The sequence below is a fragment of the Pteronotus mesoamericanus genome, unplaced genomic scaffold (genome assembly GCF_021234165.1).
Source record: "Pteronotus mesoamericanus isolate MK-2021 breed Mesoamerican mustached bat unplaced genomic scaffold, CSHL_Meso_final contig_182, whole genome shotgun sequence".
NCBI classification, from domain to species: domain Eukaryota; kingdom Metazoa; phylum Chordata; class Mammalia; order Chiroptera; family Mormoopidae; genus Pteronotus; species Pteronotus mesoamericanus.
The window spans coordinates 22,723,599-22,795,687 of record NW_026555078.1 but is presented as its reverse complement, the minus strand read 5'-3'; positions in this window follow the sequence as shown (position 1 = coordinate 22,795,687).

The window sequence follows — 72,089 nt, the reverse complement described above, 5'->3', positions numbered from 1 at the left end:
TTACTTTATGCTTTGTGTTTGTGTGTTCTTTCCCCACAAAAATAGTATCATATGGTTACTGCCTTGCATTTGGCAGTCTTGCTTTTTAGATTCTACAATACATCTTGGAGATCTTTTCATATTAGTACATACAGATGATTTATCACATTTTTAAAAAATCAATTTCTACCACATGGTAACATCTTTAGCGCTAGCCTGACTTTTTCTTCTCTTGGTAGTCTCAGATGAACAATTAGAAGGTAAAAGAGAAAAAAATTACAGCAACCAAGTATTGATTCAGATGTCAATTACATAAGGAATAAACTTGCAATTGTTCGCTGGGGGAGGGATGTTTTCCTTAAAAAATTAGAGTGCCTTAAAAACACTGTTGGACCCAGTTCAAAGGACATCACTGACATTAACACCCTCCCCCTCCCTTTCCTCCCCCTCCCCCCATTACTGGCATTGCTGGAAATTAAACGTAACCAGGGATCTTTGCGGTATGTATACATCTGGTTTTTCCTTTTCCATATGCCTAAGTCCTCCCTTTTCAATTGCTTCTGTTTTTCACTTAGTTTAAATTCCCAAGCTAATTCAAGAAACAAATATGAAATCTGTAAAATGAGTGGATTAGATCTTTTAGGGCTTTACACCTCTAAGGTTCTTTTAAGTTACAGACAAAATGAAGTATAAGACTGAGTCAAAGTGAATGGGAGGTTCTGAGATGTTGGCACATATTATATGTCTTGAGCATTTTAAGATTTAAGAGGTACCATCTTATACCAGGAGCTAAGGGGTTAGGAGTCAGGGATTGAGAGAGTCAGCTCCAGCCCATCACTGACTCTCTTTGTGATTGCAGGTCACTCCTTGCTCTTAATTTTCCATCTGTAACATGTAATAGATTATTTCTGGCTCTTAACTTACCCAGGGATGTTTTGTAAAAAAATAAAGATAATCACCGCCAGTTATTTTATGCTCCTTGGTAAAGATTCTACATAAGTTAATGGCAGCAGTAGGATGATTGTTGGCATTTTTAAAGAAAGTTCTTGAATGTAACAGAAGTACCCGGAATAGGTCACCTAAAGTTTTTATTATTTCTCAGGTCAGCAACAAGTGTTCTATGTTAGGTAGAACAATGCTGAAAACTGATAGAAAATTAAAAGGTTTATAACATTGTAGGGGCCCATCAATGCTGGATATAACTCTTTCTAACTGTGATGTTCTGAGTCATTTGGTGCCTTTTACAAAAGTTAGCAACATCTTTTACTTTAGGGTTTTTTGGTTTTGGTTTGTTTGTTTTGTTTGGTATATTTGTATTTTATGTTGTTCAAATGTTCTCCGTGAATTCTGTCATTTAGATATTCTTGGAATAGAAAGCCATATGTAAAATTTGCCACTTTATTTGAATTCTAACCCTTCCTGTAGAGTTATTGTGTCAGGCTCTCTTTCTAAATTCCACTTTTCACCTTCTTGTAATTGGTTGTTTTTTGTTATAATAAACATGTAAGAGACTCTTGACCTCCTTGAAAAATACCCATTGTTCTTTTGGTTGATACAAAATACCAGTAAACTTTCTCTTTAAAGAAAAAACAATCGTAGAAAAGGAGATATTTCTTTGAGGGAATAATTTAAAGAAAGGCATTCTTTTCTCAGTGCCCTGCCTTCCAAATTGATGCCACCCCAGGGGGTGTGAGAATTCTTTCAAAGCTTAATGTCCAACTGGTGAATAAAACTGACACTTGATGGCGTGAAGTCCAGCAGCGCGTGCTGTATGTTTTCTGCATCTGGAGACTATTCTGTTATGCTGTAAAAAATTAAGATTACAATTTTTAAAGTATACATATCACAATCAGAGTATTTATAAACACATATGAAACTTGGTGTATGTATAACCTATGAGAAATGGAATGGTCATGTTTATAATTCAGTAGGTAAACAGCTCTGGAATGTTTCAGACCAGTCTCAGCCAAGGCAAGCCATTTTGAACTGATTTGGTAAGGAAGGGTCTGTTTCCTTATTCAGCAGTTTCATATGAATTTTAAAAGATGGCTGGTGTTTGGTTTAGTTTCCAATTTAAGTTTGTTATGCTTGTTATGCTTATAGAATGTGTTTTCTTTCTATCTGTAAATTTAGTAGAATTGGCTTTGGAATATGGCTTTGCAGGTAAAAAAAAAAACATTTCTCTTTTGATTCCTCTTGAACTTTAGAATTCAAATCAGTCAAATCAGTCAAAGTAACAAACAAGGGCAACTAGAGAGGATACCACTGACGTGCTTTGGATTTCTGTTGTCTTTCTTTCTTTCTTTCTTTTTTAAATTTCTTTGCTTGAAAACTTGAGCTGAAATGCAGCTTTGTACTTAAAAAAAAATTACTATTAAAATAATGGCAGTTTAATAGCATCGTAGAAAATTTGGAAAATGGACAGGGGGGAATGAACTGTAATAGATAGGATTTGCCCTGGGTCTTGAGGAATACAAAGTTCTTGATGTATTCCAGACTTCCCTTAGGACTTTTTTTGTTCTGTGTGAATGTTGTATGTTATATGTTGTATGCCTGCATGAGTCATCCTGCCTTGAGGGAGAGAGCTGTATACGTATTCTCTAATTACAATATAATTTTAACATGTGGACTTGGATGAGTCACATCTCTCTACCTTGCCTTAATTTCTTCACCTGTAAAATGATAATGGCTATATAATTTGAGATTTATTTAATTCAGTGGAGGCAAACCTTTTAAGTTTCAGAGATGACTTTCACTATGAATGGATTTCACTGTGAATTGCCACATTAGTGAATTCTTTTACCTTTAAGAATGGAACCACATTTTTTTTTTTTTTTTTTTTTTTTTTTGCTTAAAAATAATTATTAGGCTCCCAAGATAGTTTGAGTGCCTTATGCATGTTCTAGCTGGCAGTAATCTTAACCATCTTGCAATTCAGCATCTGGTTTATACATGAGACCTCTATAATTAGCCAGTAGTACTTCACAGCTTTGTCTTTCAGGAAGATTTATAGTATACCTCAGGTGGTGTCAGATAGCAGGCAGAAGACTAAATAGCCAGCTCTCTTAGTTTAGAAATATTGTGTCTCCCTGATACAACATTGTTAAAATAAAATATTGTTTTTAAAAAATTGTTTTCCTCTTCATTTGAAATGATTGATAACTTTATTTTCTGAGCAACCTAAGAGGTTTAAAACTTCTTGGGTGTGGTTTTAGAGTCTTAGGAAATCTGGGAAGAGCTAGTCTTTAGAGGGGATAGGCTTGTAGTGTGTTCTGGAGTGTTATGCAGGGAAGAATTATTACACCAGGTGCCTTTCATGTCTGTATCTGCCAAAGTAAAAAACCATAAAGAAAAGAGTTTATCTCAGTATAAGTTTTCATATGTTCTCTTCCCAGGGCAAAATGACTTTTAAACACTTGCAAGAGTCCAAATACTTTATATAAGTAATCGATATCAACAAAAGGCGAGTTTGTTTCTGATTGGTTACAAGTTGATACACACTCCTATTCCTGTGTTCTGTTTAAATCATAATTATCAGAGAAATCTTGTTAAACAGGATTTTCTGAAATGAAGTCTGTTAATTACATTAGACCCTTTGGTTTTATGTAGAACTATTATCATGGTATGAATTGAGAGCTGATTGCGCAACCTACTTATTTGGAAAATTCTTCACCTCAAATTTTGCTTCAAATCCATGATTTCTAATGGAAAGAGCATGGTGAAAGGCAACAGATTTCTAAGCTTAACTCTTTTCTTTAAAAATCCCTCAGTGATCAAATTGCCTTGTATGAGTAGAATCCCCTGAAGGGTTTGTGATTGGTTAGTTTCAGGACATCTTATCTAAACATTCTTTTAGGGATAGGTCTATGCTGGTTAGACCCATAGAAATCAAAATTATCAACGCAGTGATGACAATGTAATTAGCCACATCTATCAGCAGTGCATAATCAGCTATATCTAAGGCTGCTGAAAATTTCACTGTGGTAAAATTCTGGTCCTACCCTTGACTCACATTAAAGACCATAAGGGTTTTGTACTGAACTTTTTAAGTGGCATTGAATCTAACCTGGAATGTACACTGTACTTGTAGGTAAAAAGTGTACAAAGTGAAGAAACTAAATAAAAAAAAACTACCTTACAGCTAGGATAAATTATGATAGAGTAAGAAATGGGAAATAAGTTTTAGTGACTAAGACCCTCAAAGGAAGCTTAAATAAGTGCTTGTTACATTCAGGGTTCTGCTGCTGCTGCTGCTGCTGCTGCTGCTGCTGCTGCTGCTGCTGCTGCTGCTGCTGCTTCCTCCTCTTCTTCTTCTTCTTCTTTTTTTTAAAAACATTGTCTAAACTGTTGTAGTAGATTTTATGTAAATTGTTTGTGCTAAATATTTGCATTATATATTCCTACTCCTTTGTACTTCTCATTTGATGAAGTTTTCAAACTGTGGTTTGCTGGAGGGGAAAATAAACCCCAAACCCAAACCACATAGAACAAATTGAATTACAAACCTGGTGTGGTCCTTTAACTCAATTACATCTAATTTGTGTTATTTTAGTCATCCTGGGTGGCAGCTATTCTGCGTGAATGCCCACAAACATTTTCAATGTAAGAATTTGTCCTGATTATAACTCCTTAAGATTGGTAGTAGCCTATTTCTATTTTAATGGGCAAAATTATAGATTAATTTGGTGTATCAGGACTATTTTAAAAAGTAAAATTTAGTTGGCTTCTTCTTTAAATAGACTTAAAAAATTAAACATCTAACATGTATTTTAAATGTTAATTTTAAAATTTTTTTACAACTTTACCTCATTTTCTTGTTTCTTATGCTTCTACTTAAGTTTCTCCTAAAATAGCCTCTTAATTATTTTATTCAGGCAATTATCAATTTGAAAGCAGGAAAATACAAAATTTTAGATTTTGATGTACCCAAATATATATTTTGACATCCTAAACCAGTATTTGGAGTAATCTGGGAAGAAAGACATGAAAAAATATTGTTCTGTTCAATATAATTGAGATGGAGTTTTCAGTTAGAATTGAGTTAGGACTGAGTCTGAATTTATAGAAACGAAGACTTTGAAACCTAAGAGACTTATGCAAAAGCTGATACAGGAACCCCTTATATGATTGTTGTCTAACAATTGATATTAACATCCTTCATTCTTTTCCCTGTCTTTAATTATTATATATTTTTTTCTGGAGATTCATCTTTTGAGCAATTACTTAGTTTAATTCACTGCATATTACTAACTTGGTTAAGAAAAGGATATTAAAAGTGAAATATGCAGAATATCAATACAGAAGATAACATGTGATAGAAGGACCTCAACTAATTTTCTAAGGTGGACAAATACTAAGAGAATTACGGTGAAGAGATACTATCTAACAAAGATAGAAATGGAAGAAAAATCTTAATTCCTCAAAGATGACCTGATATATGAATACATTTGGAAAAACATTGTTTTCCTACTACATTCAGTAATTTTCTGTTAGCAAGTGAACATCTGCTGTGGATTAGGTGGTGTTCTAGGTACTGAGCCTTCAAAGGTGAATAAGTTACAGGTCCCTACTTTGGAGGAACTTACATGTAATAGGAATCGCAAACATGTAAATAATAATTTATAGCACCATGTTGTTGAGTAACAGAGGTTTGAATAAATTCAAAGCTTTGTATTTTGTTATGGGGAGCATATAGGATTAGAGTTAGGCTATTAGATCAAAACAGAGGTGTATTTTTAAAAAATACTCACTACTATACATGAGACATACTTCTTACTAGCCATTTAATCAGTTACTAGTTGAACCATTAGGCTTAGGAATATAAATTGTTTAAATTTTTGGTGTCTATCAGCTGCCTACAGTACTTCTCTACCATTCTCTTAAGGAAGAAAGTAATATGATCATTTGTTCTAAGCACTTTCTTTTACATTATTTCATTTTAATTAGTTGTGAACTATACCAACTACAATAACATGTCTTTAAAGCTCTCATCATTCTGTATTCCTCTTTTATATTTGACCTAGACTGTCTCTTGAAGCTTTTCCTCCCCTGATTTTCAGTGGCAGTGCGTTTTTGGTTCCTCTCTTGCTTTTTAAACCCTACCTTGTGTCCCCTTTGTTGGCTTCACCTCTGCATAGTTATTCATTGCTATAACAAAGTACCCTAAAATTTAGGGGCTGAAAATAGCAAATATTTATTATCTCACAGTTTCTGTGGGCCAGTGATATGATATCTATCTTACTCACATCCATGTGATAAACATTCAGTCAGTAAATATTGTTGAATGCTTCATATATGGATGCAATTATTCTAGTTGAGGTTCTCATCACTTCAAATCTAATTGGCTCCACCAACTCCTTTGCTGGCTTCCAATCTTTACCCACCTCCCCACCCCCCCCATGCTGCTGTTAAACTGCCCTCTCTAAAGAAATTCGTGATGCTTCTTCCCTAATCATTAACCAAGTGTGACTCTTATTGGCCTAATCTTTAAGTTTGTATTGGTCTTCTTGGCATTCAAAGTGTTCCATATACCTATTTGTTCAACCGTGTTTCTTAACAAACACCTACTTTACTTAAACTGCTTATTGATACCTTGTACCAATGCCTAACCCCATCCCTAATACTGCATTCAGTTTTACTTCTTGCTTTATTACTGATTTTCTCCCTCACCTATAATCTTTACTCTCCTTGTCTTTTCATGCCTTACTGATTCTCTCTCTTAGCTCAATTCTCACTGTGTTCCTTTTACCTTTTTCATAAAGCCACTTTAGACTTTTCTGGCTTACTCTGGTTTTTAGTCTTGAAATCCTGTTATATTAATGCTCAATATCAAACAGTGTATTTCTTTATCTTTAGTTTTTTTTTTTTAGTTAATTTTTCTTCCCAACCAGAATTCCAATTATCTCAGGGAAAAATCCTTTCACTTCTTTTTTCTCTATTGTACTGTGCTTTATAAGTATATGCTGGTTGATTGGGTGAAAATTAGAAAACTTGACTCAGCTGTAAAAAATTCTCTTTGTGATGCTGCTGGATGAACTTTAACTCCCAGAGCCATAAATGAGGATAAACTGGGACTTCAGGATAGTATGTAACTACATTTCATCATCTCCATGAAGCAGTATTGCTGTATGAAGAGATTAATTTTTAAAAAAGGTTCACTCTGGCCTACTATCAAAACTGGCTTTTAGCCTTGAACTATCAAAGCTAGTTTCAGTGTAGCCTGGAGCACAACAGGTATTAAGTAGCAAGCAATTCAAGGCCCCTGATCCCTAGCCTGCTTCAGCAATGGGTCTGGCCAAGCCCTTTGGCATAGGTAAGTAGAACAAGGAATATACTTTTATCTTCTTTCTCTTCAAAGTTTCATGGATTCAGTTCACAAAGGGCAATAATTAAAATTTTGTGTCAGCATCTTCTCATTCACCTAGAAAAATTGAAAGCAGATAATATAATAATATTAATCAAAACATAAGTACACATATAGCCTGAAAATAATGTTGGGGCTAATTGTGTCCTATAATATTCCAGTATATTTTGTACCAGCCTTGGAGAATGAGGCCTAATAGCCATTTGGGAACTAAAGCCTGCATTTAATTTTAATTTTAGCTCTGTGCTTTTGCTAAGAAAGAATACTATTCACATTATCAGTTTCTACTAATACTATATTGTATCCACTTAGAACTTTCTTGTTTTCCCTCTCTCTCTTTTTTTCTTTATTATTTCTCGCCTAAAGCCATAGGGTGTTTGGTCATGGTTAGAACATAAGAGGAACATTCAGATATTCATTAAAATCATCGCAAATTCTTACAAGGTTTGTATTTTAGGGTTATTTATACTATTAGGTATGTGATTTAGGTTATGATTTGCACATTTTTGGTTTTCTTCTGGCTTAATTTCTGGTGTTTATACAAAAAGTTTTTTTTTCCCTTGTTATTTGTTCATGTAGGTGTTTTAGTCAAGAGTCCTGTCCTTAGTACTAGAATATGTCAGTTAGAGAAATTAAGGGGAATTGACAAGGTTAAAGCTCTTGATTCTTGCCTTTTATCTTTATAGTAATGACTTTTGGATATATTTCCTGGAGAAAATAAAGAATATCAGTTGTGAATTTACCTGGTAACTGCCCAGATTGCTTCAGTTCATACATCCTGCCTCTGCATTCCTTCCTCCAGAACCCCTACACCTAAGGGCTGCCTCATAATAGCCAATGGTAATAACTCTGTTAAATTCTTAGTGTTCCTCTTTACTCGTCCTGCATTTCTCATATACTCCACCCATCTACCCAGTGAACAACCTCCAACTATATTTAAAGGTAAAGGGAGTTAAAAAGTGAGAGGAGAGAGTGCCGTTGGGAGGGGCAGAGCCAGCCGTGAAAGTGTCTGGATGCAGGGTGAGTGTCCTCCTCAGAGAATTTGACTGCCTTTTCTCACTGCCACTCTGGGCTGCCCTGATCCTGTTGCCACCTTTTAAAAATGTCTAAAAGGAGTTTAAAATGAAAATGAAATCTGTTTAAATTTCAGCCCTCAACACTCAAATAAAAATAGTTTCCTGAAAATCTCCAATGATGTCCTTAAAACCAAATCTCAGGGTTTTTGACTCATCTCCATCTTCCTGATCACTCCGCTGCATTTTATTCAAATTTGAATAGTCCCTTCTTGAAAAAAAGGAAATAACTTATTGAACACAACTCTTGCCACATGAAATCTTGTCTAATCAGCCTCATTTGAAAGTGCATATTTTATTTAAGGGCATTTGCAAATTATCCCACCCTTACCAGAACTTGCCGTATGAAAACGCTTCCATATGCTAAAAGTTTGTGTACTCACTTTGCTGAAGGAGGAAAAAAGAAAGAAAAGGCACTTCATTGACCTTCCGTCTTATAAACATGAAGCTACAGTGTGGGCGGACTTGGTGGTTGTAGCCCCTGTGAGCAGCTCTGCAGCCTGAGGCCTCACTGCCTTTACAAGATGAGCGTGGAGGGCTGTTTTTGAGCCACAAAAGTCAATTGTCAAAAATGCAATTGTAATTTGTATATGGTTGTACAATACTTAAGTACATTTAGCATATGGTATTAAACTATGATTTCGAACAGATTTGGACATTTTAAATAACTCCTTTTGCTTCCAGATTCTTTGTATATCTCAAGGCAGTTGCTTCACTCGCCGCTACTCTGGTCTGGGCCCGCTGTGCCTCAGGCCTTGATCACAGCCCTAGTCTTCTCCCTGACCTCCCAACCTGAGCCGTTCTCCCTTCGGCTTGTCCTGCCTGGTGCTATAGGATAATCTTCCCAAAATAACATTGTGCATTTTCCCATCAAACCATCTCATTTATCGAAATCTCACCAATATTTCTCTCAAATCCTGATTTATAATTTCTCATAAGGGGTCTTTGTGATCGTCTCATCTGGCCCTGTTTTCCATAGTACTTTTCAACCAAACGCCTACTCTATTATATTTAGTTGATTTATTGAAGACTTTTTTTTTTATTGTTGTACGTGTGCTCTTTTGTTTCTCATATATATTAGTGTGATAGAAATACTATCTTTGATTTCTTTTGACTGGAATCTAATGTACATGTCTGGTATAATGAACTTCCGTATGCCATTCACATAACTTTTATCTGCCGTTAACATTGTGCTGCATTTTCTCATTCCCAAATACACACACATGTGTGTGTGCACACACACATACATATCTCATACTTTTGTTCAGAACCAATTGCTAGTAAGTTGCAGAGGTTGTGACCAGTCCCCCTAAATACTCTAGCTCATGTATAAGAATAAACATATTGTTTTACATAAGCACAGTATATTGATCAAATTTAGTACAATATTATTATCTAGGATATGTTTCATATTCAAATTTTGGTTTTTATCCCAGTATGTCCTTCATGGCTGTTCTCCCCCTCTGGCCAATTCAAGGGTTAGGACACAGGGACATTTTTTTGGTCATGTCTCTTTAGTTTTCTCTACTAGAGCAGCTTCTTACCTTTTCTTTATCTTTTCTGACATTGACATTTTGGAAGAGCACAGGTCCTTAATTTTGTAGAATGTCTCATTTGGGTTTGCCTGACTCCACTAAACCTAATTTCCCTCCTCACCCTTGTAGCTTAATTCTCTCTGTGTGTGCCTACATGTGCTATGTGCTTAAGTGTAGGTCTTCTTTCCAAACTAGACTAATTCCCTGGGGACAAAATTGATTCATCTTGTTCATGTTCTTCATACTTTCAAGCCACATAAATTTTGACTATAATAAAAATTAAATATATTTATAGGTGAAAAGTTCTTACCTATTTTGTAGGTTAAAATGATTCCTTAAAACATACAGAGAAGAATATATCAGATTAATTAATTCTCAGTAATTGAGGACGTCAAAGAATGCCATGGTAATAATAGAAGCATTATGTTTTCTTTTATAGAGTCTTGAAGGAAATTGGCTGCTATGGAGTGTAATATAATATGGTGCATGCACAGAACACTGTGAATCCTGTACTAATTGACATGTGTAATTTCTTTTCATCGTTCCTTCTAAGGAAACCCTTAGCAATTGTATTCAACGTCTTTATCGTATACGGAGTTCCAAAACAGTATTTGCATCTGACCTGGTATTTCAGTGGGCACTGAAATTAGCATGAAAGATCTTAGACTTTAAAAGTATGTTTCTCAAGATTGGGAATACCTAAGGTTGTCAAGGAAAGGGCTTTTGTTATCCTTATTATTTCATTATCAACTAAGCAAAGTTACGAGAAAGCAACTTATCTAAAGTTTTAGGGACAAGCACAGGTCAGAAATTTTTTGTTTTGAGGTCAGCATCTGAAAAGAGCATTTTGGAGGTCTGAAACCCATTACTTACTTGTAAAGGTCCAGAGGAAGCTTGAATTTGTTCTTTAGGATTATTTAGGATTTTTAAGTTGGTCAGATTTCAGGAACATTGTTTTCTCTTGTTTTGATGAAGAACATTTAATATATTGGTTTTCTTAGTATTGACTTTCATAATTCATCTGGAGGCGGTTATTATCCCAGTTGATTATTTTATCTCTGAAGGCCTGTTCTAACTACATTTATCTGAACTTACTGAATAACTCCACATTACTCAGCACATACTTCACTGAAGATACTCTTAGGAGTAACGGCTGACATTCCCCATATTGTGGTTTGTTTCTGTGTATGTGCCTGTGGATAACTTGGCAATCACTTTCTCAGTGAAATAACAGTCACTGTGGTTCAGCCAAAGTTTAAAGGAATGAAATAACGAAAGTGGCAGTTTTTTGTATAATGCCAAGTGATACTATCCTGGGTGCTTTCTTATTCAATTAATTGTTCAGGTAGTAGGTAGTGTTTCATTGCCTTGGAAGGTATTAAAAACAAAACAATACAAAGAGCAAACAGAGATAAACCAACAGCAACCAACAAACAGGAAATACTGGATAATTCAGATGACCTACTTTCTTGCTACAGTATTAAGCCAAGAACATGTCCTGTAACTCAAAAATGTATGCTTAGATCAGAATCTGATTTTGAGAATGAGAAACATCTTGTCTATTTTTTTCCAGGATCAAGTTTAATAGAAAAGTGGTGATACACTAATCTTTTCACAGACATGACTTGGGAATATTTCATGTTTGTCAATTTTTAAAAAACAGAACTTTTTGAGGTTTGTTTCTACTGCAGCAGGAAGAGGCACTGTGATTCATGGAACTGTGTGAATTAAAGGCCCAATCGAGGAACAGGCCATTGAAAATGATGGCCCCTGCTGTGTTGAAAGTGCTTTGATCTTTTGTTTTGACATGTCGAGTTTATCTTTAATTATATGTGATGACATTTGATTACTATTCACTTAGACAATTATAATGTGGTTTGTAAAATGTAGTTTGTACTATATAACTTCAGCACCCGTTTTTCTGTAGTTTGTGGAGAGATGTTTTAGCTTTGTTTATGTGGAAACTATTAGATTTCTCAATTAGTAGACTCTTCAAATGTAAAGTATTTGGGTGTCAGGAAAGGTATGGTTCTTGTATAGTGCGGATTATCAGTGTGCTCTATGGGACCTAGTGTCTTATTTTACAGAGGTAACAGAATGATGTGTGGTTAATATTTCTGCTAACTGGATGCTTGATTTCACGCAAATTACTCAGGTGCTCCGGACTTTTGAAAAATGAAAGCCTTAGACTAGATGATTCACAGGTTTCAACTCTGAAATTGTATGACTCTACTCTTTTATAAAAGTCCACGATAGACATAATTCAGCATACAATAGAAATCCCTGGTACATTTTTAAAAAGAAAGATGTTTTAAAAATATTGCATGAGTTACTGGCTTCTGACATTGCATTTTGATATGAAATGAGACACTTAAAAAAAACCCCCTGTGACTTTCTTTATGCTGGGGAGGGGCACTGGGGTTGGTTGGCAACCCCACTGTAAGGCCACAGCTGTAGAGAGGAGTTTCATTTGGAATTCCCTGTATTATGCCATCGCCTTAGCCTTGAGGATACGATGCCTTTCTTTGAAATTGCCTGCTTTGCTTGCATTTATATGTCAAGCTCTGGATTTTTCTCAAGAATATCCCCTACCTATGACATGTCCTAAGAGTTTAAACTGATTGTACTTCTCTAGAGGAAATTACAAAATAATTCTTTCTTTTTGAATGGTAGTCAGATGTAGTGATTTGACTTTTAATGCCATTTAAATCAGTGTTGCCAAAGTTCCTAATGGGACCATCAGGCAAAAAACAAAAGCAAGCCCTGGATGGGTGGTTCAGTGGGTTAGAACATTGTCATGATACACCGAGTTTGTGGGTTCAATCCCTGAGGTCAGGGCACATACAAAAATCAACCAATGAATGCATAAATAAGCAGAACAACAAATCTCTGTCTGTCTGTCTGTCTGTCTGCCTGCCTGCCTTTCTCTCTCAAATCAATTTTTTAAAAAAGCAAAAAATTAGTAAACAAACAAAATCCTCCAGTCCAGTGGCTATTTAGATAATATCATCAGAGAGTATAATATTCCATGTGTTTTTATCCTGAATTTTGTTTATCTTTGTCATGTAACCAGTTCCTAACTTGCTGTTTCCTATTGTAAGAAACCTGTCCCTAATTAAGGGTAGGACCTTATAGAAACATATATAGTGATAGGTAAGTAGTAGAAACTCAAATATTTAAGTGAATGGCAATCTCAGAAACATTTTTCAAACATAAACCTGAAAGACTTGAAGACTGAATTAGTGCTTAAAGTTAGGAAACTCCTTAGTGAGTGCTGGAGTTATCTCTGAAGGACACATGAATTGTATTTTTTCTTTTTTTTTAATTGATAAGATTCACTACTTTAAATTTTGACCTGTCACGCGCAATTATTGAGTATGGTTATTTATTGTCTAAGCACTAAGCATTGGTACTCATATTTGAGTGAGTTTAGTTTTATTGTTTTCTTTTAACTTAGGAATCATAGTATGTTTTATCTGTAAGTACTTTGGGATTTTTAAAAGCGAAAAGCTTGTACATATGTCTCATTTGTAGTAAGGAGATAACAGGGTGAGAAGCAGAACCTGTAGGGTATTACCAAACAGCTGCATCTCAGGCTACTGTCTTTCTTGCTCACAGACTAGTGCTGTGCTAAGATTATAGCATTTGTTTCTTTTTAGAGAGTGAAAAGGTGAAACTTGAATATAAACCATTTCAAGGTAGTTAACTGTATTTCCTGTATTAATAGAGAAGAAAAGTAGTACAGATAAGTCAAAACAGTAGATGATCCCTTCTTTTTATTGCTATAAAGAACATAGGAAGGGCATTTGGGAACAGGAGCTGGGGCACTTAATATGGAAAACCCATTGCTGGTGCTTTTCCCTCCTCTGCCTCCGTCTGCAGCTTGGTCAGGATCCTTTGAGATAGTTTCAGGCAGAAGGGCGAGGGGAGAGAAGGGAGAACAGATCACTGAGCCCATGGCAATAGCATCTGTAGATTTTCACTCTACTCTGGTGAGTCCGAAGTGAATCCTCTATACAATTTCTGGTTAGATGATTTAGCAGATGGTTGTTTAGTACTCCAGAGGAAAAAGGTCGATCTCTAGGAGCCAGCCTGAGTTTACAAAATAACATTATTACAGATTATCCTAATTGTATTCTTCTTTAGAGGGTTACTGGACTGTTATTCACACAATACAAGTGTCTTAATTATATACAACTTTTTGGCATGGTCCACCATGATATTATTGTGGGTAAAATGGACAAGAGTGATATGATATGATAATACAGTTATGTTGATATGTAACTGGTTTAACAACCATATGAAAGAGTGTTTTAAAAAAAGTGTTAACCTGGAAGGAAGATTCTAGGACATCACAGGAATTAGGAATCAGTCTTTAGCTTCATGTTATTTATAAATAAAGAGTTAAAAGAAAATAGAGTTGGCACACTGATCAAATTTGTAGATAATACACAGTTGGGGAAGGATGGCTAAAATTATTAGGTGAGAAACAAGGAGTCAAAAAAGGTTTAAACATACTAGAATGAAGGGCTTGACCAGGAAGGCAAAATTTACTAAGAACAAGTTTATAATGTAATATATAACACTATGTATTACTGAATGGGAGAGAAATGGCTTAGATGTAGGAGTAGGAAAAAAAAGAGACAACATCCTTAAGTTAACTCTAAATTCAATATGAACAATTTTGTCATGTTCCTTTCTAAAAAACACAGTATCATCTTAGGTACACCAACAGAGTGTCCAGAGTAGGACTGGTGATAGTCATTTTATTCTGTGTGCATCAGACTATATTGTACTACATTATTACACTCTGAGTAACAAGCTTCAAGCACATCCAGAAGAAAATGGCTAAAAGATAAGGGTATTTTTTATATAATCAAGCGAAGGAAGGAAGGGATGTTAGCCTATAAGGGGTCATAACAGCCATCATCTACTATTGGATGGGCAACCCTACAGGAGGGAGGTTAGAATGAGATGGTGAAGCTCCAGAACACAAAATGACAACTGATGGTTAGATGTTTCATGGAGATAGATTTCAGCGTCTTATAAAGACGAGTTCTGCGATCTATAGAGGTGTCCAAAAAAGTGGAATGGACTGCATTGGGAATGAAGTAGTGAATTTTCCAGGGTGCTGCTGAATTACCTCCTGGGCCTGTGGAAATGGAAGAAATTTATTCATCAGATAAGGACTAAAACTAGTTGATTTTTAAGACGCAGTCTGATCTTTTTTGGTTGTGTGTTCTCTATGTATAACTAGCCTTACTTTCTGTCATTTGGCTAAGAAGCAGAGAATCTCCTTGACCATACACTGAGAAATAGGAATCATCTCTTATTAACAAAATATGCCTGTTGCTTTTGCATGGAGCTTTATTCTTGTCTACTCCTAAAATATCTTTCTGAAATTAAAAGTACTTAACATAAGATTTTAGAAAGGATAATAATGTTATTTCCAGGAAACATTATTTACAAAGTTGGCACATTTTGATTAGCACCAAGACCCAAATTGACCATATGGCAGCCATGAGAAGGTAATACTAGGAAATGAGGACACACAGATATATCAGAATAACCAAGTTCATTGATTTGTTCACTCATTTATTCTTTTACTCATTCACTCATTGATATTTTTGACTTCCTGATTAGTGCTGGACACTCTGCTAGATGCTGGGAAGTTGATATTTACTACAATTTCTCTCATTAAAAATCTTTAATAGGTTTTGTTTCTTAAAATGTGCTGAGAAACACTTTTATTAAAATGATAAACAAGTATCACTATTTTTAACTTTCTCATGATATAAACTGCAAAGGAAAGTGTAAAAGAAACCTTGGGAAATCCTAGTTTAACTCTGTATGTTAACTATTATATGTATTCATACAAAACCACACCTTTTTGTGTGTTGTCAGTATGAACATTGCTTTGAAACTGAATTCTCAGGTAGAATGTAGCTTTTCAGTGTTCTCTTCATTTAGTATCAGAGTTTTGTGTATTTTCTTCTTTTTCTGTTTTAGACTGTTAACTTCCACATTGTTCTTCAAAAGGAAAAATAAACTATTGTGTAGGGGGTTTAAAAATATATAGTAACCGCTATTATTTGGGGGAAAAAAAAGCCTTTCTGGCTTCTTGACTAAATGTTTTTAGCCAGCTTTAATTTCAGTGTGCATTATTGCTAGGTAGACAAAAACGATCTTGAAAAAAGAAAGCTTTTGAAATATTAAGCCAACAAAGTCATTGCCTTCAGAATAAGTTACTAATTGAACACATTCACTGGTTATACTGCCAAGTTTTATCTTTAATTTATTTTAATACAAGATGGTTTACTCTCTGTCTTTTATCTTAAAAATACATCTATTAACATTAGCTTATAAATCATTATCACATCCAGGTAGGGCAGATTAGTAGTTCCTAGTAGAAATATAAAATGAGAAGCCAGCGTTTCTCTGTGACTATAGCCACGCAGGGTTTAAGGCAGGAAGAGGTCCCTGCTAGTTGATCATTAAGTTATCTATACACGCCTAAGACTATTGTTACTGCCCTGCTGTCCTTCTCTGAAGTTTACCAGGATTCTTTGGCAAAATGAACATCAGTCTTCCCATCTGCAACTTATGATCTTCTCTGACATTTCTCATAGCCATCTCAAGGTTGCAGAGAAATGAGAGAGATAATTGAACATTTGCGTTTCATAACAGCACTATTCACAATAGCCAAAAGGCAGGATAACCCAAACGCCCATCAGTAAGTAGATGCATGGATAAACAAAATGTAGTCTGTACATACAGTGGGCTATCATTCAGCCTTATAAAGGAAGGAAATTCTGACACATACTACAACATGGATGAACTTTGAAGTCATTATGTGAGTAAGCCAGTCACAAAAACACAAATACTATATGATTCCATTTATATGAAGTATCTAGAGTAGTCAAACTCATAGAGACAAAGTAAAATGGTGGTTGCCAGGGGCAGGGGGAATGGGGAAATGGGAAATTCTTCAGTCCTTGTACAGATCCAGGTTTTCACCCGACATCATTTAACTTCAGCCTAAAGAATGTTCTTTAACATTTCTTATACTGCAGACAAAGTCTTTGTTTTTCTAAAGAAAAATCTACTTTATCTTTATTTTTTATTTGAAACAATCTTTATTTGAAGTTAACATATTCTCTCAAAATAATGCTTCATTTGGTGATACTGAACCTTAATTTTAAATTGGATCTAGATATTCCTCATGATAGGTAAAGCTCTGTCTTCTTGAATGATTTTGCGATTCATTTTATGCTATCAGTAATGCTATTTTTTAAGATTTACTTTTCAATTACAATTTACATTCAATATTATTCTGCATTAGTTTCAGATGTACAGCAAAGCTTGCCTTTATTTTTATTTTATTTATTTATTTTTTAAATTTTATTTTAATTTATTTTTTCAAATACATTTGTCTCTGCCTACCCCCCACCACTTTCCCTTGTCCCCTCCCTCCTTCCCTCCCTCAGCTCTTCCCCTTTGGTTTTGTCCATGAGTCCTTGCTATATGTTCCTTGACTTTCCCCTTCCCTTCCTTTTCCCCAACCCCCGCTCCCTCCTTCCCTCTTGTCTCTGTTGATTTCTTTTCCTTTCAGTGTTGCTGGTCTTATTTTCCTTGCATCTTTGTATTGCTGGTTAGGTTCCACTTATAGGTGAGATCATATGGTATTTGTCTTTCGCCCCCTGGCTTATTTCGCTTAGCATAATGCTCTCCAGTTCCATCCATGCTGTCGCGAAGTTTAATAGTTCTTTTTTTCTTTCTGCTGTGTAGTATTCCATTGTGTATATGTACCATAATTTTTTGATCCAATCATCTACTGATGGGCATTTAGGTTGCTTCCAACACTTGGCTATTGTAAATTGTGCTGCTATGAACATTGGGGTGCATAGGTTCTTTTGTATTGGCGTTTTGGTATTGCCTTTATTTTTAAAGAATATTCTTGCTAGATACAGAATTTTAAGTTGACAGTGTTTTATGTTTTTTCTTGTACCAATCTAAAATTGTCATTCCATTGTATTCTGGCTTGCATTGTTTTTGATGAGAATTCAGTGGAATTCTTAGCTGTGTGTATATAATGTCTTTTTTTTTTTTACTGCTTTAAAATTATCACTTTTTTAAGCATTTTAATTATAATGTGCCTTCATGTGGTTTTCTTTATGTTTGTCTTGCTTGTCATTTGTTGAGCCCCTTTTATGTGTTTTTTTAAAAAATATTTTTCATCACAGATGGTACCTTTGGCTATTAGTTTTTCAAATATTGTTCTGCCCCCTTGACTCCACCCATGGTATTCTAATTACATGTTGCATGTATGTTAAACAAGTTGTTATCATTCCACAGATAGTGAGCCTTTGTTAACTTTGTCTTTTTTTTTCTGTACCTCAGTTTGGATAATTTCCATGGTGCTTCAAGTTTAGTGATCTTTTCTTTTGTCTAATCTGTGCTTAATTCTACCCAATGAATTTTTCACTTTAGATATTATGCTTATCATTTAGAAGCTCTGTTTTGTTTTGTTTGTTGGTTTTTTGGTTTCTTTAATTTCTCATTTTTATGTTACCCTTTACATTTGTGAACATAAGTTTAGTTATTTTGCAAGTGTTTACTGCTATTTCTCTATCTTTGTCACTTATTGTACATACTTGTTTTATTTACTGATTTTTTTTCCTGTTTATGGGTCTCATGTTTTTCCTTCTTTGCATGTCTGATAATTTTTTTATTGGATGCTGGATATTGTGAATGTTTTGTCGTTGAATGCTGGCACTGTCTTCCTGTAAAGAATGTTAGGCGTCGTTACAGAGAGTACTAGTTTGAGTTGCATCCAGTTCTTTGGAAGCTTGCTAGAGTGTGTCTAGAGCTGTCTTTCCTCTAGGGCAGCAGTTCTCAAAGTAAGGTACCCAGACCAACAGCATTGGGATTGCCTGGGAACTTGTCAGAAATGCGAATTCCAGATCTTTGCTCCAGAATCACTGAAACAAAAACGGTGGGGGTAATGCTTAGCAGTCTGTTTTAACAAACTCTCCAGATTATTCTGGTGTGCTCTAACTTTTAAGAATCACAACTCCAGAGCTGGTTGAGCTTTGCTAATAGGGTATGACTTTTCTGGAGTCGCTATGCAATGCTCTAGACAACCGAGGTCTCTAGCTTATCAAAATGTCTCACAATCTTGTCTGAGTTCTGGATATTATTCAGATTAGCACTAGTGGTACTTTGCTGGACTTGGTGGCATTTACTCTATGCTTATGCAGTTTAGTTTTCACTCATAGTCTCAAGGGAACCCCTGTGCAGATTCCTCAAGTTCTCTGCATAGCCCCCTTGTCATTAGTCCTCTGGCCTGCAGATTCCATCTCTTTCCCCGTTGTGAAACTCTGAATTTTGTTCGCCCCAACTCAACAGAACATCTGTACTCTGCCTGGGTTACCACTCCCTATTTTGCATTTTAGAAAGTGCTTCCAGACGGACATCTGGGGCTCTTTGGGGGAATTAACCTTTTTCATTTTCTTTTGCTTTAAGGATCAGAGTCCTACACTGACTTTTGTCCAATGTGTGACAATAATTCTTTGGTATATTTTGTCTGATTTTCTCACTGTTAATAGAAGGACAGATGTGGTCTCAGTTACCCTTTTGTGTCTGGAAGCCAGGTACTTATTTTTTATGGTCTTGCGTTCACGCGAGAACTAATTTTATGAGAAAAATGAGCTTTGTCTTAATTTTTCCATATTATTTCTGCCACTACCAGAGGGTTGTATGCATTGTATATTAGACACTGTGCCAGCACAGGAGGATTCAAACCTAAATAGCCTTCCAAGCCCTTGCCTTTCAAGGTCATTTAACTTACAAAGGCCAACTGACATATAACAACTCATTATAAGTCAGTCTATGATAAAGGTTATAACAGAGGCAGCATGAAATTATATGAAATCCATGGCTATGAAATCGGATGGGCTCCATGTAAATCTCAACTCCATGACTTACTTTTGTGCTGTGTAACCTCTGTGGCCTGAGTCCCCCATTTCTGTGGACTGGAGAAAATAGTACATTGCAGGATGTTGAGAAGATTAAAATACAATTTTTTATAGGGCACTTGACATATAGTAGAGACTCATTGTGTTGATTTCTTTCTCCTTAGAATTAGCATATGACAGAGGAGAAGTTAAATATTTATGTATAATTCTTTAGGGAGGAAATGACATTTAAATTGTGCCTTGAAAGTCGAGTAGGATTTTGATATTTGTTAGATGAGTTCCAAGGACCTTCTACTTTAAAGGAACTGAATGAGCAATGGCTCAAAGGTGTAAAAGGCAGTGAAGCCTATAAAAATACTTATGAAAGTTAGTGTAGCCCAGAACCTTAAAATTCAGTTTGGATCTCAAAAACAAAACAAAACAAAACAAAACAAAACAAAACAAAACAAAACGCACTACCATCACCAAGAACAAAAGCTAGGAAAGTAAAAATGAAGAAAAAACCAAAATATAACCCATAGTAAAAGTATATTCCTTAGGCTATTCCTATTTACTGCCATGACTAATAAATTTGGGAAGGCCTGTGGAAAATTCTTGTGGGCTGATATTTTCCTACCCACTATTCAAAACTACTTTAAGTTGATATTCTAAGCTAATCATGCCATTAATACTAAACTCCAGAACATGTCCCCAAATTTCGAAGTTTGCTAAATTGTTTTTTTCTGTTATCTCTTTGTGTTACTTCCATTTTTTTCTTTCTCATCCTGTAAAAATTGATTCCCCAGGTTTTCTAAGAGATTGATAATGTGAAAGTACTAAAAAGACTTTCCTTAGACTCTGGTATGTTTTTCTGTGTTCATATTTGGTAGGAGTACTGTCAAGGGCTTAATAAAATATATAATCTACTTTCTACATTTCTTTTGGTGGGGATTTCTAAACTTAAGTGTTTGATTTCATTGAGGTTAAGATTGTCCTAATGAAGAGTTTTGGTTTGTTTGTTTTAAATTATTATTTTTTGTAATGTGTAGTAAGAATCAAATGGCTTCCCAGATTGAGTTTGTTTCATTTCTCCAGTGGGTAGCTTTTATCTGACCCTTAGATATTTATTCTAATATTGTTTTGTTTGGTTTTAGAAATTCTGGAATGTTTTAGGAAAAATAAGGCTCATGGAGAAGAGCTGTTATTCCTGAAAGATGATGAGAGCAGAAATGAGAAAAAAATTCAGAAATCAGGATATCAGTTTTTAAAAAGTTCTTTGCCTGTCTCATATACCAATCCTTTAGAAGTCTGTCCCTCTCCTCTGTGATGTATTATCATAAAAAATCCTCTTGTGTTTGTGCTAGACTTACACTGAATTCATAATTAAATTGGAAAGAATTTACCTATTTATTATACTGAATTTTCTCATTTGTGAAAATGGTTTATCTATTTATTTATTTAGGCCTTCTTCAATGACAGTGATAGAGTTTTGTCCCAAATGGTCCTGCACCTCTTTTATTAAATTCATTCATGTGTTTTTAAGAGTTGTTTTTTTTTTTAAATGGGAGTTACTTTTTATTGCACAGTAAAATTGGTGTTGTGACAAAAAATTGATTTTTATATATAATTTTGAGTTCAGCAAACTTGCTCTACTTGTTATGAACATATTTTTCATGTTAGAAAGTTTCTTTTTGTTGCTGGATGGGTGGACATTTTTTAAAAGTAGTGAATTGATACAGATTTTTACAAAAATTTTTTTCTATAGCTACTGAGATAAATCATATAAGTTTGGGTTTTCTCTTTTATTCTGTTAATGTAGTAAAGTAAGTTAATGGACTTCCTAGTGTTTAACTATTCTTGTATTCTCAAACTCAGTTTGGTTACTTAAAAAAATATATATTGCTAGTTTTCTTTTGTTAGTATTTCATTTAGTAACGCTCTGATTTTTCTTTCTAGTATTATACCTTTTAGATCATAGAAGTAAATTTGGTAGCTTCCTCATTTTCTATTATCTGGGAAAATTTATATAATGTCAGATTTGTTTCTTTCCTGAAGGTATGGTAGAACTTATTTTACATTCTTTGCACCTGATAGAAAATTTATTTATTTATTTATTTATTTATTTATTTATTTATTTATTTTCAACCTGATAGAAATTTTAGGTGGAAGAGTTATTTTTTTTCTTTTAGATTGAAAAAAATTGAACTATAAAATACATATGGAAAAGTACACAGGTCATAAATGTATGCCTCAATGAATTTTAACAAGCTCAACAAATCTGTGTAACCTGATTTTAGATCAAGAAACAAAAAATGACCAGTACCTCAGATGTCCTCAGAGAGTGCCCTTTCAGCTATTGCCTGCCCCTGGGGGAACTGCTACTCTAATTTCTAAACTATAGTTTGGAGGCTTTTTGTTTTGTTGGCTTTGAATTAGATATAAATGGAATCATACAGGATGAATTCTTTAAAACAACTTTTTTTTATTGTATTTTTTTTCATTACCATTTGGCCCCCTTGTGCCCCTTCCCCCCATCAAAACACTTTTATCCATGTCCATGAGTCCTTTTTCTTTTTTGCTCAATCCCTCCACCCCCAACCTCTCCCCTCCTCTCTATAGCTGTCATCATGAATTCTTCTGTATATGGCTTCTGTTACTCAACAATGTATTTGTGACATTTATAATGTTGTTTCATTCATTCTATTTTCTGTATAGTGTCCTACTATTAATGGATTTTTTAGTACTTTCCAATATTTGGCTAATTTGAATAGGGCTGCTATGAATGTTCTTACTATGAACGTTTTTATAGATGTCTTTTGGTGAACATATTTATATGTTCACTTTAATATAGTAGTTGAATTATTGGGTCATAGGGTTTGCAAATGTTGGTATTGCCAAAAAGTTAAGTTGTTGAAGTAATTTACACTTTTTACCAGCAGAGCTTGAGTTCTGATTGCTCCACATTCTTACTGGTATTGAACTATTTAATTTAGCCATTCTAGTGGGTATGTTTAGTATATGATATGCTGTTAATTTGCCTTTATTTGATGATTAAGTACATTAAGTACCTTTTCCATGTACTTGTTGATCATTTTTGTATAGTTGCTTTGGTGAAGTGCCTATCCAGGTTTTCGTCCATTTGGATTGTCTGCTTTTCTAATTGCCTTGTAGCAGCTCTTTATATATTATAGATGCCAATGCTTCATTATATTTATATACTGCCAATAGCTTTTTGTATGGGTGGTTTTGAAATTAGTTTTTCCATTTCTAAGAGTTATTTACATTTTCTATTTTGTTTTGAGGTCATTTTAATAACTTTTAGCAAGTTGTTGATTTATCTGTTTTTAAATCTAGTGCTATAAAGTTTCAGTTAGTCTAGAAAATTACTAGTCACTCTCTCTTTAAATGTTCCATATACAAGCATATGTAAGCATGTGTGTGTATCTTTTCATAACTGGTAGCATACTTTACATACTGCTTTGTACTTTGATTTTTTCACTTAACAGTATTTCTTGGAAATCCTTGTTTTTATATACATACAAGGTCTGGCAGAAGTAAGGCCTGCTTGAGTATTGTTGTTAGGGTAATACTATGGGTGAAATGATTTATAGTTGTAATTTTAACATTTCACCTAAATGTCATATGGTGTGCTTGAGTGTGATGTTGTTATCTTACAGAATTACGTGCTTATCATTTTGTAATAAAAAAGGGGCATTATTTGTACTGGACCGTGTGTGTGTGTGTGTGTGTGTGTGTGTGTGTGTGTGTGTGTATCTCCCAATTTAAAAAAATAGATTCATGGTATTTAATATTATATGAAATATATTTATGCAGTCTCTATCGATGGACATTTGAGTTATTTTCAATCTCTTGCCCTAACGAGCACAGCTGCAATGATGAATTCATAAGCTGGAACCTGGCCTCTAACTCCTGGGCTGGTACAGTGTTAACTTTTAGGTTATTGTTCATTTTTAATTTTTAAAATGCCTTAAAGATTGAGATCTAAATGACACACAGTGAGATTCACCCTCTTAAATGGTTTAATTCTGTGGGTTTTCACAGAGATGTGCAGCCATGAGCACCGTGGATTTCCAGACCGTCGCCATCATCCCCGAAAGGAGCCCTATGCTCATTTGCAGGCCCGTGCCTCCCCCAGCTCCGGGCGGTCGCTGCGCTCCTTTCTGTCTCTGTGCTTGCCTCCTCTGGACCATTCACACAAATGGAATCATGCAAAATGTGATATTTTGCTTCTGGCTTCTTCTGCTTAGTATGTTTTCAAAAGTTCATCCGTATTGTACTATCTGTTAGTATTCCACTCCTTTTATGGCCAAATAATATTCTGCAGTATGGATATACTATATTTTAGTTGATGGACATTTGGTTTATTTCTACTTATTGGCCATTATGAATAATGCTTCTATGAATATTTGTGTGCAGGTTTTTGTGTGAACATATTTTTTAATTCTCTTGTGTCTATACCTGGGAGTAGAATTTCTGCATTATATAATAACTCTATGCTTAACTACTTGAGGAACTGTGAAACTTATTAGCTCCATCAGTTTACATTTTTACCAGCAATGTGTGGGGTGGGAATTTCTTCACATCACTTTCTTCACTTTTTTGTCAGCACTTATTTTATATATATGTACATATATTCATGCATATACATATATGTATACATATGTGTGTGATATCTACTATCCTAATAAGTATGAAGTTGTAAAGTGGTGTCCCATGGTTTTGATTTGCTTTTTCCTAATTAAATAATGATATTGAATATCTTTTTACATGCTTATTGGCTACTTGTATATTTTCTTTGGAGAAACGTCTATTCAGATCCCTGCTTATTTTTTAATTGGGTAATTTGTCTTTATTGTTGAGTTGTAAGAACTCTTTATTCTGGATACTAGACCCCTATCAGATATATGATTTGCAGCTTCTCATTCTATGGGTGGTCTTTTCACTTTCTTGATAGTGTCCTATAAAGCAAAATTTATAAAATTTTAATGAATTCTAATTAATTTTTTCTTAGGTCAATTTGGGGAGTATTGCCATTTTAACAATATTAAGGATTCTCAAACCTGTGAACATGGGATGTCTTTCTATTTGTTTTCTTTCAGTAATGGCTGTTGCCACTTCTTTTCAGCATGGCTGGAGGTTTTAGCCAGGGCAATTAGGCCAGAAAGAGAAATAAAAGGCAACCAGATGGGAAAGGAAGATAACATGATCTTATAGAAACTCCTAAACAATTTCCCCAAAAGGAAAAAAAAAAAACTATTAGAGACAAGTAATAAATGAGGTCTATAGGGTTGCAGGATACAAAATCAATATACCCAAATCAGCTGTATTTCCATAGACTAACAATGAACATGTGAAAGTGCAGTTAAGAAAATAATTCCATTTATAATAAAAAGAAAAAGGATAAAATTACTTAGGAATAAATTTAACCAAAGAAGTGTAATATCATTCCCTTCTGATTTCCATTTTTATCCTGGGCTTTTGGGGATTTTCCTTTATTCATTTGAAGTTTATCTACGTTTTTAACAAAAATCTTCATATGTCTTATCTATTATTTCTATATGTTTAGAGAGAAGAGAAAGTAACTATATATTTGTATGTATGATTGGAGAGTTCTAGGTTATATTATTTCCCCATATTACCATATTGCTGGAGTTTCACCAGCTGATTTTATAAGTATAAATAACTTTTGGTAGCTCTAGCCAAAGTATAAGAGAAAGCTATTAATTTTTCCAGCAAAAATATAACGGAGCGAGTTAACAAGAAAGTGCTGATAAGAATTACTTTATGAAAAATTTAAACACCTCCACATTAGGAAAACTTTAAAGGCCAATAAGAAAGAGGTAGAAATATTTGTAACATGTATGTTGATAAGGGGCAAATATCCCTCTATATAAAGTGTTCTTTTAAATCAACAAGACAACTGCTAACTCCTAATTTAAAAATGGCCAAATATATTTTTTAAAAGAATTAACATAAGAAATACAAGTGGCTAAGAGAGAAAAATAGTTAGCTTTATTAATGAAATGAATGCAAATTAGAATACTAACATGTTATTTTTTTGCCTTGCATATTTAAAAAATGTATGCCTTTTGTTGGTAAGGAGTGAAACTCTCAGATAACTCAATAACAGAAATGTAAATTGGTATTACTTGTATGAAGGACATTTGACAACACTTCTCAATTTGAAATACTACATTTATATAATTTAAACTAGTAGTTTTACTTCTTGGAATTTATCCCGACAAAATAATTGTTATTTTTGGTATAGGTTAAATACAACATTTATCTCATGTTTAATGGCATAAATTTGGAATTGAGAATAAAGAGATGGTTAACTGCATTCAGTAGGATATTTTACCATTATTAAAATTTGTGTTTTATAATATGGATATATTGCTCTTCATGTTATGTTCATGTCGAGTGAAAAATAGCAAGCTACAAAACTATGCAAGGAGTGTGATAACAGTTCTATAAAAACAATTGTCCACACAGTGATCATTGAACACATACCTGCATATACATATAGAAAAATAAATATCCATCATACTGGAAAGAAATATTCTATCATATAGACAGCAGTTATCTTTGGGTGATGGAATTAAAGTTTTCTCATTTATATACTTCTGAATTTTTCAGACTTTCAAGGATAAGTACATATTGCTTTTTAATTAGGAAAAAAAGCACAATAATTATGAATCGGATGTTTTCACAGATTAAACAGATTATTACGGCATGGTGAGAAGTTTTTCCAGACGGCCCTGGGATTCCTTCCTTTGGTGTATGGGTTGGAGTGCTGACAGCGGTGAGCTAGTTTGCAAAGTGATAGGAACAGCTCTGCAACTGGAAGTATTTTAAATCCTAAGGATTCACAGTGAAGAGATACTTGGGCAAATCATGTCAATAAATTTTGATGTGTATTGCCAACTTGTCACCAGTTTGTTAACATCTGTATAATGATAACTTTGTTATTTCTCCCCTATTACAGTATCCTATCTTCACCCTTTGCTAAGCCCACATAAATAGTTCACTGTTTGTGGTAATAAGCACTAGGCTCATTTAGGCAGGTTTTTTTTTTTACTCTAATCCCCTTCCAAAACATATCACTTTTACATTTAAATGTTATGTTGTATTTATTGTGATTTTTTTAAATAGGATTTCTCTCAATAAGGAGAGCCATCTCTCATCATGGTTTCTTCGATTATAATAGAGTTTTCATATATCTGGAGTATAAATCTGAGTTAATTTAACCTAACTTTGCATCTCCTGTGTGCCATTATACTGATATAAAGATATAAGAAAGAATAGACTGTGATCCTAGTGGAGACTTTATCATATGGGGGGAGAGAATGGCATAGTAATTAAAAGAATGAGCTACTTTATGTGTTCACATGTTTGCTCTCTAGTTTACCAGATTGCTATTTTAACTCCCAGTATCCTTATCTGTAAAGTGGACATACCAGTAATTTCTTCTGTTGCTCTGTTTCAGCTCTTTTCAACCAGCGTGCCTGCTCGGTCACCCACTGGGGCGCCACAGGAATTTTTAAAACACGCAGTACCTGACTGTTTAGTCAGGGGCACTGACCTCTTTCCACTTAGACTGTCAAATAAAAAAATGACAACAGCCATCACAACAATAGCCGTCCTGTGTGAAGGAATCAAAATTACACCTTTTCTTTTCTTTTTCTTTTTCTCTTTTTTTTTTTTTTTGTCATATTGGCAAAAGAGATTTTTTGGTGTGCTGCAGAATTTTAGTAATTAATTTATGTGTGTTCATTGAGTTTTTCACTTCCAAGACATTATGGTTTTGTTCATTTATTCACAATAATATACAATCACTTTGTCTGGTTCATTTATGTATTTCTAACATCTAGCGTAATAGGTCCCAATATTGCTGCTCGTTCTGGGAGTGCTCTTCCGACATATTTGCACATAGGGCATCCTCGTGCTTTATTTAGTTCTCTGCTCAAGTGCCACCTAGATAGAGAGGCCTTGCTAGACAGCCTCTTGTGTAAAATAGCATCCTATCCTTTCCTCTTGCTATCCTGCTATATTTTTCTCCATAACACTTAACTCTCTTGATACACTATATGTCTCTCTGTTTTCTTACTGCCTGTCTGTTCCACTAGACGATCAGATCTATGAGTGCCTGGTCTTTGTTTACTCCTTTATCCTCAGTTTCTCACCAGGCATGTTAGGTTGCAAATGTTTGTTGAATGAATAAGTGAATAAAATTATTGACTATATGGATGAAAAGGTAAAGGAATATGACTGACTTTATAGGGTTGCTATGAAAATAAAGCAATCAAAGTGTTTCACTTTCATGGTGACTGATACAAGTAGATATATAATAAATGTTAGCCATAATATAATATTGCTGAGAATTTCTACTTCTTTAAATTTTCAAAATAAGTATTTTTATTACTATTTTATGGATGAGAAAATTGAGGCTAAAGATTTATTCAAAGTTTTGAAAGTTCTGGCTAGTAAGGGCTATCTCAGGAATTCAAACTGTAATCTGTCTCATTAAGTTGCTTTAAAAAAAAAATCAAATGGGACTCCTGGGAAAGTAACATTTGAATTGGCTTTCAAAGGTGAATGAGAGTTCTTGGCACACAGTTGGGGGAAGGGCATTTAAGCCAGGGGAACACTATGAACAATGATAGGAACCATGGTTGTACAGGTGCATGTGTGTAAAGGACCATGTCCTACTGTGAAGAGCATCAGCAGAATTTTATAACTGGGGTGTTTTGGACACTTTGGCTGCCAACCTTGATGATGGATTTTACAAGTAATTTAATGGGTCTGTCTCTGGCCCACATGCAATAGATCTAAGCTCTCCAAAATTGTAGCCAGGAGACATCTGTGGCCATTTAAATTTAAATTAATTAAAATTAAAGTGAAAAATTAGTTCTTCAGATGCACTAGCTGCATGATAGGTGCTCAGTAGCCACAGGTATCCATTGGGTGTCATCCTGGACAGCACAGATATGGAACATGTCCATCATTGCAGAACATTCTACTGGACAGCACTGTTATAGATAGCTAACAAATAACTAGATAGAGGACTCTAGCAAAACATTTACATAGAAGAAAAGGATGGTGAAAAAAAATGTTTCCCAAACTAATGATGCTTTAAAAAACAGAGTGGGGAGAAATTACTGGGAATTCTAACCTAATCAAGCTTTTAAAGGCCTGCTAGGCTTTTGTTTTTCTTTAGAGATGAAAATTTCAGTTCATTTGACTTGGATAGGGAGACAAACCAAAAGCTTGACAGTCTTGGGAGATCACTTTATGGATATAGATTTAAAATCATCTAATATGCCGCCTTCCTCCCCCCCATTAGCCTGGCTTGACAAAACAAATGGAGTCAGCAACCTGGAGCAGATCCTTGATCGAGGCTCTGAACCATCTGGACTGATCGTTCATTAAGTAAAGAATTGACTTTACCTAATATGGATCTATAATCATCTTTATATTTATAGGAGTTTATATCCTGGCTCCTCTCATTTTATAAAAACTTCACATAAATCCTCAAATATTCCCATGAGGTTGGCTTTATTTTCTCAGATACAGAAATAAAAGTTCAGACTGATTTGTCCAGTATTGTAGAATCAGGAGGTGGCAGAGCCAATATGCAGTCTCATATTTTCTGATGCAGAAGTCAGGTGCTCTTCAGGTCCTCTTTACAATAAGGATACGTCTCTAACCAGGAAAAAAAGGAATGTGAAACCTATATGACCAAAATGAGAAGAGCTCAGATGAAAGGTCGGACGCGAGCCCTTCGAGAAGTGTCTGTTTTGGGGACAACAGGCTGACTCTCAAAGTCATTGGAAGTCACCAAAGTCCTTTCCTCAGCACAGAGAGAGTAGCAAGATGGAGCAGTCTTCTAAAATTTTGGTAATTTATGTGTTCTACTGAGGAGCAACTGGGTGAGAGATTATGCTTCATGCTGAGAGTCTGATGAAGTATTGCAAGCAAAAGATGGCCTGTGCTTGGACTTGTTCATAGAAATACATTTAAGGGGATAGATTAAGATACATTTTGAAGAAAGAATACACTTTTTTTTTTTTTAACAAAAGTATCATTATTCCAACCATTACTCAGGCTTAAAATGTCGGTCTTCCTAGTTCTACTGAGGATTGATTGTATAATGATCTGAACTACAATATCATGTTGTTTATACAAGTATTATAATATTCATTATGGCCAAATTTCATAACTTTTATGGACATTGTCTGTCTCCCTTACTAGATTTTTGAGCACCTTGAGAGTTGATCTATATATTTATTTTTGAGTGCCTTGCATAAGGTAGGGTCTCTATAAATGTTTGCTGAACTGAAACTAATCATCTTTGACCATTCTTTCCATCTTATTTTCATACTTAATAAATTACCCAGTTTGTAACTGTTTATTTTCAGTCTTCCTCAATTAATTTACTTGTTTCTATGCCCATTTTCTACTTCCCTCCATCATTTTCGTTCAGGCACTGGCCACTTATTTTGTGGATAATTGACTAGTTTCTTAACTTTGTTTTCCCCCCGCCCTCAGAGCTTCAACCCTCTAATCAAATCTGCACACAACATTTTTTCTCTTTTTCAGTGTCTTGCCATAATCCCCTGAATTAAGTGCAAATCCTTAAGTTGGTGTTCAAAACTCTTTGTGTCTCACTGAAATCTACTTTCCACAGCACAAAAGAGAGTTTTAAGGAAGTCTGTAGTTCATAAGTTTTGCTTATTGATATGTTTAGATGGCTATGAGATTCAAAAGGTTTTAAAGACATAGAGTGACATAAGAAATTACTTGAAAAAATACAGACCAATAGAGTGTAATCAACTACTTGACCATGTGATTATGTCACATGCTATAGAAATTCAGATGCTATAGAAATTCAGAGTAAAATATCATTGAAACCTTATGTTGTCAGATAGGTGACTTCACTGGAGAAGCTGATAGTTGTTTGTGGTCCTGTAACACTTATTCATTTTATTTATTCAGACCAAATTTCTTCTTGTTTTTCTAGTACAAATTGTGTAAGATTTTAGAGTAATAGGCTCCGTTTTGTTGGTATAAAAATATTTCCTGTGTCATAACTCAGATACTTACAAATAGATGCTCCTGCTTAAATGTCATTCTTCTAAATGTTATTGGATCCCTTCCCAGCACTTGGAAAATGTATATACCTGAGCTGTTTCTTCTGATCAGCTCCTACTGTGGACACTTAGTTTGAAGTCATATTGGAATAATTTGAGGAAAAGTAGAATTTGGCAGATATTATAGCATTTGAGTAGCTATCATAAAATTTAGGTTCCAAACAGAGTATGGCATTGTTTAAACTCAACTTATAATAGAATTTGTCAATTATGTAGTAATATAAGTTAAAAAGTGCTATTTTTATGAGTGATAGATTTTTCTATAGGGTTAACTGCTTATTTTGTTTGTAATTGATACGAAAGTTTATATTTCTTCATCTTTGGATGCAAGAAATGTAGAGAGTAATATGCAATAGTGAAAATATCAGATGCCTTGAAATAATACATATAATTTTTCAGGGATTTCCAAAAACAGAGGATTTATATTGGCTCTCTTTACCTTTTTAGTGACTGGATTGGTTACTTTTGTTGATGACTGTTCTAACTAATTAGTGTAGCAAGGCAGCTCATTTCCATCAACATGATATGGCTAGCACCTTAAGTACCAGTAATCAACTCATATCTATTCTCAGAGTGTAAAGAGGGCTCTCTATAAACCCATACTTACTATTTCTTACTTAAACTTTCTTTACCTTAGCATTTCTAAGAAAAATGAATAAAAAATTATATCTGTATGAGTTCATTTCCTCTAATACTTATTCCAGTTTCCAAGGGCCTTCTGATTTATAAGCTCTCAAAAATCTCTTCTCTTCCAATTTGAACTTAAGTAATTAGATTCTTCCTAATTTGGAACTTCAATTTGAAAACCTGTGTGTGTGATTTGGCATTAGATTGGACATCTTATTCTTAAATGAGATCATGTAACTTCAGTTTTAAATGAACTGAGGCTGAGCAGCATCTTTGTAGTTTTGAGGAAACTGAAAAACAACTTTTCTACTACGATTAATTATTCTTCTCAACAGTCGCTTTAACTAAAAGTGGGTATGTCTGTACCAATTCCAGTTTAAACAACTAGACTCTGAACCTTTTGTTCTGATTAAGAAGTTTATTAATATGTTCTGAAATACAGAGGCACAACCTGTTAACGGCTGTAAATTTGGTTGATTAAACTGTGTGTGGACAAATTTACAAACAAAGAAGAATATGGGATAAAGCTATATATAGCCTTCAAAGAATAAAGTGTTTATTATTTGGGCCTTTAAGAAAAAGTTTGCCAATCCCTGGTTTATATTAGCAATAATCATAATGATGATTCATCACAAAGATTCAAAGAGTGCGATCTGAGTCAACAAAGCAAGATGAACATAGGTTTTTCACAGTTTTAGTCTTGGGGTATTTTATTTCTGATTTGCATGTGAGATATAAAATAGAGATAATACAGTATCTTTGTAGGATTTATAGCATTGTTAAATCATAGCTCTTTGCAATACTTTACACAGAGGACAATAACAATTATTGCTGTTGTTATAAAAATATGTTGAATTTCTGACAGTTGTTTCTACTTTCTTTTATGAGTCTCTCTTCTGTTTTATCTCAGCCCTGTTTGCGTAACATTTAATTTTGTAACAGATTGAGAAAAATGCTTCCAAGAATGACAGTTTGCAGCCTCTTCTATGCATTGGGAATTAAAGAGGGGATGTAAGGAAGAAAGTAAATTGGAGATTGGATTACAGGATAATTAACAATATTATGTGCTCTCTTCAGGGTGGTTTCTCTTCTGAGGGGTTTGAAAAGAAACATTTCAAAAGGCGTGTTCATTTAGATACACAGAAACAATGGACAGGGCTGGCTTAAGGCAGAGATAAACCTCATACTAAATAAGTTACCCATATTTTGCCAGGTATAATATGCTCCCGTGTATAATGCACACCCATGTTTTTGGCCCAAAATTTCAGGAAAAAAATCTTTCATTTTAATTTTTTAATTCAATTATTTATTTATTTATTTTTAATTAATTTATTTATATTTAGATACTTGTATTTTTGTACTATAAAGGAATTTTAGCATTTACTTTTAAACATACTATGGTATAAGAAATTTTATGTAACAAATAATTACAAAACACAAGAACAGATACAAGGTATTTCAGGTACTACCTGTGTATAATGCACATCCTTATTTTTCCCTCAAAAATTTGGGCAAAATAATTGCACATTACACATGGCAAAATACAGTAACATAACATGCTTAGGGTATTACTACCCTCCATCTGACCTGCCCAGTTAGGATTTATGATCAGATCACCCTGTGAAGTTTCTTTCCATACAACCCCTGTTTTTCCACACCACTTTAAAATCTTTTTTATTGTAGTTGAAAGGCAAATTAAAAAAAAAATTAATTGTTGTTCAGTTACAATTGTCCTGCCTTTTTCCCCCTTGCTCATGCCAGCCCCTCCCCCTCACTCCCACAGTCAATCCTCCCCCCCCCCCCCCCGCCGCCCCCCGCCGCCCCCCGCCGCCCCATTGTCCATGCCCATGAGTCCTCTATTCCTGTTTCATTGCTTGCCCCTTCCCCGTCTATCCCCCTTACCCCCCTCCCTGCTCCTCTCTGGTCACTGTCAGTTTGTTCTTTATTTCCAGGTCTCTAGTTCTATTTTGCCCCTTTGTTCGTTTTGTTGATTAGGTTCCACTTATAGGTGAGATCACATGATATTTGTCTCTCACCACCTGGTTTATTTCACTTAGTTTAATGTTCTCCAGTTCCATCCATGCCATTGCAAAGCGTAGTAGCTCTTTCTTTCTGTTGCATAGTGTTCCATTGTGTAAATGTACTGCAGTTTTGTTTTTTTTTTTGATCCACTCATATACTGATGAGCACTTAGGCTGTTTCGGGCACTTGGCTATTGTAAATAATGCTGCTGTGAACATTGGGGTGCATAGGTTCTTTTGAATTGGTGTTTCAGGATTCTTATGTTCTATTCCCAGCAGCAGAATTGCTGAGTCAAAAGGCAGTTCCATCTTTAGTTTTTTGAGGAAATTCCAAAGTGTTTTCCACAGTGGCTGCACCAGTCTGCATTCCCACCAACAGTGCACTAGGGTTCCCTTTTCTCCACAACCTTGCCAGACTTGTTGTTTGTTGATTTATTAATGATGGCCATTCTATCCAGTGTGAAGTTGTATCTCATTGTGGTTTTAATTTGCATTTCTCTAATGGCTAGTGATGTTGAGCATTTTTTCATGTTGTCTATGGGCCCTCCGTATGTCCTCCTTGGAGAAGTGTCTATTCAGGTCCTATGCCCATTTTTCAATTGAACTGCTTGTCTTCCTGGTGTGGAGTCATGTGAGTTCCTTATATATTTTGGAGACAACTTTATAGTAGGATAACAATGACAGTGTAACAAATTATCCCCAAGTTTAGTGTCATAAAACAATCAGTTATTATGCTCACAGATTCTGTGGATAAGGAATTTGGACAGGACACAGCAAAGATGGCTTCTCTTTGTTCCACAGTGTCCAAAGCTGGAAAACTCAAAGGCTGGGAGCTGGAATATCTGAGTATCATTCATTCATATGCTTGGCAGTTGTTGCTGGTTGTTGGCTAGGAAAGCTCTAGTTTCTCTTCACATGTCCCAGAACAACATTTCTATCCTCTGTTGATTAAAACAAGTAACATGTCTATCTAGGTTCAAGGGGAGTGGCAAGGTTCTTGAAGAGCATGTGGGACCCAAAGTATGCCTGAGGACATTTTTGGAAAATTAATTTACTCCAATTATATCACTTAATTAATAATTATACATATAGCAGTTAATCTATATGCCAAGTGTCAGTCCAAGTATTTTACAAATACTTAATTTACTTAATCCATAACAGTCTTATTTAACAGATGAACAAGCTGAATCAGAATATTGGATTAACTAGAATACAACCTTCTCTGACCTTGAAGGATAATAAAGAAGTTACTGTGATTTTTTTAACCTTCCATAGTATTATTTATTTAAACATTTAAAAAGATTTCAAATACATATTTCTATTTCTCATATTAGTTGGATTTAAGAAAAGCACACTTTCAAATAAGTAATTCTAAAATGAGGACAGTGGTCAGGCATCACAAGTTCTATCCTTACGGATTCTTAGGGCTGGGTTATGAAGCAGTGCCCAGTAAGTTATGGATACTGTTCTGTTTGACAACGATCTTGTACTAACTTACCACACTTGATTGATAAATTGGTTTTGTGTCCTTTTAGGAAAACAAACACAATATCTTAAGCTTGGTGTGATAATCTTACCTAATCTTTTCCTTCTTTGGAAATGAACACTATGAATGTTTGTTGGACATATTGTAAGCCGTGTTTTGTTTTTGGTTTCTACATTGCTTGATTCTGCCTTGTGGGGATTTAGCAGTCTCTGATCAAGTTGCCTAGAGGCTTTTCTATCTTGTTTGTTCCTTAGGACTTGGGGAGTGCTATTTTAAGGGTAGGCCAAAGTGGCTTCCACTCTGGTACATTTGTGACATCGTTACACTATATTGCCTAGTCTCTACTACATATATAAATATATAACAGGTATAAAGTACAGATAAGAAAAGGATATCCTTGTTAGATTATCAAAACTCAAATGGAGTGTCTAACATTCTTTTAGAATCTTTGTTTTTCTTTCTAACTGGAAAATTTGGGATATTCTTTAAAAACATATTTGATTAGGAGTACATGTAGAAATTTGCAAGATTAAGACTTAGCACATCTGAGGCTGACTTATTTTATATTTTTAAGTTTAGAGATCTAAGAGAGAGACCTGTAGTACTCTGAATATGCATGAACTGATTACATTGACTAAAATTAAATGCGAGTTCTTTGAAGTCTTTATAATAATGTGGGAAAATGCTGTATGTGTAAGTGAAAAAAAAGAAAAGATAGAATGCTGAATATCTAATTTATATAAAATGATCAAAATTTAAAAAAATAAAAATATGCTATATGAGGGAAATGTTAGTTTGGAGGTATTGAAGCATGGCTGTGTCCTTTTCTTTATTCTTTTCTTCATTTTCCAAGTTTCCAGTAATGAATGTATTTTATATTTACACTGAAAATGTAATATTTTAGTCAGAAAATCAAATTATAATTAATAGCTCTAAATTCTTGTTGAATTAAAAGGCATTATTAAAATAGATCTTTCCTGGTTTAGAAGTTAAATATATGCTTTTAACAACCAGTAGAATATACAAATTGAATTTACTTTATATATATTAACAATGGATTTCCTCCCCTAGATTGTATCATAGATTTCCATGGATGATTTTGAATTTTTATAAAAGCATCCTACATTAAGATGTTAAAGCTCCGAAATTATCTATTTAAAAAACTGCTTAATAGTTAAGTAGCTATCATTTTAGGAAAATTAAAGTATATTATTCCAAAATTGAGGCTGGGTCTTGTGTGTCCAACATTTCTGTCTAATATATGTTAAAATTTTATTTAATGATTTATAGCTCTTCTTACTTTTGTGAAGAAGTTTCTCAGACCTCTTCAAATTATCCTTAAATACAAGCAGATAATCTAATTTCACACACTTCTGGAAAAGAGTTTTAAATTTTTCCTGTGCCTTTTTCATCAGTAACTGGTTAACTTTAGTAGACAATTTAGAAAAGCTGAGTTTCTATATACTTTTTTTGCCCTAAAGATTAAGATGCGCGGAAACAAGTCTCCTGTGGCGCACACCTTATAGGAGGAGACCGATTTTTGGGTGACTTTTAAAAGGTGCTAATTTAAATGTTAAAGTAAGTTCTTTTAAGGTTTTTATCTTTATTTCAAGGTTGTAATGTGTCTTACAACTTCATTTATTTACTTTGGATGGGTTTCAACATGGATTTGCTTTAAAAGTACTTTTCTATATGTTTATGCAGGAGAAATTGAAGCATTTCATGATATCTTGTACTCAGCAAACCCTCCCTTCTAGTTCTTATTCTTATTTCTGTGTTTTCTCATGTACTGTTGTTAACCTTTTGAATTATTCAGCTTTTATTTGTCTGGATCTTCTCTCTAAACACCACAAACTCCTTGAGGCAGAGACTCGTGTATGCCATGGGTATATATAATGGGTAGTAAACCCAGTAAGACTGGTTTCAAAGTCTGACTGTCACTTGCCCTTTATGGGACCTTGGATAATTCTCCTTCTGGCCTCAGGCCTCTTATCTCTGATATAAATATAATAATCTCTAGCTTGTGGGGTTACTGAGAAGATTAGAGATAAAATATGTAACATTCCTGGCATATAGGAAGCATTCAATATGTAATTGGTTATTCTCAATTCAGTAATATTGAGTGAATGACTATACATTAGTATACTTGGGGTGCTATGAAAAATACCACAGACTGGGTACTCAAACAACAGAAATTTATTTTATCACAGTTCTAGAGGCTGGAGATCAAGATGCCAGCTAATTTGGTTCCTCTTCCTGCCTTGGATATGGTTACCTTCTCCCTGTGTCCCCACATGGTAGGTAGAGAGAGAGACAGAGAGAGAGAGAAGTAGTGAGCTTTTTGGTGCCTCTTCTTATGGTCACTAATTCCATCATGAGGGCCTCACCCTATTGACCTAATCTAAACTTAACTGCCTCTCAGAGGTCCCATCTTTTTATTTTCATTTAATTATTTACTTATTTTATTGTTGTTCAAGTACAGTTGTCTCTTAATTTTTTTTTTAATCTTCACCCAAGGACATTTTGTTCATTGCTTTTAGAGAGAGAGAAAGGGAGAGGGAGAGAGAGAAACATCAATGTGAGAGAGAAACATCAACTGGTTGCCTCCATACACTTCCCAGTCGGGCATTGAACCCACAACCTAGGTATGTGCCCTGGCTGGGGATTGAACCTAAAACCTTTCAGTTCATGGGATAATGCTCCAACCAACTTGACAGGGCTCAGAGGCCCTATCTTTAAGTAATATCAAGTTGTGGATTAAGACTTCAACACATACATTTTAGAGAGATATGATTAAGTTCATAGTGGACTGCTTCAGGGAAATCTTGATTACTAAAAGAACCATTAAATACGTACAAAAAATTTAAACAGGTCAAAACAGTTTAGAGAAATTCACCACCAGATTATAAAGGAGCCTTGTAAGGAAACTGAAAAGGAGCAAATAAAGAGATGAAAGCAAACTCTAGAAAGTATTGATTCAGTGGAGAAAAGAGTTTCAGAAAGTTGGCATGGTTGACAGTTGCAGAGAATTCAAGTGGGAAGAAGGTTGAGAGTTGGTCAACTTTGTATTTGGTCATGGTTATTATTTACCAGTTTCTATTGGTATTTTAATGATCATTGTTAATAAATGTATAGGATTGGATATAAGGCATGTTGGAAGGAAAATGGTTTAGAAGGTAATTGTATTAGTTAACATTAGGTTAACTGCATATAATAAAGAAAAGAGGGGAAGGTGGTGGCAGGAAAATGGAGACAAATGTATTTGAACAATAAAAAAAGAATAAGACTAAATCAGTAAGATTAGGTCTATTACTGACTTCTTATAGCAAAGTACTATGTACAAATGGCTATTGATAAAGTTGTTTTAATGTAATTTTTTCTGAAAAACAGATCTATCTTTTTACAAAAAATATTTTATTTATCTATTTTTAGAGAGAGGGGAAAGGAGAGGGAAAGAGAGGGAGAGAAACATGATGTGTGAGAGAAACAGCTATTGGTTGCCTCTCCCAGGCCCCCAGGCATGTGTCCTGACTGGGAATCAAACCAGCAACCTTTTGGTCTGCAGGTTGACACTCAATCCACTGAGCCATACCAGCCAGGGCAAAGAGAGAACCATCTTAATGCTCCTTGCTTCCTCATTCTTAGCATGTTGCTTCATGGCCCAATATTATAGGCCGAAAGAAGGAGAGAAGAATGTGCCCCTTCCCTTTAAGAGGACTTCCTTTTTGGCTAAAATTCAGTCATATGGCCACAGCTAACTGCAAGAGTGGCAGCCAGGAAATAATGGTTGGGCATTAATATATCCAGCTAAGAATTGGGGTTGTTATTACCAGGAAGATGAGGCAAATGGGCAATGGGACAGTTAAGCTGTTTATTTATGCTGCAGTAATCATTTTTATTTTCACGTAGTATAGTATTTATTAGGCAATTGATACTGTGTTGGCTTTTCATTTTTTTTTTAAAGATTTTATTTATTTATTTTTAGAGAGAGGAGAAGGGAGAGAGAGAGGTAGATAAACATCAATGTGTGGTTGCCTCTCCATACCCCCTGCTGGGGACCTGGCCCGCAACCCAGGCATGTGCCCTGACTGGGAATGGAACCGGAGACCCTTTTCTTTGCAGTCTGGCGCTCAATCCACTGAAATCCACTGAGCCACAACAGCCAAGGCTTTTTTTTTTTTTTTTCATTCTAAAAAACACGTAGAAAATTTGAGTTGCTTGAGATCCCTTATGGAATACCCTTTAGTTACTAGTCTGGATCTACAGAAGATGACGAGCATGGCCCAAAATAGCATTTTTCTTTTCTTTCTGTTTAAATTGAAATTATTGGGGTGACATTGGTTCACAAAATCATACAGGTTTCACGTGCACAATTCAACAAAACATCATCTGCCCACTGCATCCTGTGCCCATCGCCACGAGCAAAGTCTCTTTCTGGTTTTTGTCTTCTGACCCTTTGTCCACTTTCATCTACCTGCCCCGGCCCCCCACCCCCACCCCCACCCCCCGCCCCAGACTCCTCTCCCTCTGGCTAACGCCACGCTGTTGTCTGTGTCTGCATGTTATAGATACATTTTGTTTTGGCTTAAACCCTTTACCTTCTTTCACCCAGCTCCCGATGTCCCACCCCTCTGACAGCTATCAGTCTGTTTTTAACTTTCAGTGTCTTTAAAAAATTTTTTAAAATTATTTTTTAAATTACACTAGAAATGCAATTTATTTATTTTTATTTATTGATTTTAGAGAGAGAAAGGAAGGGAGAGATAGAGGATGAGAGAGAGATATATTGATTTGATTCACTTATTTTTGTACTTTGGTGGTTTATTGTATGTGCCCTGACCGAGGATTGAACTCGCAAACTTGGTGTATTGGGACGATATCTGGCCAAGGAGAAAAGCAGTTTCTTTTAGTAAAAAGTCAGAAAGTATAGAGGACTGAGAAATAGAAAAGTAAAACTATTTATAATTGTACTATCCACCATTAACCATTTTGGTATATGCCTGTTCAGACTTTTTCTGTCTTCATATGTCAAAATTCATTGTTTTTGTGTAGCAGGCACAGAGATTAAGTTTGGGAAGATGAACAAGTTTGGAGATGGATTGTTTGTTTGATAGTTGCACAACAATGTGAATGTGTTCCATGCTACTGAAATGTACGTTGAAAATGGTTAAAATGGTAAATGTTATGTTATGTATATTTTACCACAATAAAAAAATTTATTGTTTGCATAATGAGATCATATTCAACATCTTATTTTATAATCTGCTTTGTATACTCAACAATGAAAAGAGAACCCCTTTCCACATAAATAAATATATTTTTGCATTGTGATTTTTGTGGCCAAATATTTATTTTATCCTTTGGATGTACCACCTTTTATTGAGGGCAGTGTTAAAGCAAATAAAAAGGAGTATTAGCCCTTTCCTTTTTAAGTGGATTCACAGAGAGCTTTGTGATGCATGGCAGAGGACTGGGGAAATAACCAGATGGTGGAAACTGAAAACCCCCCTGGGTCCTTAAACTGTGTCTGCCTTGTTCAAATGACTCTCTAAATAAACTGCTTTACTGTTCTGATGTCAACATGGCAGCCTTGCTTTTTTTTTTTTTTTTTTCCAAGTACAATTTTTAAAATTTGTCTGAAAGGATGTTTATTCCAGACTAGTGGTTCTCTTGGATTTCTTCCCTACTATGTAAATGTCATATTGGAGGAATCACGGCAAAAGAGAAGCATAGATGGAGAACATCCCACCCTGAGAAATGGTTCCTTCACACAAGGATCAGATGTCAACGATGGCCGCTCGTCTGAAATTTCAGCATTGGTAACCCACTCTTAGGGCGCTCCCCCCCGCCCCCCGACTTGAGGTCTGGCTCTCCGCAGGGAGCCGTTTCCCCCGTAGCCTTTCGGAGAGGGCGCTCCTCACTTTCGTGCACCTTCGCTGTCACAGGATCATTGGCCCCCGCCCACTTAGAGACCACCGTTTCTTTACCTGCTGTAAAACAGTCTGCTTCTTTGAGTGTACATTAGCTACTTAGCTAAACCAACTGTTGTTTCTTTCCTGCGCTATCAGGTCCTCTGCTTCATTCTTTGTCTTCTTATCCGTGGGGGATACATTCCAAGACCCCCCGTGGGTTCCTGAAACCACAGGTGGTACCAAACCCTATATATGCTATGTTTTTCCTGTATGTATATATCTATGATAAAGGTTAATTTATAAATTAGACACAGTAAGAGATTGAAAAATAATCATAAAAATAGAACAATTATAACAATATACTGTAGGAAAGTTGTGTGAGCCCTGGCCAGTGTGGCTCAGTTGGCTGGAGCATTTTCCCATAACCGAAAGGTTGCAGGTTTGATTCCCAGTTAGGATACGTGACTGGGTTGTGGGTTCAGTCCCCCGTTGGGGTGTGTGCGGAAGGCAACCCATCGATGTTTCTCTCACATTGATGTTTCTCTCTCTCCCTTCCTCTCTCTTTAGGATATATATATATTTTAAAAGTCGTGTGAATGTCATCTCTCTCTCAAAAATAATTTACCATACTGTACTTATTCTTCTTGTGATGATGTGAGATGATATAATGTCTACAAGATAGATGAAATGAGTTTAATGACATAGGCATTGTGACACAGCATTAGGCTACTGTAAGAGTTACTTGAACACAAGCACTATGTTACCACAACAGTCGATCTGATAATCGAGACAGCTATTAAGTGACTAAGGGTTCGGCAGCACGTACAACATGGATATACTTGCCAAAGGGATGATTCATATCCCAGGTGGAAAGGAGAGGGATGGTGTGAGATTTCATCACGCTCCTCAGAATGGGGCACAATTTAAAATTTATGAATTGTTTATTTCTGGAATTTTCTACTTAACCTTTTTAGACTACTGTTGACTGGGGGTAACTAAAACCACAGAAAGCAAAACAACGGAGAAGAGGGGATTACTATATTTGTACCTCCATTTGTCCCATTATTCTCGTTTTAATGCCCTTTTTTTCCTTTTTTTCTTTAAACCACACCTTTGAAACCCTATTCTTCCATGCCACTTTTCTACCCTCTTTTCACTTCTCTTCTGAAATTCAGATGTTTTCCTCTTTGGCGATAATTTATCTTTCCAGTTTATATGCCAGATCTTCAGCCTTACAGGGACTAGCAATTATATGGGACACTCCTCGCCACCCTTTCTCTTCAGTTTAGATTCCATGGACCATCTCTCTAACTTCTGAACGTAATAAACGCTTGTATCCCATTATCAGTCATATCTACCTGGTAAATTCACAAGTGTGGGTAACTTTCAGCTTTTTCAAGGATTGCTCCTGAACTGCTGAGTTCAGTTGGAGAAAAATACAGACTGAGACAGATTAATTAACATCACTATAAATACACAGGCACCCACCTTGTCAGTCCTCTGAGAATTACCCAGCATTCCTGTTTCATTACCTAACTAACTCTCCCCTCCATTCTGCATGACAATACCCTTCCCCTAAGACTTCTTCCAGTTTCAGGTTTGTCTACTGCTCACACAAACCTCCCCCTGAGCAGCTCAGGTAAAGCCATTCTCCGTAAACACGCAGTCCCATTACCCTGCTTAATTTCCACTGTTACAGTGTCACTATGTGAAATTATCTGATGTGTTTGCTGATTTATTTATGTGTTCCCCTACAAAAAATTAAGGATCATGTGAAGAGGAATTTAATTTTTTTTTTATTACTGTAATCCCAAGTGCTTACAACAGTACCCAACACACAGTGGTGTGGGAGGAAAGGGGCCACATAATAGCCCGACAAGCTCAGGGGAGGCCTGCAATGCAGCCTTACAAACTCAGACCTAAAGTAGCCGCAAAGGATGGGCGAAATTAAAACTTACTAACTAAAGGCTGTTCATAGTGGGTAGTCATGTCTTGCACCAGTATTTTTTTGGCAACAAAGGTCAACCTTTACCTTAACTGAGCCTGCCTATTGTTTTTGCCTCTATGATAACATACCTTTGAAATGTCAGTGTAACTTCCCTTTTTTCCCCAAACCCCTTGGGCACAAGCTGAGACCACAAATCCCCTCATTGTTATTGTTATGTTAATTGTTGATAACTATCCTTTACCCACCTCTGTAAAAGAAGTACATATCTATCATTTTACCTTTTATGTAGTCCCAGAGGTTTCCTGCTTTGCTTTCTCCCGCCTCCCTAATCTGTCACCAGTGGATTTCATGTAACCCCCTTTTGGCTCCTCCTTTGATTCTAATGCATAAAATAAGGTGCTAGACTGCCATTCTCCAGAGCATTTCTCAGTCTGTTGAGATGTTGCTTCCTGGCAAATGTCGTCAGTTTGGCTCAAATAAACTCACAAAAATTCTCCACAGGTTTGAATGTTTCTTACGTTGACAGTGGGCACTCAAAATTTTTTGTTCAGTGAATAAATGGTAATTTCAGTTATTTTCTACTCTTCTTAAGTGTCTTACTCATTAATTCTGTTTTGATACTCAGAAAATGACTAGTTTTAGGTCAATGGGAAAGAGAAATAACCTTTAGAGGGAAAACTCCTTCCTCTTCTGCCATCAAAAATATAAACCTTCCATGTGGTTATTTCTCCTCTGTCCCTTCTATTATGAAAAAAAGGTTTTCCTTCATTTCTTCAAATCTAGGTCCCATCCTCTTTCACCTTAGGGGGATCTTTATTTTTCTCTAATGTCTCCCAAATCCTGTGTGGAGCTTAGAGATGATGAGCATTGGGTTTTGTAATCAGACACACTTGGGTTCAAATTTGAGGTCTATCTATGAAATCTTGGGCAAGTTGTACAGTATCTGTCAGCCTCAGTTCCCTTGTGTGTTAGTTGGGAATAATCATACCAATGCCATAGGATTGTTGTGAAGATTAAGAGATAATACCATTAAAATGCTAAACTCTGTGGCTGGTACAAAGCACTCAAAAAGAAAGGTCCTTGTATTCTTATTATCTCGCTTTCTACTGGCTCCTGAGCTTATTAAGTTTGTCTTTAAAAATTGTTTTACTTCAACTACTTATTTACCACTGAATCTTTTTCTTCTCTATTACACCTATTTCCTACTTTTTACCTTCTGCTCACTTTGGAACCCACTTCAGTCTGACTTCCCAAACATTTCAAAGTTTTTTCCCAACCCTGATCTCATTACGTTCCCACCCTCCCCTCCCCAGGCCTCCTCTGCCTGCAGTGACCTCATCTCCCAGCGGTTCAAGTCAGAAACCTGGAAGACATTCTCGTCTCCTTCTCCTTCTTCTGCTTCCCTCCTGATAGTCCATTACCAAGTAGAATTCTGATAGTTTTACCTCCTAAATCTTTCCTGAATTTTTCTCCATCTCTTTTAGTCTAGAAGCCACCATTCCAGCCCAGGGAGCTATCATTTCTCACAGAACTGTGACAGGAGCCTTCTGCCATTTACGTCTGCACCCCGCTCCTCATGCTCCATGCCGCAGATAGACTGATCGTTCTAGAAAATGCAAAGCTAATAATGTTATTTCCCTTTCTAAACATTGCAGTGGCTTCTGATTGTCCTGAGGATCAGGTGGCCTGCAGCCTCGCCTCGCACTGCTGTTCCCTGTCCTTGCCCGCCCCACTGAAGTTCCTGTCTTTGCATTTGGTTCGGCTCTCTCTTAACTGTGAGCTCTCTCACGTACGATTCCTCTGCTTCTTTCTTCATTTCTGTTTTCTCTAATTCCTGCATAGTTTTCTGGTTTCAGCCTAAACTTTACTTTCTCAAATAGGTCTTCCTGCGGTCTTGGTGTCCTTGTGGTCTGTTCCGTATTACCCTGTCATCATAGTGTTTGTTACAAGTCACAGTTCCTTGTCTGTTCTCAAGATCCCCAATGGCAGGAGCCATGTTCTTTTGTTCATCAATGTATGTCTTAGTACAGTGCCTGGCCTATAGTAGACACTCGGGAAAGTTTTGTTAAATGTTGTTGTTAAATAATTAATTCACTGAGTAGAAAAACCATCCTATATCATGGTTGTTAGGGTTGAGAGCTGCATATAGTATTTCTGTATTTACCTTTGAATATTTATTTAAACATAAGTAAATGTGGAAAATAATAAGACTGCTTCAACACGTGCTCCTATTTTTCTGTCCTGACACATCCCCTTATTTAAAGTCTCTTAATGTTTGTTTTGATTCCATACTACAAACACCAGTCCCCCCACAACTTTACTTAAGTGTCATAAGTAAAATGACACTGAACATCAGCACTTCTGCCACCTTTACGTAGTCTTCCAGTTACATTTGGATGACATTTCCATGGATAATTTTATGAAGTTTTTCAACAGAAGTTGAATTTAAATTAGGCAGCTTTCAATTCTGTGCATCCTAAAAGATAATGAACCCCACTGAGCTGTCTTGTTCTCAACGAGCTAAACAGAAGGCACTAGGAGGAGAGAAGGCCATGCCTTAGTCTTTTTTGGCCCCTTCATAGCCAATGCGACAGGCTGCTGCACACATGGAGACTGCTTGGGGGAACCTGCTGATAGACCGATGATCCTCTCCTTCCCTGTGACCACTGGGCTGCAGTAGGCACAGGGACTGAGTCATCTCTGACACAGGAGGATGAGCACTCTGGGAAGACCTGGGTGGCTGTAGCTTGCTGGCTAAGAAACATGTTTTTCAAGTTTATTTATGAAAGCTTTATTATGGAAGGTAGTTGATATTAATGTGTTTGTGTTGAGCCTAAGAAAGATGTCTTTTTAAATTTTTAATCTGAGATACAAATAGATCATTATACATTAATTTTTCTTGCCTTACAAATGTGGCCACTAACTATTTGACTGTTTGATAATGTAGTCTGGGGAGCTTTTGTTCCTTTTTTTTTTAAAGTGCATCTTGGATCAAAAACATAATTAGAACAATTTTACAGGGAGATATTCCTAACCTTGTAATTACGGGGCCTTTCATGCCTTTGGAAGATAGGACTTGTCAGGACTCTTTTCTGGCCCAGCACAGTTCATACTTTTGTTTTTAGATCCGTAGTGATTATTTGCTTTTAAGTTAATCTATAACAAGAATGTTAGGAAGTTAGTTTGTTTATATAACCTCGTTGGATACAAAATTATCCACTAGAGTTAATCAAATAATCGTTGTCTCTTGTGCACAGTTTCAGGCAGACTGAGATACTACTCTTAGCAAAAAAAAAAGAAAAAAAGAAAAAAAAAAGTGAATCTGTTGTTTAAAGTCCCCCAGAGAAAGGTTATGCACAGTTACGGAAAAGTCCTTTAGGGAGAGAGAATAAGACATTCCATTTTTTTCTCAAATTCTTCTCTGGCAATTATCTATACCCAGAGAACCTGGAGGGCTCATTTGGCGACCTGGAGATTCCTGATGTTGCAAATTAGGCAATTATACTACCACGCACCTTGGATTTCAAGCTGAAAGGGCACATGGTTCTAAGGAATAAACTCTGGCTCTTCAAAGTTAGATATATTCTAAATGCTTGTCTGGGCTGGGCCTGCTTCCTGGTTGCAGTGTGATCTCGGGCGCTTTTGGACTCTGACAATCCACCAGTCCTTTTCCCTTATATAGATTAAACTGTGGAGCGTTTATGTTCATGAATTTATTCTTTTATCTCTTATTCCCAGAGGCTGATTTTTTTCTTTTTTTCTTTATCTTTTCAAAAATAACTTAAGGTGTTTGTATGCTAGGAACGTTGGCAGGATGTCAGTTTTAAAGTGTTCAAAAAGGAACGGTTTCTGTTTTCTGTATATGCTCAGATACTCTGAAAACATCAACTAACACCAGGAAAATTAATTCAGGTCTATAAAAAGTGAAGAATTACTTGCTCCCACATTAGCAGATTCTGAGTTAAATTCCTGGGTGTGATACAAAATTAAGCAAATACAATACTGATCTCCCCCTTTCAAGTATTAACATGCAAGGAAAGCTCACCCCGTTACTCTTTCACAACTGCAACAGTGCAGAAGGTGGATTCTAGCTGCCATTTATAAAGTTAACTCAATTTATATGGGAAAAATATGTCCAGAGTTGGATAGGGAACCACACCAGAACAGTGTTGCCGTTTCACCACTTCCTTTTGTGCGATTGTGATAGGAAGGGTCAGGGCAGCAGAAGCTGCCCCTAGTGTTCTCGACATCCACACCGGGAGGGCCGTGCCTTCCTCTGGGAGCGTGGAGAATGCTGCCCACCGGGGGGAGGCCCCGTGGCACAGTGGGAGAAACACAGATGTTCGAAGCTCCAATCCCTGTTCTGCAGTTTACTTGGTGTTTAGTCTTAAGCAAGCCACCTTTTCTGACGCTCAGAGAGATTAAATGACTTTGAAATTGAATGAGAAAAGTTAGGACATTTCATTTTTAGGATCTGATTCACCAGGTAGAGCTGTGCCTCCTGTTACAGAGCATAGAAAGGGAGGTGCAGCCTCGAGGGGTAGAGGTATATTACTATCATTGCTCTATTACTGGCCTTGATACCAATTTGTTAATGACATACGCTAAGATTTATAAGAAAACATAACACCACATGCAGGTATCCTTGTAGTGCACACAAACACACCCAAACATATCAGAATCAGAGAAGCTAGAAGAATTTCAAAGTGACCTACCACTCTTTTCTAGAAGATGGTGATTGGTATGTGGTAGATTTCAAACCCTAGGGATTTAAGATTGTGGTCAATGGAACAAACACAAACTATGTTAAAATATAGAAGTTTTGCTAAGATTGTTTATATACTCAGTTATTCTCTATTTTTTTTTTTTGGTCTGGGTGATTTCATGTCACATTATAAATCTTTAAATGCTGTTCTGTTGTCATATAGTGTATTAGTGAGAACCTGGCATTTGAAATGTATGGCTATTGTGAATCAAGTGTCTAGGGAAAGAAAGAAAGAAACTGTTGCCATCATTATACGTCCAATAGTTAGAAAATAGAAAGTATGGGCATGACAGGCATGAGAGACATTAGAAGATTCATTAGAAACCACTGTGCCTAGTAACTTAAATGCAACTACTGGCATGTATCCAATATTAAGGTCAATTAAATGCAATTGTTTCATCTTGCAAAATCGTTTTTCCACCAAGAAATCTTGGCAGCCATATTGATGACCTCTCATGAGAGAGGCAGATGGGACTATAAAGAGGACTGAAATCTACTTTTTAAACTAACTTTCTAATCCCTCGTTTTTTTGTTTTTCTTAAATGTCAAGAGAGGAGGTAGGCCTAGAAATAAAGCACCCTGATTTTTCCCCTGGTTTTCCAATCACGAGTCTAGTTACTCTAGCTGTCTCTTACCTGCTCAGATGTTATAATTTGTAGTGACGGCATAAGTGGACGTAAAAGAAATGAAAATTGGATATGATCTCGATGGCAGATTATGGGCTTAGTTTCAAAGGCCATTTTTACCTGGAAAATAAATAAGAAGGGTTAACAGGCATTTTCCAGTGATTGGTGGTTTATCTGTTCCTTGTGTTCCACCTTGACTTACACTGCTCTCTCAGGAACCTCTAAAATCTCTCCTGCCTATGTCGGAATTCATTTTTTTCCTCCTGAAGAGATCAAAGTTTTTATGGGCATTATTTATTGTAGCCTCACAATATTCTAAAGAACTAAATAGAGGTTATATGGCTGCATCTTTATTTTTAAAGCCAAGTGAGGGAGAGACAAATCTCTTCCCTGAGGTTACAAAATGAGGCTTTGGTGGAGGCAGAAATAGACTCCTTAGTCAGAAGCATAACCTAGTTCTGGCCCTTATGTCTGAGATGCAGTAGATTATTTGGCCTTTCTCTAAACAGGCCTTTGACGCTTAGAGTGTGTGGAAAGTATGTGCTTCCGTCAAAGGGTTTTGCTTGTTTAGTTTTTCTTTGCCTGTTAAAGTAATGACTGGAGGGCTGAAGGAAACAGAAAGAACATCCAAGCCTTATTTCAGCCTCTGCATTTGGTGCATGCGAGCTTTGGACAGAAGGTGCTTTTATTTCCTTGGGGTTACTTTTCTGTCTTTATACTCAACCTAGAATTTTTCTTCATGGCCTCTGATATTCAGAAATTTGGGGGAAATTATTAATTTCTATTAAAACTTTATGTGTAAAAGTTAGACTTTTGAAATAATGTATATTTCAATACTAGACCACTTGAGAGAGGATTTGGGGGGATCACTGCAAAATTCTGCATTTTAAAATACAGGTTCGGTGCCTTTTTTTAAAACATAAAAGCCATTGCAAAAATAGGTTCTATTTTAAAAATTGCCTTAATTTAGCAATTTATATTGCTATACATTAAAGCTTTTAATAAACCAAATGGTTTGCTTTATAATAAATATTTTGTTAAATGATTTTCAACTGTATTTTTATTTGAATATTTATCCCTCAATGGCTATTTAATTTATGATTTTAATTGTTTTTTTTCCTTTCTTTCTTTCTCTCTCCCCCTTCCTTCCTAAGAATCTACACTGCTTATTTCAAATTTTTAGTACAATACAGGAATTGTTTTTCTTCTTTCCTTTTCTTTGAGGGCTACTTCTCAAATTAACCCGCATGTCTAAACCTGTGTTATGTTTCAGAACCAACCGGTGGAATCTTCTGCATACGATCTCTTTGTAAATCCAGGTCAGCACCGCTGTCCTCCTGATCTCTTCAACATTACCGTTTGTGTAAACTCTTCCATGTGCCTCCGGCAGCCCCAATTTGTGAACGAGTCTCACTGTATTTATCCCTGTTGTGTATGTCCACGTTTGTTTTGCAGTGGGATAATACTTGACGGTCATAAGCTTTTCCATATGCTCCGTCTTGTAGAGATAAACAGTGTGTGTGCACTGTACATTTCCCTCAGCTTTGAAGACTTACTTTTGAAATAAACAATTCCATAGGATATTGCAGTTGGTTTGGAAATTCACACAGGCATGTTCTCCATAAAAGGGAAGGCGCTGAATTTTCACCCTTTTAATATTAACTGGTTAATGGAAGGGTGAATTTTCACCCTTTTAATGTTAACTGGTTAATTAAACTTTTTCAAGGGATTGAGAACAACTTAACTGCTTTTAGTTTTTCAAAGATTTACCAGGGCATGCAGACCTGTTTTTGAAAGTCTTTAAAAATGCTAGTTAATATAATAAATGACCATTTTGTGGAATAAATTCTTTCATTCTCTCAATAGTTTACTTTGGCTAGAGGCATTTGTGAAATAGCTTTGGATTTCCTTTTAATTTCCCCTTTTATATTTTACAAATTAAAACATTAGTATTGACATGTAATTATGGCATCTAAAACATTTATACTATGGTGGTTGTTTGTCTATAGAATCTTTATGATTCATTTATAAGCAGCTATTTCTTTTATTTTTGGTTCCCTTTCTGACCAGTTTTATGTGTGAAAATTGATGCAGATTGTATTTTTATTCTTATTTTAATGTCCTTTTCTTACCCAAACAATTATCTATTGCCTGCATTTCTTTCCCTCAAGTCCCAAAGCTGCTTTTATTAGTTGATTTCCTAAAGGTTTTGGTGCATAGATGTTTCATAAGTTTTCTATTGTTAGCTACAAGCTTGGCTACATACAAAATGCATATTACATTATCCGATGTTTTTTGTTGTTGTCTCTACCATGCAAAGTTCACCACATTGCTCCAAGAGAGTTTTAACTTCTAAAACTCAAGTGATATGTAAATCTGGCGTAGTTCACTACACTGTGTGGGATGTTGTGTGTGGCCATCCCTGCGCCGGAGCCAGCCCCCAGCAGCTCCCAAGAACCAGCTATTAAATGTTCAGAAATTCTATGAGCCGGTTATCACTCAAAATTAAACTATATGCGCTTACAATTAAATAAAAACTAAATACTCAAAACTCATCACTTTACAATTATTTTTACTACATTTTACTGTTAGCTCTTGAAGTTACTTGAGGTTATTGTATCTGAATTGGAAATACTATATGATGATGTGTTGGATTGCACATCTCTTCCAGCTCTGTGTTCACTAATCCACGTTGGTAACTTGAAAGCAGTCATAGCAGAACTATTAACACCATGGAAGTTGGCAAATGCAGCAAATCAAGTCTTGATTTATTGTTTTGTTAATTGTCTAGACTTAAAGTGATGGAGAAAATGTTAATAGTGCAGAATAAACTTAAAAGTGTATCATGTGTATAACCATTATATTTTGAACTGCACACAAAAGACTTGAGAACATACTCTTCCAGTGCTTGAACTTATTATCCTATTCAACAAAGAAGGGGTTCATATCATGGATGAATGAATGAGTGAAGTTCTGACATACGTCTGTGTTCCCTTCTTTTTTACTCATTAGCTTGAACAAAACCAATTAACTATAGCAGAATCATAAGAAAGATATATTGTTCCAAGTACACCAGACAACAGATGCTAATACATCAGGAAGCCTTTTATAGTTCTCTTTTGAAAACCATGCTACTCACAAACATGCTGCCCCTTTTCCAACTCATATGACATCAAACTTCCTGTCTTTGCTCTAAAGGTTGTTGTTAAAGGGAATGACAAATTCATTTGTAAAGCATTCATTCATTCATATCCACCCCTTTGGCCACAAATTACATTAGGATGGTGTTACAAAATGTTGATGGGAAAAGAGAAACATCATAATACTTGGTTTATGAAATCATAGCTTTCCTTCCTTGGAGGCATAATACTGTTAGTTAGACCACTGTTGGGAAGTAGTTTAAATTGGTTAATTTGTGTATAAAAAGGGGGAAGTGGCGCTGGCTGGGTAGCTCAGTTGGTTAGAGCATCATCGCTTTATAGTAAGGTTGTGGGTTCAATCCCCAGTCTTGTATGATTCACATACAAGAATCAACCAGTGAAGGGATACATAAATGGAACAACAAATCAATGTTTCTCACTCTCTTTCCTTCTCCCTTCCTCTCTCTAAATATCAATAAGTTAAAAAAATAAAAATTAAAAAAGATAAAGGGGGAAATGTCTTCTTTCTACAGAATTTGTTTTTCTTAGTCTTATGGATAGTTTGATGACCCATGATAGCATAGTTATGCAATATGCAGAAGTAAGTGTCAGTAAGAATATCGTTGGGCTAAAGTGTGGCCAGTTTGAAATACATTCAGAACTCTTATCACACACCTGTTCCTGTAATGTGACAATCTGGTCAAGCCTCTGCTTTCAGAAATTTAGTAACCCTCTGATGTTTCCTAAACTTTAGTCAGTTGAGTATCATTTTCATCATTTTTGTCGTATCTGTGTACCTCTTGTACCTTTATTTATTTACTAATTTAAAAAATTGGCTTTTTCTTTTAACCTTAGCTTTATTTTAACTGATAATACCCATGAAATCTTGAATTTATGGTAACAGTTACTTTTTTTAATACCTATTAAAATATTGCTTCACGATTACAAATGTTAGAAGTTTATCCTTGTACCACCAACTTGTGCCAACTTTAGTGTGGAACTTGTACTACACTGAGGGAAATACTGTGTTAGTGATGATAATAACTGGGGATTAGGCTAAATAGTCTTACTTTTCATGTCAACTTGATGGGGTAGGCATTACTGTCTCCACTGAATAAGTGAGGAAACTGAGAGGTGAGAGCAGTTACGTAACTTGTTCATGGTCAGGAGGCAAGCCAGAACGTACCTGACCAGGGTCCCCACTAACCCTTGCTACTTACAGTGGGGTGTGGGGAGCAGCAGCCTTAGCATCACCTGGGAGTTTGTTGGGAATGCAGAAGCTCTGGCCTTACTCGAGACGTAATTCATAAGAATCTGCATTTTAACAAGATCCCAGGTGATTCTCATACACAGCGAACTCCGTGAAGCTTTGACTGAGGCCTCAGAGCCTTCCGCCTCCTGTGAGAGAAGAGGGCTGGCTCAGCCGCTGGTTCGGCTGGCCTCCTTGTCTCTGCGCTGTTATTTCCTACCCGCCTCGCTGCTCTGAGCTAAAATGACTTTTAAGAAACTTGGTATTGATAGGAAGGTAGGAGATAATACTCTCAATCATTTTTATTATGTTTCTCTCTTAAAGTCACCTTTTGTCTGCTTAATTGATGTAACAAGGCTAGGCTGAGAGGCCAGCATTTCTACTCTTTTCTCTCTTTGCTTCCTTCCCCAGCGTCCACAGACCAAGTTCTTGCCCTTTGCACTGGCTGTGGTGGTCCTTTTCCTGCTTCCCAAGCCTTCGTAGGACCTGAGAAACATCTGTAGAGCTACAACTAATTTTCCATTGGATGACTTTATTTTACTTTATTTTTTTGGATTTAATCTTTATTCTCTTTTTTCCATTACCATTTAGTCCCCTTATGCCCCCTGCCCCCCGAGCCATCACCACACTGTTGTCCATGTCCACGAGCAAAGAGGAAAAAGCACTCACGGATGGTTTTAATAGTATGTATACCATCCTGACTCTTGGCTTCTTAACTGCACGCTCCTGCTCTCCGCCACTCAGCTATTTTACTGCCTGCTTCCTTTTTACTAAGGTGTGCCTTGGCATTCGTGAGGCCTCTGTTTCCATTCTACCACGCCTCTCGCTCTTGCAGTTGTTCTCACAATTTTAAGTTTAGTGCCTGTAGCAGCCTCGGGAGATCCCATAAAGACAATTTTCTGGAAATGGTCAAAGTGTCGGGAATTTGATGGTTGGCTCTGGGAATACTGGGAATGGCTGTGATCGCAGCTGGCTGTACATTTTGAAGCATTTCAGTGTGTCATCAGCATTGCATCTGTGCATTGTCTTCGTGGTTGCTTCATAGAGTTTGCCTGTGAATCCTTTGCCTGGAGCAGTGTGCAGGGTTTCTAGACACCGCACCCAGTTTGTACATTTACAGGCCCTCTTTCTTGGTATTTATGTAGTTGTTTATTCAATCTCCAAAATGACTAGTTATTTGAGATGAAAGGAAGTTGGACCTATTCATGAGACCAGAGCTTGCCTTCCTGCTCACTGGCAGCTCCATACAAGTTATAATAGTATTTTATTTTCTTAACTTTGAATAGTGTTACAGGGGAGTTGACTCATTTGAATTATACAAGGTACCGAAAGAAAACTATATTATTCATTACATTTTGTAAAGCGAGAAACAAAGAGAAATGGTTGTTTCTTAACATAGTAATTTCAGACTCTGAAAGATTTGTTTATCAGCCAACTGTAGACACACCTATCCCAACCCAGAAATTTTTTTTTTCATGGTCTTCAGCTTTGCAGTCATTTAGAATGAAGGGTTTTTCCTCCTTTCTGCTGCATTTTTTTGGTACACACCCTTCTTCCCTCCCTTGTGCCATACTTTTGTTTCTTTGAGAAAGGGAGAGTCTCTCTTAGAGTGTAGAATAAACATTTCTTTGTGAAGTGTGACTTATTTATGCTTCAGGGGCTGTCAGTATGTACACAATAGAGAAGGTGATGGAGGCCTCTAGACATGCCAAGTCAGCACTTTGTGCGTGTTAAGGCCAAAGAGCACGTTAAGCAGGCTAAAAAAATTTAACAAGTCAGAACATTTTACAATTTCCATATTTATCAAACATGTCAGGGGATGGGATCACAAAGCCTTCCAGGGATTAACTGCCTCTAGGATGTGGACTGTTTTATTAAGATAGAGGAAGCCAAGTTCTCAACACCCCATGATTTGCTCTAATAACCACAAGAGTCAGAATGTAGGTGATCCTTGCTGAATGAAAGGTAATCCTGGGGCTAAAATGCTCCTGGAATGGGGGAAAAAAAAATCTTCTTTCAACAGATGAACTGTATGTGAATCTATTTGACAGAGTTTTGGAGTTTGAGGTTTATTTACCTAGAGCTTCAGCTTTATTAATTCTTTCGTTGGTGGTTCTTGACCTTTGACACTCAAGGACTTAAGTAGAAGATGTTCATTCTCAAAGAGGGATGGCCACTGGCTTTTTGGAGCTTGGCAGAGCATCCCATGCTTATTATTTGTTTTCAAATGTTTGGAGTTTGGCAGATACTTACATGCATTTTGCCAAGCACTTTCCTTTGAGTTTTAGTACAGGAATATCTTGGGTGGGATTTAGTTGCTTTATTGTCAATTCATTTGCATTATACTGATCAGATGCTGTTTTGGAAAAGATATTTGATGACAGAAATATTAGGAACTTTGCAGTTTTTTAGTACCAAGTTTTTCTTAGATGGGGATAAAAATGCAATTCAAGCCCCAAATATTTTCAGTAAGATTTGGAACTTGGAATCTTTAAGTAGTAGTTTCCAAATTTGTCTGTATCAGTTTTTCCACAAAAGCAAACCAGACTCTACTTCTCTGGCTTGATCTGCAAATCTTTAGAAAAGTTACAGAGTTGATCCGCAATCGTGGACCAATACTTAAATTGAAAATTAATGTTAAAAATATGTTCTCAACAAGCAGTGGAGAGAGCAACCCTCTTCTGGAGAAATAATATGGAATTAAAACAACAACAACCTAGGGAGACTAAGCACAGGGTAGATTTTTTGGTTCTAAAGCCAAATTACCCGGGATGACAAAACCCCAGAGAGGCCTAAAGTTATACAAGGTGCCACGAAGTAGCTTTTCCATTACAGTTTGTAGAAAAGGTTGTAAAAGAAGGAAGCATGCTGAGACTATACAAATGAGGACTAAGCTATAAACTTTTTTAAAGAACAGGGTAAGGACATGACTAAATGTGGTACTGAACTTCTTATGGCCCATCAGGTTGCAACAAAGCATGATGATAAAAACAGGTTTCTTATTGTCTGTCAGCTTCCTATCATCTTTAACAGACCCAGATAAAGCATTGCCAGCAACTAGAACAACTACTCACCATCTCCTAGAGAAAAGAGTGCAGATAAGCATCCAGCAGAAGCATTTTAAACAAATTGATTTGGATGTTTCACATTCCAGTTATTTTGAAACCAACTGGTAGGAAGTGTTGGGAAATTCTAGTTCTGGATTCTGTAAACCAGTGCAGTAAGGAGAAGGATACAGTGAAAAAGAACTCTTATTTGCTTGAAATAGTGGAGTGCAGGAGGTTATAAGCATATCAATCGGGCTTGTGCTCATGGTTTTCTCTTCTCCTTTAATCCATATGTTCTTTAAACTGTTTAAAGTGCCAAAAAAGCAAGACAATCTTTGACTTTATCCTGACATTTGTGTAGCTGGTGAGGGTATCGGGTGGGAAGTAGAAATCCACACTGATGTAGATCTAAAATATTTCATTTGGACCAACTTTCCATGTATTTTTTAAACATTTTTTAAAAAAAGATTATTTATTTTTAGAGAGAGAGGAAGGGAAGGAGGAAGAGAGGGAGAGAAACATCAGTGTGTGGTTGTCTGTTGCCTACCTCCTCCTGGGGGCCTGGCCCACAACCCAGGCATGTGACCTGACTGGGAGTCAAACCTCTAACCCTTTGGTTTGCAGTCCGGCACTCAATCCACCGAGCCACACCAGCCAGAGCCATGTATTTCTTTAAGTAATCCTAAGTGTTCCTGATAGTATAAGAAAGAAAATCCTGTGTTTCTCCTTAAACTTTGGTCCTGGTTACTTTAAACCAGACACGTTATCAGTAAAGATAACCTTTTCTTTCTTATTTCTTTTTCTTCTCTTTCTCTACCCTTCTTTTCATGTCCTTCCCTCCTTTCTTTTCTCACTGGTTTTACTCTAATTATGAGTGTTTACATTGACCAGTGGGAACATTGTGACTTTTTACTTTTTGCCCCACTGCTGTCTGTCCTAGTAGGCAGCAATTGTGTGGAGAGGAAAGGATGGATCCCATGTGTCTTATGCTATTACTTTTGGCAAATAGAAATGCTTTGTTATATTGTGGATGGCTTACCTTAGGTTTTGGTAATAGATAACAGAAACATTTGAAGGGCAGCTCTTATTATATACTTCATATCTCCCTCAGTGCCTTTCACATAGTAGAGGCTGAATAAAAAAAAAAAAAATTGTTACTGATTTTAATTCCGTTGATATTTTAGTATGAGGGAAGATCATTTAATTCTGTATCTTAATATGTTATCCAATAGTGATAGACAGCATTTTCTTCCAAAAATCCATTAATTTTACACAAAATGAAAGCCAATCATGTAAGTAAAAAATCTTAATTTAGGTTTTTAAAAAAATTTTGTTATTTATTGATTTTTAGCAGGGTAGGGGGGAGAGAGAGAGAGAGAGAGAGACAGACAGACAGACAGACATCAATTTGTTGTTCCATGTATTTATGTATCCATTGGTTGATTCCTGAATGTACCCTGACCCAGGATTGAACCCATAACGCTGGTGTATTGGGATGACAATGTTCTTACCAATTGAGCTACCTGGTCAGGGCTTAATTTAGTGTTTATAAGTTGCTAGGGTTTTTCTGTTTGTTTGTTTGTTTTTAGAGAGAAGTGTAAAATGATCTGTACATCTGCATTTAAAATTAAAATCAAGGAGTAAAGCATTCTCACGAGTAAATATATGAAACAATGTAAAAATATCTTAGTTCTGTATTTATTACTTTTTACAGTAGGTATTAGTGCCTCAGGACAATATGTGATAAGGGAAATGAGAGTGTCTTAGCTCAGGTTGTTATACAAAATAATAGGCTGGATGGCTTAAACAGCAGATGTTTATTTCTCATATTTCTGGAGGCTGAGAAGTCCAAGATCGAGGTGCGTGCAGATTCAGTTCTTGGGGAGGGCTGTCTTCCTCCCTGCGGACAGCCGCCTTCTTGCTCTATACTCACACGGCTTTTCTTTGTGCATGTGGGGGGAGAGAGAGAGCAAGATCTCTGTGTTCCTCTCTTTATAAGGGCACTGGTCTCATCATGGATATCCCACCTTCATGATCTAATCTAAACCCAGTTGCCTTTGAAAGGCCCCACCTTCAAATACCATCATATTGGGGATTAGGGCTTCTATATAGGAGTTTGGAGGTAGGGCACATGGAGCCCATACTGGAGAGTGAGATATGCAAGCCCTCATGGATGATGATTTAAACTGCTTAAAAAGAAAAGCATTGTAGATTTGTTAAGGGTTTTAAATTATTAGATTTAAAAAATAGAAATATTTAAAAATTTTTTCAAATCTGAAAGAGGCTTTCTCAGTTTATCTCAGTTTTTCTCTTAATTTAGCAGCAGCACCATGAGAAGGTCCCCTCCTGTGGAAGCCGTAGAGTACTGTATCTCACTGTGGACAACGGGGCTCTGCCGAACTGCTTGTTTCCCTTGCAGCCCTTCAAGACATTGCTCCTAAAAAAACTTAAAAAAAAAAACCCAAACTCTTGAAGACATCTACAGACTTTGTGATTTCAGTATGAAATGAGATTATTGATACTTCTCTACAAATCAGAATTATGCTTTGGTCCAGCTCATTGGATGATAGATCTTCCATTTTAGTATAGGGTTTATAATATGTGTACCTTTTAAAAAGCTTAAAAAATAGGATAATAGGATTCTGGGGGTTTTTCGTTTTTTGTATTCTGACATTTTTTTATTTCCACTGTATTAAGGGGCCATGTCCCCCACCACATACTCACTACTGGAGACTTATTAAAATATGTCATGCATCTACAGAAATAAGATTTCTACTTAGAAGTATGCTTCTTCACAATCAATTTTTATTCATTGAAAACTTTTATTCTTTGAGATCAGAAAGCAAAAAAACCCCACCAAAAACCAAAAAAAAAGCACCCCAAAACCCAAAAGAATAGTAGATAGACAACTTTTAAGGAAGTAGAAGGAACAGTGGAAGGAAAATAAAGTTTCTGAGAAGAGGCTGCTCTTGCCGCTAAGGGAGTGGAGGTGTCCGACAGGCACAGAGCTCTATCAGCCTCTACTTGCCAGGGCAGAAAATTCCTTTCATGGCCCCTCGACTGTGCAACATCCTGTTACTATTAGACAGGATGACTATAAAAATATTGTGTTCCCATTTGAAAAGAAGGAGAAAAAATAAAGAAGACACAGTATTCGACCACCTACACTACCACCTGAGGTAATGACTCTTAACTTATTTTTACAGTTGCACAACTTTATTGATATACTTTATTCATTTTCACCTTTATTGAAATATAATTCACCTATAACATTATGTAAGTTTAAGATGTACAATGTAATTATTCTATATATGTATATATTGAGGAATGATTACCAAAATAAGTTAGTTAATACAGGCATCACCTCACAGAGTTATAATTTTTTTTCTGTAGTGAGAACTTTTAAGATCTATTTTCTTAGCAACTTTCAAATACACACTGTAGTATTGTTAACTATAGTCGCTGTGCTATACATTAGATCCCCAGAACTTATGCATCTTAAAACCGGAAGTTGGTACTCTTTCACTTCCTTCACTCTGCCCCTCCCCATTCCCAATCCCCTAGCAACCACCAATCAGCAATTTTTCTATGAATTTGGTTTTTCTAGATTCCACAGAAGAGAAATGAACAGAGTGAAGAGAGGGAGAGACAGAGAAGTTAAAACAGTAAAAGTCGGGGGTCTTTGTCTTTTGCTGCCTGACTTATTTTACTTGATATAATGCCCTCAAGGTCTATTCATGTTGTCACAAATGGTAGGAATTCTTTATTTTTTATTGCTGAGTTATATTGCTATATGTATGTATATTTCACATTTTCTTTATCCATTCATCCATTGCTGGACACTTAGGTTATTTCCATGTGTTGGCTATCGTAAATAATGCTGCAGTGAACATGGGGTGCAGTCATCTCTTTGAGATACCGATTTCATCCTTTGGATATGTACCCAGAAAGGGAATTGCTGGATCATATAGTAATTCTGTTTTGATTTTTTTTTTTTTTTTTTGAGGAAACTCCATGCTGTTTTCCATAGTGGCTGTACTAATTCACAACCCCACCACAGAGTGCAAGGTTTCCTTGTTTTCCACATTCTTGCCTATGCTTGTTATCTCTTGTCTTTTTGATGATAGCCAGTCTAACAGGTGTGAGGTGATATCTCATTATGGTTTTGATTTGCATTTCTTTCCCTGATGATTAATGATGTTGAGCACATTTCCATGGAATTGTATCTGTTGGCCATGTGTATATCTTCTTTGTAAAATGTCTATTTAGGTCTTTGGCCCATTTTTTTTTTTAAGTTGGACTATTTTTTTTCTATTGAGTTGTATGACTTCTTTATGTATTTTAGATATTAACCCCTTATCAGATACGTGATTTGCAAATATTTTCTCCCATTCAGTAGGTTGCCTTTCTATTTTATTGATTGTTTCTTTTGCTGTGGACTTGTAGTGTTCAGGGTCTGGCAGAAGTAAGGCCTGCTTGAGAGTGATTGGTAGAGTAATAATATGGGTGTAATAATTTATAGTTTTAATTTGAATGTTTCGCCTAAAATGTCATATGGTGTGCTTGAGTGTGATACTGTTATGTTACAGAAGTTACATGCTTATGATTTTGTAATAAAAAAGGGGTGTTATTTGTGCCGGACCCTGTGTGCTTTTCTGATCTTTTTTCCATGTAATTTAATATAATTGAAATTAAGCTGAATAAAGTCTTGAGCTGCTATTGTTTTTGTTCATCACTATTTGTGTTTTCAGCCTGAGTAATTACAGTGTGCCAGGCACTGTGTTAAGCATTGTACAAAGATCTCCCCTCATCAACACCATGAGGGTAGGTGGTATTATGCCTTGAGCTTGTGTTTCAGGGAAGGTTTGTAAATGAGTTGGCTTCTTTTAAGTAGGCTTTGCTATATGGCGAGAATGTAGGCAACAGGAAAAAAAGCTAGATATTTTTCATGTATTCTCTCTCTCTCTCCCCCCTTCTCTCTCTCTCTGTTTCTCCCTCTCCTCTCTCCTCTAAATACCTGCCTTTTTAAAAATATAAGATATTTTAAACTGAAACTTTATCTTTAGTGGTTAGTGTGTCAACAAGTGCTAAACTGTGAAGAAGTCTTATCAGAGGAAATGCTGCTTTGAAAATGATATGGGCATATTTGTTGGGTGTTCACTACTCCAGTGCCTAGATGAAGTATACAATGGAGTACACTCTCTTCCATTTCCACCCACCCCTCTCCCCTGCAGTAACCACACTGTTGTTCATGTCCAGGAGTCCTTTTTCTTTTTTGCTGGATTCTTCCCCTCCTTAACTCCCCACCCCAGAGTTGTCATCCTGGTCCCCATCTATGAGTCTCACTCTTTTTTGCTTGTTAGTTCAGTTTGGTCGTTAGATTCTACGAGTGAAATCATATGGTATTTGTCTTTCTATGACTGGCTTATTTCATTTAATGTAATGATCTCCAGGTCCATCCAAGCGGTTGTACCCACAGCTCAATTAAACATGAAGGTAAATAAACATTCTTTCCAACTGAATGGACAGATCTCCCTTTTTCTATGGATGAAGATCAAGGTTAGGTAGGTTAAATAAAAATATGGCTTCCTGTAAAAGTAACGTGTGATAGGACACAAAACAAAAAGAGGCAGAAAAGGCACAGTTTGGTGTTCACATGACATGGAGGCATGGAAGTAAGACATGTGAAAGGAAGACACTAAAACAGAAAGAGTAGAGAGACTAAAGATGAAGAAGCAGGAATTAGGAATAAGGGTAGATAAAGAATGGCTACACAAACCTTTGATAAGAATATAAGGTGTCTTTGTGGCTACCAAGTTTTCCCTACACCTTTTATTGAAGAGACTATTCTTTTTCTCATTGTATATTCTTGGTTCCTTTGCTGTAAGTTAATTGACTGTATATGCATGAGTTTATTCCTGGGCTCTCTATTCTCTTCCATCAATCTATGTGTCTGTGTCTGTTTTTATGCCAATATCATACTGTTTTGATTACTACATCTTTGTAATATAGTTTGAAGTTAAGAAGTGTGATGCCTCCAGTTTTGTTATTCTTTCTCAAGAATGCTTTGGCTATTTGGGGTATTTTGTGATTTCATGCAAATTTTAGGATTGTTTGTTCTATTTTTGTGAAAAATGCCATTGGAATTTTGATAGGGATCGCATTGAATCTGTAGATTGCTTTCAGTAGTGTCAACATTTTAACAATATTAATTCTTCCAGTCCATGAGCACAGAATATCTTTCTATTTATTTGTGTAATTTTCAACTTCTTTCATCTGTGTCTTAAAACTTTTAGTGTACAAGTCTTTCACCTGCTTGGTTAAACTTATTCCTAGGAATTTTATTTCTTCGTTGCAATTATAGAGGAATTGTTTTCTTAATTTCTCTGTCTGTTAGTTCATTATGAGTGTGTAGAAACACAACTAATTTTTGCATATTGATTTTATATCCTGCAACTTTACTAAATTTGTTGATTAGATTTGACAGTTTTTTTGTGGAGTCTTAAGTTTTCCTATATTTACTATCATGTCATCTGCAAATAGAGACAGTTTACACATCCCTTTCTGATGTGAATGCCTTTTTATTTCTTGCCTAACTGCTTTGGCTAAGACTTCCAATACTATGTGTAATAAAGGAGGTGAGAGTGAGCATTTTTGTGTTGTTCCTGAAAAGCTTTCAGTATGATGTTAGGTATGGGCTTGTCACATTACCTTTATTGTGTTTAAATTGCTTTCTCTAAAACCACTCTGTTGAGAGTTTTTATCATGAATGGATGTTGAATCGTTTGCCGATATGTTGTTGAGAATTTTTGCATCTAATTAATTAGGGATACTGGCCTGCAATTTTCTTTTCTTGTAGTGTTCTTGTTTTGTATCAGGGTAATGTGTATCTTAGTAAGATGATGTTGGAAGTGTTTCCTCCTTAATAAATCCATCAGGGGGTGAATGGTTATTAATTTAGTTATGTATTTACATATTTTATGGTTATCCAACTCTGATGATATTTCTGATCTGCAGATAAACAGTATTAGTTTATATCCTTTACTACCTACATTAAGAGAGAAATTCTTCATCATTAAAGGCAATAATTCTCCCCTAAAAGTGGTTCTGAAAAGAGGTTAAAATGCCAACAAACGTGACTACCTAGAAGAAATGGATTAATTAATTCCTATAAATATACAGGGTCTTACCAAGACTGAATCATGAGGAAACAGAAAATCTGAATAGACTAATTAGGAAGGAGATTGAATCTGTAATAAAAAACATCCCAACAAATGCAGTCCAGGACCAGATGGCTTCATTGGTGAATCCTATCAAGTAAAATGGAGAGCAATCATGTTATAACAGCATTAAGAGATCAATAATGCTAGATATAGAAATCTAATTGAATATTAAAATATAAGATCATCTCTTACATCTTTATAAAAATATAAGATAAACGTACACACTTTCTGGATATTTATAATGCCTACTAGAATTGAGTTACAGTATTATTGTTTGCCAGTAGATGCCACTATCTGATATGATATTCTCTTAGCAATCAGAATATTATAATTCTTACATTCTAGGCCTCAAATACTCTTAAAAAGTTAGTTTTGTCCATTATCTAGTTTGTAAAATTGAAAGTTTTATTTCAGATTTATGGAAGATGGAGGTCATTCCAATTATCTTGAATATTTAGCATATACTTCTGCCTAAACTCTGGTATGTTTGAGAAAGAAGAGGGTTTCATAGCAGTATTTTTCTTTTCATTATTAATAGTAGCATACAGGGTGAGGCAAAAGGAGGTTTACAGTTGTTTGTATGGAGAATAACACAATAATTAATAAATAATAATACAAGAATAAACTGTGCTTCACGTACTTGCTATTGTAAACCTCCTTTTGCCCCACCTTGTGTATTACTAACACTGTAGGTAAATAGTTTAGAATTAGAATGAGCCTGCCTATCTCAGTGAAATCTAAATCTTTAGTTGATTTTTATTTTATTGCTGCTGCACCCAGTGTTATCTGAATATTTAGTCAAAGTGCATTGAAAATATGGCAGGTGAAAAGGCAAAGTTTTTTAAACTGTATATTTTATTCACTGAATATGATTTTAAACTACATCCATTTGAAAATGAATTTTATTTATTCCTATTTGTTTCCCTAAAAATTGCTGATGTGTTTCTCTCTCTTTCTCTCTCCCTCTCCCTCCCGCCATGTCTGTCTGCCCCCTCCCTCTCTCTCTCTCTCTTTTTCTCTTTCTCTCTCTCTCTCTCTCTCACGCACGCACACGCACACGCACTCGCGCACACACATATCTTCCTGGAAATCAAGGACCATGTCTTTCCTCCTTTCTCCTACCTCTTTTAAACCTGGCTAAAATTATACTCTGTATGCATGAAAGTAATACTTACATATTATCTGGTGGTTATTAAGTAGTTCACAAATTTCCTGAAGAACAGGTAAGAAACAACAAATGGGGTCTTTTAGGGATAAGAAAAAGGTAGGACAGTAGAGTATGGCATCATGAAACTTAGCCTTAATGTTCTTTCTCAGTCATTACTTTTGTAAACCTGTAATTTTTTCCACACTGTTATTTTTCTGCTTCATGCCTTGATTTTTCTGTTTGCAAAATATACAAACAGTTGCTTTCCATTTACTTCATAGATAATTTAAAGATGGATAGGCTAGTGTTTCCTTCCCCTGATACATCGATTTAATCTTATTTGTATATTTTCTGTCCATATTTCTGATTTCATAATGTCTACTCATATATATATTTTCCATTCCTTTATTTACATTCTTTTCCTTCTCTGGGATTTTTCAAAATCAAAGTGTGTTAATCACATTCCATAACACACTTGAGCACTCAAGGTACTTTTCAGATATGGGCAAATGTTTGAATAGCTGCATTTGTTTTCTGAGTGTCTATCAAAACCCAGGCCCCAGACCAGTGAAGGGCATGCAAGAGGGGTGTCCCCAGTCTGAAGTGCAGATAGTTTCAAGGTGAGTGTTTCAGCCTTTTCTGCAAGCCTCTCTCTAGTCTGCTCAGACACCTTCTTTCCTTTTAACCTAGACGATTGCTTATGAAACAATGCCATGGCTGAGGTTTGAGTATGACGGTCTTTTAAGAGCATTGACTGAGAAGTCTAATTTCTCATCTGAAGAACAGATGTTTTCCCACAACCCTCAACATGGATATGCCCGGTCTGTCTGATAAGGGTTGAAAAAAAAGAAAATATAGTTTAGTAGTCAATATATGGTGTCACCATCAATTACATATAAACTATTAACAGTTAAATTTCAACATAAGCAAAAGAAAAAGAGGGCATTGAAACTTAGACATAAATTATTCTTTGATAGAGTTTCACTGAAGGTGAGAGCCAAAATAATGCCTAACCATTTGTAAGGCTGTGCAAAAAACCTGGCCCTGATCTGATTTACGAAGTCCAGTGAGAGCAAGTACTTAGTTGAAGACTCAATGTTCTTTAGTGCTAACATGACCCGGAAATAATTGCCTTGTTCTGGTAGATTTGGAAGTCAGGAGCTCACAATTATGAAGTCTCTGTCACTTTAATATGGCTGTTACAGAATTAAAAAAAAAATTTTGTCCTATTAACGAGATGCCTTAAAAATGTGGTACCTAGGAAAGACAGTTAATAGCGAAAAAGCCATTAGAATTGACATATTCGCATTGGTTTGATGGCCACTTGATTAAGGTAAAAATGGAGGACATTTCTTCTTTTTTTCTTTCTTTCTTGTCAAAAATATCAGTTTCTGTTCATATAAGTGAATCATTTTGATTTAGACTTTTTGTTTTCTGAGAGAAATATAGAGAATTCCAGGTACTTATTTTTTTTTTTTTTACCTTAGGAATAGGAATCATCAACAAGTACAACAGACAATAAAATGTATTTCCCAGCTATGGTATGATTGGTTAAAAAAGCGGAGGAAATACAGACGGGGTGCGAGGGAGAAACAATCTTTTTGTTTTTCAAAACTGTAAGAAAACAAAGATAAAATATTGTTTGTGTGCACATATGTGTCGAGGCATTTTGTTATTGTGTTTATTTTTGTTGTGAGTAGAGAAATAAAGCCTTCAATAAATAAATGAGTAAGTCATATTAGAACTTGTTATAAATATGTATATATTTTATCCCCAGAGCTCGAATGTTAAACCATTATTTAAATTTTATCTTCATTTTTGAAACTGAAGAAACCTAATAACTTTTACTCAAGTGGAATGTGTCATATTTTATTGTACAGAGGAAATAAATAGGTTTATTATCTTGTTGTGGCATCCTGGTAGCACTTAGAACTAGTGTTACTATGGTAGTATCTTGTTTTTGTAACTGTAGACCTGGGCATTTTTGACATTTTGGGCTGGGTAATTCCTTTTTGTAGGGGGCTGTTCTGTACCTTGTAGGATATTTGGCTGCCTCCCTGGCTTCTGTCTACTAGATGCCAGCAGCAACACCCTCCGTGGGACAAAAGCATTCCCAATGGAGAACCACCGCTCTCGAAATACCTGGTGATCCTACACAGTATTTAAATGTGGGTCCCACACAATATTCAACAGTCTGATGCACCTCCACAGTGTTTGTAATCTGGAGCAGCACAATAACACAAAGGCACAAATTTGGGGAAATAAAATTTTTTTCCTAAAACCACCACTCAATTTTTAGGAGATTTCTCAGGAAACATTAAAGCTAGCCCTTGGGCTCTGAAATGATTGTTTGATTGGTTGATTGATCAATTGATAGATTCATCCATTCAACAAAAATATATCAAGCCCCTGCTATAGGTCAATCTCAATGTTGGTGACTGGTGTGATGCTGTGTGGTTATGTGGCTGTATGTAATGAACGGTGGGCAGTCAGCTTGCAGGCAGACCAGCTAAGGAGCTGTTGGGTATAATATAGGTAAAAAAATGATCATTGCCTGGATTTGGGTAGCGGCAGGGGGATGATGAGAAAAGATTTTATATAGAGATATTTAGGAGGTAAAAACATTAGGATTTTGTGATTGGTGAAAGGGAGGAGAGGAGTCATGAATAATTCCCAGGGTTCTCGCTTAGTTAAAAGGGTGAAAAGTGATGGCATTTATTCAGATGAGGAACAGAGTGGGAAGAATGTTTTTTGCTTTCTAGGCATGGGGGCAGATATTGATTTCATCTTTCGATACTTTAAGTTGGAGGTGCCTTGAGACCTTCAAGAGGATGAGTTAGACAATGAACTTGGGAATTGCAGGAATCATGCCTGTTTCGTTCCTTAGTGAGTCCTCCATTCTTTGGATGGAGTCTGCATTTCCAAGGATGGAGACAGGTTTAGGCTTGGGTGTATGGATTTGGTATCCTTCAGGGTGTAGCTGGTTTTATTAAAATCAAGGTAGCAGCTGAAATTGTCCAAGGAGAGTGTTCATAGGGAAAAGAGGGCCTAACATAGCAACATTCTGGCAGGCCTGTTTGTTCAAGGAACTGAAGAGGAAGGGCTGGAGAAGTATGAGGAAAATCAGTAGTGTATGGGTTTTGGAAGCCAAGGGAAGAGAGCATTTCAAAATGAAGGGAGTGTTTAATGATTTTGAATTCAACTGAGAGATCAAGTAAAATGAAGATGGAGAAGACCGTTTACTTTTGCAACTAAAAAGTATTAATTTTTAAGAGACTGGTAGACTTGTGGTTGTAGAAGTTCAATAAATTTGGTTCAAGTGTAAGTGGGAGGAGAGTGGATGGAATCAGCTGGTGCAGGACATGCTTTCATGTATTTTGACTCTAAACAAGAGAGGAGACTGAAGACGGTATATGAAGGAGGTACAGGCTGAGGGAGGTATGTGACGGGTTTAAGCATGTTTAACTGCTGATAGGAAGGAAACAAGGTTGATATAAGATCAGAAAGAATGAGGATGGGAGTAACTCAAGACGGGATGGATGCAGAGCTCAGGGAGAAGAATTAATCTTAGATAGGGATACCATTTAAACTGGAGGGATGTTGTTAGTGATGGAGAAGGTCCAAATTCTGCTGGCGTTAGCTTCTAGTCTTGGGTCCCTTTTCAGGGAATTATACTTCTGAGGCTTCCTGAAGGTTCAGAGTTAGAGAGGCAAAGTCCATGCAATTTATAAATTCCCTAAGGTTCTTTGTTACTCAGAGGTTCCATTCACTTAGTAGTTCTCTTTATTTTGGGTAGCGCGCCTATCCTAGAATTGGATTCTGAACCTATGTATTAGGTGAGAGCTTGGGGTTCAATTCTAGTCTAAATAATCGGAGTAGGTGGGTGTTCTGAGACCCTGTGGAAACGTATCCAGCTGGTGAAGTACAACCTAGAGATCACCTACAGCCAGTCTACTTTAATCGGCAAATAGTCATTCTCATTATGACTTTTTATTATTACTGATCTGTATGATAGATTTGTTGATTTAGAAAACTCCGGGTTATTGTAATATTAAGCTTAAAAATCTAAAAATGTTAAAGGGTTTTATTACAGCTCAGTTTCTTCTGGTTTAATAGAAAGAGTTAGGCTTTGGAATCAGAAAAAAAAAAAAAAGCTTCAAATCCTGGCTTTATCATTGACTAAGTTTATGTGGCCTTGAGCAAGTCATTTACTGTATAATATCCTCATTGTGATACCTGGTAATGTCTAACTTGCATCTTCATAACAAAGATTAGAGGTCATGAATAAATACCAGTACATTGTTAATATTAAATAAATAGGAGCTGGTATTAATTTCAATTACTTAAAAATAATTTGTTCTTTACTCCGCATTTATTGTTAGAATTACAAATCAAAATCCAGGCTCTTATTTCTCTATGGGTCTAAGAGAGATTAGTGACAATGTTCTTGTTCTAAGTTTTGGGAGGGACAGAAATACTCCTGGGCCAACTAAAAACATCTTTTATTGGCCCACATGTCATTATATTAAATAAAGAGAAAAGAATTAAAATTCTAGAATTTTTAAGGTATATGGAAGTAAATCTAATTTTTATTGGATTCCTGTTACTTTTCATTAATGTATCGTGTTATTTATTTTTCTATTTATTTATTTTTTTTACAGACTCAGCTCCTTCAACCCATCTTTTCTCTGTTTACTATCTCGGTTTCTCTTCCTTTTCCCTCTTCTTCCTTCTCTTCAGATTATTGGGAACTTTCTCATGCTGCAGCATTTACTGCCGTCAATCAGTCATGCCAGGAAAGCTTCCTGTCCGCCCCAGAAATGCTGTGGGATGTGTGCCCCTAAAAGGGAGAGAGAGCTGGTGCCGGAGAGGGGGCGGATGGGGAGTAAGAGTTGGAGGGAGCAGGGACAGAAATGGTGTCTATGGTGATTGTGCTGGTGTCTTTTCCTGCTTGAGAGAAGCTTCAGGTGTCTCTTTTGCCCCGGACTCGTTGCTCTGTGGGTGTAACTGAAGAAGGGGGTTGGAAGGGGGAGAAGGCAATTAAAACCTTGAACACTGTAAAGGCTCCTCTTAATTAAGTGGTGAGGATGGAGAAATAAAAGACCTTCTTGGGCTTTATTTCTGTTCTCCCTTTAAGAGTCTGCTGAGGGATTGGAGTTCATACCCTTAGAAAAGATAAAGTTCAAAGTAGCAACAGTGGAAAAAATTTATGTACTTTTCAGATAAAGTCATCTTTATTTGATTTCCCCGGGCCCCTTCCCTATACCCTCCTCCCCACCTCTGCCATCACTCCAACTCTGAAGCACCCAATTCTCGGGAGTATTAATGGAGACACTTCAAGTACCTAACTGCTCCGTTTCCTTTGTTCAGCTTGCTTTTGGTCCTTGCTGGGAAATGCTCTGAAAACTGAACTGGCTCCTGAACACAAAGCCCAACCTGTGTTGTCTCTCCCTGTAACGCACTGTGTGATTTGTTCCCACCTCCTGTTCATGACTCATTAGTCCCTAAGTACAGAAAAGGTTGCTCCTCTGAAATAAAAGGAACGGACCCAGCTCGGAGTCCTTTTTCGCCTTTTCCTGTGTTTTATTTGGGTGCACTCACAGTTCTCCACTTTCATTAGTGACCTGGCAGGGGGCTGGCACAGTGCTGAGACCAGCTTTTGCTGGTTCCCTGGGGTGTATCAGAGATCTCAGAACTCAATACCCTACTACAAAAATAAAATACTGTGCTTCAAACGACCTTTTGATGGAACAAAGCCCCACATCCCAATCTGCCTGGGCCTCTCAAATTGCCAGCCTTGCCCAGAGCCTCTCTCGCATTTTCCACAGCCCCTCCCACCCCCAGGTCCCCCTCCTCTGAATGTGGTTCTTTTGGTAGCCTCTGTGTGAGGTAGATGTTTCTGTGTGTGTGAAAACGGAGGCTTTGGGCAAGGACCCTTTGTATTTAAAGCATACTTCAGGATAGTAGTTTCTTAGGAGTGATGTAGGCAGCAGATATTTGTGGGCTTTTATGCCCCAAGTGTTATTCTTTTCAGATTTATATGTAAAGTTTGGGGAAGTATGTGAAAACTAGAGATGCTATAGAAAACTGAGTTCCACATTTATATTTCAAGTTGTTTTTCCTAATTTCCCAGAGTGATGAAACTGTTATCTTATTTAAAGGTCAGGCACTTGGAGAACTTTCCCTCCCTCCAGAGCCACATGTGTGAGTGAACTCCATAACAAAGTGAGACATGAACAACAGTGTCCATCAGAGCTTCCCTATAAAGCATATGGAGTACTCAGAGGACTGTGCTTTGTTCAACTTCCAGCATTCGTGTGTTTTAATTCTTGGGAACTGATTAGTATGCTTATTTTTAAGGCAGCGTGGGGAAATAAAAATAGGAACATTTTGTTGTTAAATGACCAGTATAACCTTAGAGAACTCAACTTTCTTATCATTTGATTGTTATCACATCATAGCTACAATAACAGGGTAAGATTTACAGTTTTAATAAATCGTTCTAAATTGTTCAAATATATTCTCAAAGTACATTGCTATAACATTTAAATAATATTATATAGAATGAAATATTTAGCGTTTTTTGTATGGAGTTAATTTAAGAAAAATTCCTTTGATTCCATAGGAATATAATAAACATTTGCAAATGTGAGATATCTTTGTTTTGTACTTCAGGTTTGCAGGCGTACTCTAATTTTCTACAGAAAGTCTATGATAGACTCTTCGTTCAAAAAAAAATTTATTGAGATCAAAGATATATATTTTCATAGTCTGGATCTGCACAATTTTATATTACATAAAAAAGAAGTGGATTGTCTCTTCTTTTCCGCCACCACAAACAATGGTGTGAGGAACATCTTTGTACTCGCGGGGCATGTACTCGGGACTAGGACGGCAGCGTCATCAGGACACGCGTTCTGGAAGTCGTCAGTGCTGCCAGATCGCTTCCTGGACAGCAGACATCCCACCAAGAGCAGATGAATGCTCCTTGTCAGGATTTTATATATTTCATCTTTCTCATTTTTCCAAACTGATGTAAAGTGATATTTCATTTTAATTTACATGTCTCTGATTACTAATGAAGTTGAGCATGTCTTTATATGCGAGTTATTTGGCTTTTTACTATCATGACTTGATTTACCTTAATTTTGAGTTTTTCAAATACATCATGTTTTCTTTTCTTTCCTTTTTTTTTTTTAACCTTACAGTTTATGCTTTTAGGATTCAGGGCCATAGGATTATTCTCTGATCTGATATGTTTTTTCTGTTTGCTTCCTTACACTTATAATTTAATTCATCTGGAGGTCACTTTCAGATATAGCGGATTCATGCTTTGGAATACAGTGCAACAGTTTGGTCTGAACTAAACGGCCTTACTGCATCATGGGTACAGTTTGGAAAGATGATTTAGTGAAAAATAAAAGAAAGCTATGCATAATACGTTACCACTTATGAAAATTTTAAAACATGTATATACACAAACAACACTATATTTTTCAAATAAACAATCTCTATCCAAAGACGGATGCCAGAAAATTAAGTGTTTGCTCATTTAGGAGGAGAAAATGAGAATTGGAGATAAAGATGGGTAGGGGATTAAAATATTATTAAAAAAATCCCAGCCTATGCAAGGGAGGTGCATTGCATAGACTGATAGTAATAGCTTATTCTGGACTGAGAAGCATGGTTAACCCAGTGGTCTGGGGATGGGGTGAATGTAATTTAGGAGAGATGACCAGAAAATTGGTACAACCAGCCAAAAAAGACTAATTGAAGGAAAATAAAAATACAGTATCTTAAGTGTTATGATTCTTAAGTAAG